This window comes from Gallinula chloropus (assembly GCF_964237585.1).
Source record: "Gallinula chloropus genome assembly, chromosome: 35".
Taxonomy (NCBI): Eukaryota; Metazoa; Chordata; class Aves; order Gruiformes; family Rallidae; genus Gallinula; species Gallinula chloropus.
In genome coordinates, this window is record NC_140120.1 from 107,048 (window position 1) to 177,775 (window position 70,728).

The window sequence follows — 70,728 nt, forward strand, 5'->3', positions numbered from 1 at the left end:
TGGAATTGGGGAAAGAGGAATCCCAGCTCCGGTGGCTTTGAGACAATCACAGTCAACAGCTGTGTCTCTTATCAGCCCCAGGGCTGCAAAGAAAGGATGAGGTGCCTGGAGGGTGCAGCCATACTCCTTAACCTCCACAAGGGAAAACAGTCCCCTCGCTGTCCCTGCCTGGGGCTCCTGTCTCATGGGGAGACAAGGAAAGGTGATTCTCCTGCCCAGCTCTGGTTGGATCAGGAGAAAGGACTCTGCTGGACTGGAGGATTTATCACCAGAAGAGGGTGGGACCATCAGTGAGGACTTCAGTGTCTTTCAAAGTAGGTTCCCTGGAGCTCTAGGGAGGAGCCCAGAAAGGATGGAGGGCATGATGTCTTCAACTCTTCTTCTGCTGTGAGCTGGGCTGGGCTCCTGGGATGGACAGTGGGAGCTCAGAAATATTGCAGCGCTGCAGAGAGACAGCTCTGGCCAGGAGCAGCTCCTCTGCCAAGCACACAGGGCTGGGGACACTGCCTGTAGGCACCGAGGGGAGACCTGTGAGGCTGAGAGAGCTGATGGATGCTGAGAGCTCACTGGAGCTGAAATCTCCACAGCACTCTGCCTGGTATGTCTGTGGGTGCAGGGCAATGCAGGTTCTGTTCCTGGAGGGATCTCCTCAAGCTGGGACATGGGGCAGTGTGTGGGCTCTGTCAGGAGGACAGGTTCTCTATAGGACCAGGAAGTGCTGCCTGGAAGGGATGCCCTTCTGCCCCATCAGAGGGACAGGGCAGGACAGCTGTCTTCTCCTGGGCATGGTTGCAGAGGTGTGAAGCAGCGTGTGCACCCAGGGGTGCCCAGGGCTTTCCCTGTGAGCAGGGTCCCTTTGCCTGCCGGGACTGTGTGCTGGGGCAGGGACTCTGTTGCTGCCAGGGTCAGCACTCAGCCTGGCTCATGGGCTTTCCACAGGGATAGAGAAGGACCTGTGGGTTGGAGTGTGATCCATCAAAGGACAGTATAGGCTCCTTCTGCTGTTAGTGTGATGTGTAGGACAGGTTTGCTCCCAGCTCCAGAGGATCCCTGGCGACTTCCCTGGGTATGTTCAAGAACACCAAGGATGCATTTTCCACTCAGGTGAAGAGACTTTGCTTTGAATTTTCTGCTCCTGTGTACTGGTTGGGAACTGGGAGCTGAGCTTTTCTCAATCACTTTGCAGAAGGCAGTCCAAACTCACTTGTCATTAGGACTTGTCAGAGCTTCTCCTGAGCCCTGCACACACAGAGGATCCCCGGGGCAGTGCCCTGATGCCAGGAGGGCTCTGCAGAGCAGAGCTCAGTACAGGGCAGGTTGGATGATGTCTGTGAGCACAGAGAAGGAGGTGACATGGGCAAAGAGAAGCAGCTCAGGCAGCAGAAACAGAGGGAGCTGCTCCCAGAAATGCCCTGGCAGTGGGGATTTGGTAACTCCCTGACACCCCCACAGTGCTCACACTTTCCTACTGCAACTCTCTGGTTTCATCCACCCAGCACAGACTCTGCATGCAGAGTTCCAGGGTTTCTGACTGAGTCTTGTCCTTGATAGCAAACACAAAGTAAGAGGAAACTCCTGAGTGCCTGTCTGTCTGTTTCTGTCCTTCCAGCCTTGGCTGCAGCATTTCTTGCTGTTTCCCCTCCTGTCCTTGCTGTCTTTGTCCCACAGTTACCAAAGCTTCAAAGCTCTGCCCTGCCACCAGGTGAAACTGGAGTGACAGTGCTGAAAAGCTCATTCCTATCCACAGGGGATTAGGCTGAGATCTCACCATCCTTCTATTTACTGACTGCTGTCAGGGAGGACTGAGTTCTCGAAAGCCCACGGCTGACCCTGCTCCCAGCAGTGGCACGCTCAAGCCAGCACAAAACAGACCTCCCTCTGTATTCAGGAGGACCAGTCAATCTGAGTGTAATCCCTAAGAGTTGCAAGAAGATTTCCTCAAAGAAGAGTTCCCTAACTTCTTTCCCCAACTGCCTTTTCCTTGAACAGGTCTCCATGCCCACAGAAAGGAAATGTCCAACAGCAGCTCCATCAGCCAGTTCCTCCTCCTGCCCTTTGCAGACACAAGGGAGCTGCAGATCCTGCACTTCTGCCTCTTCCTGGGCATCTACCTGGCTGCTCTTCTGGGCAATGGCCTCATCATCATCACCATAGCCCGTGACCACCACCTCCACACACCCATGTACTTCTTCCTCCTCAACCTCTCTGTTGCTGACATTGGCTACATCTCCACCACTGTTCCCAAATCCATGGCCAATTCCTTGTGGAACACCAGGGCCATTTCCTACACAGGATGTGTGGCTCAAATCTTTTTCTTCGTATTTTTAATTGCAACAGAGTACTATCTCCTCACTGTCATGGCCTATGACCGCTACGTTGCCATCTGCCACCCCCTGCACTACGGGACCCTCCTGGGCAGCAGAGCTTGTGTCCACATGGCAGCAGCTGCCTGGGGCGGTGGGTTTCTCAATGCTGTGCTGCACACAGTCAATACATTTTCACTGCCCCTCTGTAAGGGCAATGCTGTTGACCAGTTCTTCTGTGAAATCCCCCAGATCCTCAAGCTCTGCTGCTCAGATGCCTACCTCAGGGAGATTGCAGTCATTGTGGTCAGTGCCTGCTTAGTTTCTGGTGTTTTTGTGTTCATTGTGGTATCCTATGTGCAGATCTTCAGGGCTGTGCTGAGGATCCCCTCAGAGCAGGGACGGCACAAAGCCTTTTCCACCTGCCTCCCTCATCTGACTGTCGTCTCCCTGTTTGTCAGCACTGCATTGTTTTCCTACCTGAAGCCCCCCTCCATCTCCTCCCTATTTCTGGACCTGGTACTGTCATTCCTTTACTCAGTGCTTCCACCAGCAGTGAACCCCCTCATCTACAGCATGAGGAACCAGGAGCTCAAGGATGCCATGTGGAAACTGATGGCTGGTAGTATCTAAGCAGCAATAAACTGCTCATGTTTTTCTGCACATAGCTGTCCATGTAACTCACGTTAGGACCAGTCTGTATTTAGTAGGGTTTTCAATTGCCATTTTTCCTTCTACTTTGTCTAAACTATAACATGGTTCATGTTCAACCCATTTCTGATGCAGTATCTCCAGGTCTTGGTTAAGCCATTCACGTCAGCATAAGAAATGCTCACCTTGCCCTGTACCGGCACTACTGCTACTCAATCTCTTTCATTTCCATTATCATTCAGGTGTTTTCATTTCTCCTGATGATACAACTACGACTAAGGACACCTTTCAGCAGACTGGCTGGATGTATGAACTTCAGTTCCGCACAGGTTTCCACCTCTGCTTGCTTTTTGGTCATTCAGATGCCACTCATCTCTCTGGTTTCTCTTTTGAGCTTCAGAGTGCTAGAAAACATCCCATCTTTCAGAAGTCTAATGAAGTGCTCCGTAATGTCCAGAATAGAGTTAATTTTCCTTCTAGCTGCCAGAGGAATGCAAAGTATGGGAGCTGGGATGAGAACAGTGCTGATAGAACGTGGATGTTTCTAGTTGTTACCAGGCAATAAAGGACTTTTCAGTTGTTCATATTTCCTTGCTAAGGAGAAGGGAATGGACACAGCCAGGACAGGTGATCTGAACTGGCTGAAGAGGAGATTCCATTCCAATTACTAGATGCTCAGCATAAAGGGTTGATTGGTGGGGAAAGGAGGAGGCAGCTCCAGGATGCACAGATTTGGGAACGGTCCATTTTTGGGATGGCTCTGACCTGTATGTTCTGAGCTTTCCAGTTGGGTGAGAAACCACACTGTGTATCACCAGATATGTATATTTTATTACAAAGACTTACTGTTGTTTCTCCCTCTCTGCTGTCCCAGTAAGCTGTCCTTTTCCCTGTCCTCGAGGTTATGGATTCATTGGTTTTCCTTCTCCCTCCCTTTCCCCCTCTCTCAATTCCTCCCTCCCCACACCCTCTTAAAGAACAAGCAGCTGCTTGGTGCCCGGCTCTCAGCTGGGGCAAAACCACGACATGTCAGAAGTTCAGTCTGTCGATAGCTGAGGTTATGGGGCTGCTGGTGTGTTACCTGCAGAGGTTTCATGCCAGGAACACCTTTTCTTCAGGAGCTATTACACTACGTGTTATAAGTTGGAAGGTGGATCCTGGTAGAGCCGGAAAATTATGTCAAGGAATATTAGGGTCGTGTCCATTGTAGGAATCTGCAGCTTCCTGTCAGCTCCCTGGGAAGGCTTCAGGCCAGGAACATCCTTCATCCCTCACACCTTTTGCTTGGGACGTACTGCTGGATGTTTAACAGGTTGAAAGTTGGGTGTTGGTATAGCCGGAAAGTGCAGCACCGTATTACTGGCCTAAACCTCCCCTTTCCCTCCTCAAATGCCCACATATCCAGTCCCAGTACCCACTAAAACATCCCCACGCCCCCTCCCAGCACCCATGAGTTCCCCTGCCACCCCTTAAATGCAACCCCAGCTCCCTCAGCACCCCCCTAGAACTCCTGATAGCCCCCCAGCATGCCATTGTCACCCAACCCTCCCTTTTTCACTCCCAAAAGTCCCCAAATGACCCCAGAGCCCGCCAACGACCCCAAATTCCATCTCAGCACCAACTGGTTCCTCTCATCCTCATCCCCACGTTAACTCACCTAGCCCATCTTTTATACCTCCCAGCATCATATTACCCCCCCCAAAATAACCTCCCTTTTTTATTTCCACATCCCTGCATATCTCACGCAAGTGCTCCCATACACTCCCCTCCTTCATCAATCACGGGTACCCCTCCACGCCTTGACCCCCTCTCAGCCTACACTTAACCACACCCAGAACCCTTGGTGGCCTCCCACCTCCCTGTATGCTTTTCAAACCCCTCTTCCCCTAAGAAATCTCACCATACCCCCCCAGCACATCCTACGCCACCTCCATGCCATTGCAGCGCATATGCTGGAATGCTCTGTGCAATGCTGGAGGTGCCACCCCTCCCTCTCTAGCCCTCCTTTATGCACCCCAGCACTCCTTGGTGGCCCCCCAACACCCTCAAACACACCACAACCTACTCTTTCCCCCTTGATTTCCTTGATATCTCTCCCCATCATTCCCATATGCCCCATGCCCCCCACAACCTCCTAAGACCCCCCACCCCAACTTTAACTCCCCAGCACCATCTATACCCCATATTACTCCCCCAAACTCCCTCTTTTTACCCCCCTACATGCCCCCCAGAAAAAGAAGTGATCCCACTCTGTCCCCAGCAACTTCTTAACTCCCCCCAAAATCTTCTATACCCCTAAATACCATATTATCCTGCCCCAAATCCCACTGTAGTGAGGGAGATAATATGGTGCTCAGGGGATGTGCAAGTAAATGGGAGAGAAGGGTCTCTTTTATGCCAGTGCTGAGATCAGCCATGTTCAGTCTAGTACTGGCCATCTTGCTTTGCCTCATCCTTCTTGCACTGACTTGTTTTGCTCCTCGGAATGAGCTTTTGCTCCTGAGCCTGGTTATCTGCAGACAGGGAAGGGACTGGCATGGATAGACAGAAAGCAGGTGTGTTTGAAGAGCAGCCACACAGAGGAAAATGGATGAGGAGAAAATGCTTTTGTCCTATACTGTAAAAAGCCCAACACCAGCCCCACCCCCCGATAAAGCAAGGAAATGGGAATAGCACTTCTGAAGTTAATGGAGACTTTGCAACAGGTGAAGGAAGTACTGTCACAGAATCACAGAATGACAGAACATCCAGAGTTGCAAGGGACCCCGAAAAGATTGTCTAGTCCAACCCCCTGCCACAGCAGGATCACCCAGACTAAATCACACAGGAAAGTATCCAGACAGGTGTGAATGTCTCCCGAGGAGGAGACTCCACAACTTCTCTGGGCAGCCTGTCCCAGGGCTCTGTCACCCTCACAGTGAAATAGTTTCTCCTTACATTCACATGCAACTTCCTCTGCTCCAGCTTGCACCTGTTGTCTTGTCCTCTCTCTTGCAATTGCTGAGAAGAGCCTGGATTCCTCCTACTGACACTCACCCTTTATATGTTGATAAACCTGAATAAGGTCAGCCCTCAGTCTCCACTTCTCCAAGCTCAAGAGGCCCAGCTCCCTCAGCCTGTCCTCATAAGGAAGGTTTTCTACTTTTGGGGGCCCTGAGCTGGGCTCTTTCAAGGAGTTCTTCTTCAACTGAGGGGCCCAGAACAGGACACAACAATGCAGGTTCAGTCTCACAAGGGCAGAGGAGAGCAGGAGAAGGACATCTCTTGTCCCACTAAGCACAGCTGTTCTGATACACCCCAGGATGCGACTGGCCTTCTTAGCCAGGAGAGCACATTGCTGGCTCATGGTCATCCTGCTGTCCACCAGCACCCCAGGTCACTCTCACCTACGCTGCTCTCCACAGGCCACTCCCCCTCCTATACTGGTATCTGAGGTTGTTCTTCCCCAGATGCCAAACCCTACACTTGCCCTTGTTCAATCTCATTAAACTTCTCCCCACAAGTAGTAGTGTCAAGAACAACTCCAAATACACAAAAGAGTCACGAGGCAATCACAGTCCTGCCCTGCTGTCGTGCACTGGGGAGCTGGAAGAAGATTCATGAACTTAGACCAAAAGTTAACCCCGATGACGTCTGTGGGTTATACTAAACTCAGCAGGGAAAGTAGACACTTGGGAAGGGATTGCCACCCAAAAGGAACACATGGACAGGCTGGAAGAGTGGGCAAGGTCAAGTGTAGGGTCTAGGAGGTGAGAAAGCATAATCCAGGAGTGCAGCACCGACTGGGATCCACCTTGCTGGAGAAGAGCTCTGTGGAAAAGGACCTGGGGGTTCCTTTGAACAAGAAGCTCTCTAGGACTAAACAGAGTGCTGCTGCAGCAAACAGCTCTGAGGTGCCTCAGCATGGGGATCACCAGCAGACATAAAGAAATCACTGTCCCACTCTACTCAGCAATTGTCAGCCCACACCTAGAATTCTGGGTGCAGTTTTGGTCGCTGCTCTAAAAAAAAGTTCTATCCAGTCTGGAGAAGGTCCAGAGAAGGGCCACAAAGATGACCCAAGGCCTGGGAAGCTTAAGGAAAGGCTGAGGGAGCTGGTTTTTTTTTCAGCCTTCAGAAAAAAAGGCTTAGGGGAGACCTCACAACCAGGTGCCAGTACTGAAAGGCTGTCTACAAAGAAGGGAGAGACTCCTGTTTTTAGAAGGAATCACATGGAATAGCTGAGGAATAATGGGTGCAAGTTCCTGCTGAACAGATTCCCAGAGGACATAGGAAGAAACCTTTACCCTGAGAACCAGGGTTTTGCACCATGTTCCATGGGAAGTGATGGATTCCGCAACATCAGACATTTGTAAGAGTCAGTGGGATGGGGGGTGGGGCCAGTTGGTCTGTGTGGTGCTTTTCTTGAGACTGAGCCCTTGCTGAACATGGTTGGACCAAATAGTCCCTGAGTTCCCTTTCAGCCGGGTACTCTGTGGTTGTCCGAGTCTAGTAACATCATCACTGTCCTTCCAAAGCATTCTCATGAGTTGAGCCCTCCTGTTTTGATCCTCTGGAAGTACAACTGTGGTTCTGTTCTATGACGAGGGGGAGCAGGCTGTGAGGACATGAGGCTTCTTCCAGGGGTCCACTCCAATGTCATTTAGAAAGGATCTCTTGGTTTTATTTCTTATTTCTCACCTTCTTTAACACCTGTTGCTGTCACTTTGTTAGTGGCACCACAAGTTGGAGAGCCATCTGCAAGCAGACAGGAAGCATTAACACAATGGAGTGTCACTTCAAACCAACCTTGAGAAACTCTAGAGTTAGATTTGAATAAAAATATCAAGAAGATTCCCATCCAGAAGAGATCTTCTTATTCTGATCTTAATTATCTGGCGTGGAATTAATTTCCATGTGGTCACCCCCATGAGGTGAAACCATGAGAAAAGGTTCCAGCACAACACCCCCACATCAAGGCAGCTCAGACATGATGGGTGGAGAACTGGCTGCAAGGAGAAGAATTTGGTCATTCCAGGGGAAGCCATAGCAGTCAGAGGTGCTGAACAGGAATCTGGCCATGAGCACATTGGGCTGCACTGTCAGGAGTGTGGCCATGCAGACAAGTGCTGTTCTGGTCCATCTGGACTCAGCACCAGTGAGGCCAAGTCTGGAGCAGTCAGTCCTAGTGTGGGGCTCCCCAGTCTGGAGAAATGGGGAGGAACACTCGTGTGGGCAGTAAAAGTCTGCCAAGTTACAATTAGGGGTCTTGTGTGGAGAGGTTGAGTGACCATTGCTTCTATAGGTCGGGGAAGGGGAGGCTAAGGGAAGCCCTGTCTGTGGTATGTGGAAAGCACATAGGGTATCAAATCCACTGAAACTGCAGCTTTGAAGGTAAGAGTGGACGTGAGGATAAAGAAATGTCACTCTGAGGGCAGTGCTGTGGTGTAAAATGTCACTTTGAGGAAGTGTGGATGAGCTGGTGGCTTTGTGTCTGTGGGAGCAGCTGGTGGGGATGGAGAGACAGCAGTACAGGCAGGGACATCATGGGGTGAGATCAAGGTTGGGAAGGGTGCTGGGTGCTTGCAGCCTATAGGGAAACAGGCACAGGTGTGGGGCAGTGTGGGATGGGCTGTGGTGCAGATGGCCAAGGGTGCCAGCCAGGATGAAAGGGCCTGATAGTAATGAGGTTTTTGCCCCCTTAGCTGTGGCTGATGTCCCTGCCACAGAGGCTTCAGAGGAGACACATTGTCCTCATGGCCACAGAGCATTGTTTTACCCTTGCACCCACCCCAGGGTAGGCCTCCATGTGTCACATCCCTGTCCTTCCCTTGGTGTCACACTCCCCACATCCCAAGGAAGAGCCCTGAGACACAGGTGAGGGTCAGGATCTCCCTGCCCAGGGGCAGGGGGTCAGCACTTGGCATTTCTGCTTCATCAGACCAAGCCAGGGTGTCCTCAGCATCAGAGCTGCCTCTGCTTTGCCTGGGTTTGTCCTCATGGCCTCCAGTTGTCTGCTCTAAGGAGCCCATGGGGAGGCTTTGTCAGGAATGGCTGTCGATGGGGCCTGTTAATGCTTCAAGGTACTTTGGGCATTACTCCTGACTTAACCTCTTCAGCGGTTTCATCACGCTCCGCTTAGTATGTGAGGTCTGTAGACACAGAAGAAAAGATATCATTAAAATAGAGAAAAGCCTTACAAGCATGTCTCTTCAAGTCGTTCTCATTAAAGAAGTCAAGACTTCTACAACTATTTGGATTTTAGTTACCTTACAAAAACTAGAAGGGAAAAAAAACCCCAAAAATATTACCTAAAAGCCCTACTAAAGAGTCATGAAATGAGTTACAGTGTTGGTGATATGAGCAGTTTATTGTTGCTTAAAACATCCAGTCATCAGTTTCCACATGGCATCCTTGAGCTCCTGGTTCCTCATGCTGTAGATGAGGGGGTTCACTGCTGGTGGAAACACCGAGTAAAGAAATGACACTGCCAGGTCCATAGACATGGAAGAAATGGAGGGGGGATTCAGGTTTGCAAACATGCCAGTGCTGACAAGCAGGGAGACCACGGCCAGGTGAGGGAGGCAGGTGGAAAAGGCTTTGTGGCGTCCCTGCTGCGAGGGGATCCTCAGCACAGCCCTGAAGATCTGCACATAGGACACCACGATGAACACAAAACAACCAAAAGCTAAACAAATGCTGACCACAATGGCTCCAGTTTCCCTGAGGTAGGCATCTGAGCAGGAGAGCTTGAGGATCTGGGGGATTTCACAGAAGAACTGGTCAACTGCATTGCCCTTACACAGGGGCAGTGAAAATGTACTGGCTGTGTGCAGCACAGCATTGAGAAACCCACTGGCCCAGGCAGCTGCTGCCATGTGGACACAAGCTCTGCTGCCCAGGAGGGTCCCGTAGTGCAGGGGGTGGCAGATGGCAACGTAGCGGTCATAGGCCATGACAGTGAGGAGATAGTACTCTGTTGCAATTAAAAATACGAAGAAAAAGAGTTGAGCCACACATCCTGTGTAGGAAATGGCCCTGGTGTCCCACAAGGAATTGGCCATGGATTTGGGAATAGTGGTGGAGATGCAGCCAAGGTCAAGAACAGAGAGGTTGAGGAGGAAGAAGTACATGGGGGTGTGGAGGTGGTGGTCACAGGCTATGGTGATGATGATGAGGCCATTGCCCAGGAGAGCAGCCAGGTAGATGCCCAGGAAGAGCCAGAAGTGCAGGAGCTGCAGCTCCCGTGTGTCTGCAAAGGGCAGGAGGAGGAACTGGCTGATGGAGCTGCTGCTGTTGGACATCTGCTGCTGTCAGGTGTGGAGACCTGTGAAAGGAGGAAAAGGAAGCAAGAAGTTAGGGAGCTCCTCTGACAAAAACCTCTAGCAAGTCTTAGGAAACACCCTCAGATTAACTCTGTATTCAGGAAGATTTTTGTCAGGTCCCTTTTGGGAGCTCTGCTTTGTGCTGGCTTGAGTGTGCCACTGGTGGGAGGAGGGTTGGCTGTGGGCTCTGGAGAACTCAGTCCTGCCTGGCAGCAGTCAGTGAATAGTTTCAGTCCTACAGATGGGTGTCCCGAAGTGAGGGTCAGCTCAGTGCCAGCCCCACCAAAGGACATGCCCAGAGCCCCAGGTAAGGGTGGGACAGAGACAGCAACTACAGGACAGGAAACAGTGAAAAATGCTCCAGCCAAAACTGGAAGGACAGGGACAGACAGACAGACAGGCACTCATGGGTTTCTACTCACTAGGGAGTTGGGTTGCCAACAACAAGACTCAGCCTGAAACCCTGGAACTCTGGGTGCAGAGTCTGTGCTGGGTGGCAGAAACCAGGGTGTTTCTGTGGGAAAATATCAGCACGGTGGGGGATGACAGGGAGGTACCAAATCCCCACTGCCAGGGCATTGCTGGGAGCAGCTCCTTCTCCCTCCCTGACAACGTCTCTGCTGCCTGGAGCTGTCGCTGCAGACGCTTCTCTTTGCCCATGTCACCTCCCGCTCTGTGCTCACAGACCTCATCCAACCTGCCCTGTGCTCAGCTCTGCTCTGCAGACCCCTCCTGGCATCAGGGCTCTGCCCTGGGAACCTCTGTGTGTGCAGGGCTCAGGCAAAGCTCCAAAGTCTTAATAAGATTTGAGTTTTCATTGCATATTCTTTGGGGAGAAATAAGTTCTCATCTCCCACAGCACAGCCCACAGGAGAGGAACAGTCAAAGCAGACACTGCCTTGCAGGAAAATGCTTCCTTGATTTTTTTTTTACAAGTCCCTTTGGAATGTGTCAAGAATCAGCTGGAAATGGAAGTAAAGCTGACCCAGGCAGCATTTTCTTACAGAAGAGGGAACCTGTGCTGCCCTTCCCTGGGTCACTCCTTCAACCCACAGCTGCTGTCTCTATTGCTGTGGAAAGCCCAGCAGGCAGGCTGAGTCCTGACCCCTGGCAGCAGAAGAGTCCCTGCCCCAGCACACAGACCCCAGGTTGCAGGGACCCTGCTCACAAGGACAGCCCTGGGCACCTCTCAACCATGCCCAGGAGAAGACAGCTGTCCTGCCCTGTCCCTCTGATGGGGCAGAAGGGCAGCCCTTCCATGCAGCACCTTCTGGTCCTGTAGAGAACCTGTCCTCCTGACAGAGCCCACAAACTGCCCCGTGTCCCAGCTTTAGGAGATCCCTCCAGGAACAGAACCTGCATTGCCCTGCACCCACAGACATACCAGGCAGAGGCTGTGGAGATTTCTCCTCCAGTGAGCTCTCAGCATCCATCAGCTCTCTCAGCCTCACAGGTCTCCCCTCGGTGCCTCCAGGCAGTGTCCCCAGCCCTGTGTGCTTGGCAGAGGAGCTGCTCCTGGCCAGAGCTGTCTCTCTGCAGTGCTGCAATATTTCTGAGCTCCTTCTGTCCATCCCAGGAGCCCAGCCCAGCTCACAGCAGAGGAGCAGGTGAAGACATCATACTTTCCATCCCCTCTGGACTCCTCCCTGGAGCTCCAGGGGACCTACTTGGAAAGAAACTGAAGTTCTCACTGACTTTCCCTCCCTTGGCTGGGGAGAAATCCTTGTGTCCAGCAGAGTCCTTTCTCCTGATCCAACCAGAGCTGGGCAGGACAATCAACTTTCCTTGTCTCTGCATGAGACAGGACCCCCAGGCAAGGACAGGCAGGGGTCTCTGACCCTCTGCAAAGGTCAAGGAGCATGGCTGCCTGGGACCTGCTGGTCCCAGTGCCCAAGGGAATTACTGAGGGTGGAGGCCAGGAGAGAGTTGCTCAGACACCAACCCCTGTTGTCACCCGAAGGGCCAGAGGTGGTCCAAGAGACATGAGTGGGTTCAAGGTCCAATAGAGCAATGCTGCCTGGGATAAGGAGCATTTTTGAGCCTGGTGGGGAATTCCTTTAGCCAAATGAAAAGACACCAGATGGTCACAGTTAGGACCATCCATACCCAAAGGCACCACATGTCCAACAGCAGCTCCATCAGCCAGTTCCTCCTCCTGGCCTTTGCAGAACCCATGGGAGCTGCAGCTCCTGCCGTTCTGGCTCTTCCTGGGCATCTTCCTGGCTGCTCCTCTGGGCAACAGTTTAATGATCACTGTTACAGTCTCTCCAACATTACCCCCTCCCTCAGCAGCCAGTCCCTGGCTGGCAGAGTTTGTGGAAGGATTTGGCCAGGTCATAGGGCAGTTATCACCTCCTACAGCCTGTGACTTCACAGCTGCACAGGCAAACAACCCTGGCAAACTGACACGCCACCTGATCTATGGGTGCCCTGACTACATCATCCCCATCCCATCCCCATCCCAATCCAACCCCCATCCCAATCCCATCCCATCTGTCCTGGATCTTGCCAGGGAAGAGTTAACCTCCCCAGGCAGGCAGCACAGGTGAGCTGAGTTAGCCCAGGCTGTTTTCCACACCACTTGACATCACTCCCCAAGAAAAGGGGCTTTTTGGGGAGGGGCACTCCTGGTGCCTCCAGGGCAGTCAAAGTGCAGCCAAGTAATCGGATTGGTCATCATGTTGTGCAGTTACTGGGTCATAACTGGGTATAAGTGAAATTCACTGTGGGCTATTTGCCTTTCATCGTGATTTGGTCAGTAAACTGTCCTTAGGCCAGCCCACGGAGGCTCTGTCTGTTTCTCCTCTGGGAGTGAGTGAGTGGCTTGTGCTGCTCAGCCACTGGTTGGAGCAGAACCACCACAGCCCTTTTTGGAGCCCAAGGTGGGGCCTGAAGAGTGCCAAGTGCTACACTACAAGTGACATTGCAAATGTGGTTTTCTCGACTCCTTTGGCAGCAGAATACAGGCCACAGTTTGCTTTCAGTTGGAAGAGAATCCAGTACACCTGGGATCGACTGCCCTAGGGCTGGAAACACAGCCCCAGCATCTGCCATGGACTGATCCAGTCTGCATTAGAGCAGGGTGAAGCCCCAGAGCACCTATAGTATACTGATGATGTCATGGCATGGGACAGCACAGCAGAGGAATTCTTTGAGAAAGAAAATACCTGAATTCTGCTAAAGCTGGTTTTGCCATCAGACAAAGTAAGGGCAAGGGACCTGCTTAAGGAATCCACTTTTTAGGAATAAAATAGCAGGATGGGTGTCATCAGGTCCCAGTGGACGTTATCAATACAACAGCAGCTATGTCTCCATCAACCAACACAAAGGAGACCCAAGCTTTCCTAGGCACTGTGGGGTTCTGGAGAATGCATATCCCAAACCACAGTCTCATTGTCAGCCCTCTCTGCCGTGTAACCTGGTAAGAGAATGATTTCCAATGAGCAGTGAGAAGCCTTTGAAGAGATCAAACAGGAGACAGTCCATGCAGTAGCACTTGGGCCCGTCCAGACTGGGCCAGATGTAAACAATGTGTTCTAGAGGTCAGCCTGGGAGAATGGCCCTACCTGGAGACTCTGGCAGAAAGCACCAGGGGAGGCTCAAGGTCAGTCTCTGGGGTTTTGGAGTCGGGGTTACAGAGGATCCAGACACTCTAACAGAAAAGGAAATACTGGCAGCACAGGTAGGGGTTTGAGGATTGAGACTGAAGCCCAGCTCCTCCTGGCACCCTAATTGCCAGTGCTGGGCTGGATGTTCAACGGGAAGGCCCCTTCTACACACCATGTCACTCATGCTACGTGGAGCAAGTGGGTCACACTTATCACACAGTGGGCTGGAATAGGAAACCCCAATCACCCAGGAACCCTGGGAGTGATCACAGACTGGCCTGAAGGCAAAGATTGTGGAATATCACCAGAGGAACAGGTGCCACGTGCTGAAGAGGCCTCGCTGTACAGTGAACTGCCAGAAAATGAGAGAAAATATGTCCTGTTCACTGATGGGTCCTGTGGCATTGCTGGTAAACATCAGAGGTGGAAGGCTGCTGTGTGGAGTCCTACACGACTAGTTGAGGAAGCTGCCTATGGAGAAGGCAAATCCAGCCAGTTTGCAGAGGTGAAAGCCACCCAGCTGGCTTTAGACATTGCCTAAGGAAAAAAGTGGCCACATATGTAGCTGTATACTGATGCCTGGATGGTGGTCCATGGCAAATGGTTTAAATAAAACTTGATGTTATGAACCTCCCAAATACTCTGAAAATGTAAGATCTTGGCCTGGTTTTGAAACAGGGTTGGATAATTTCCTGGTACTGGACAGGCCATAGTTCACCTCCCCAAGCAGGCTGCAAAGGTGACCAGAGTTTGTCTGGGCTGTTTTTCCACCTGACATCACTTCCCCATCCAAGGGGCTGGTTGGGGAGGGGCGGTCATGGCATGGTGCAGCACTCTGCTATTGTTGAGTTTGTAAGGTACTCTCTGTGCTGTCACTGGGTGTGAGTGCAATTGGGGCCAATATTGTTCCCCTTTTATGGTGCTTTTGTCAGCAAACTGTCCTTATCCCAACCCACAGAAGCTCTGTCTGTTTCTCCTCCGGGAGTGAGCGAGCAGCATGTGGTGCTCAGCCATTGTTTGGGGCTGAACCACTATAGTTTACAAGACACAAGCAGTGAGCTTCTCTAAGAGAAAGTTCTTGAAAACTGTTTCCAAGGCCTTGCTAAAGTCAAGGCAGACAACATCCAGAGCCCTTCCCTTCTCCAAGAAGCAGGTCACCCTGTCATAGAGGGAGATCCAGTGGGTCAAACAGGACCTGCCCTTATGAACCCAAGCTGACTGGGCCTGATCACCTGGGGGTTCTTCATGAGCTGGATAATGCTGCTCAGGATGATCTGCTCCACCAGCTTCTCTGGGACTGAAGTCAAACTATCAGGCCTGTAATTTCCCTGATCATCCTTCTGTCCCTTCTTATACAGGGGGTTACATTGACTGATCCAGTCAGCCAGGACTGATGGAAAGTGGCTTGGTGAACCCCCCTTGCCAGCTCTTTCAGCACCCTTGGCTGCATCCCATTCAGCCCCACAGATCTCTGCACATCTCTGTGGGGCAGCAGGACCATCTCCTCCTGGATTGAGGTGGGGTCATTCTGCTCCCTGTCCCTGTCTCCCAGCTCAGGGAATTGGATTCTCTCTGTACAACTGCTCCTGTTACTAAAGACAGTGGCAAAGATTTCATTAAGCACCTCAGCCTTGGCCTCATCTTTCCACAATGTTTCCTCCTGAATCTGATAGGGGATGGAGGGTCTCCCTGCTCTTTCTTTTATTTAAATGGAGGACAGATGAATTTCTAGCTGGGCTTTGGACCAACAATGAGGAGAAACTCTCATCCTGTTGTTCCTCCCTCAGCATTACATACCCCACGATGCCCCAGGAAGAGCCTGAGCAATGACTGAGGGGCAGGACATGTCTTCCCTGGGGCTGGGGGTCAGGGCTTGGCCTTTCTGCTTCATCCAACCAACCCAGGGCTTTCTCAGCATCTCAGCTGCTTGTACATTGCCTTTGCCTACCAGCCAACATGGCCTCCAATTACCTGTGCTAACGAGTCCCTGGGGAGGCTCAGCCAGCAATGGCTCTCAGTGGGACTCATTAATACTTCAGGTACTTTGGCTTCTGCTTTTGACATGGAGTTTTTTGTGTAATCTCCTCTCAGTACCTGAGCTTCAAGGACTCAGCACCAAATGCACCCCAGGGCTCATTAAACATAAAAATCAAGCCCTAACGAGCTATGTCTCTTCATGTCATTATCTTCAAGTCTTCAAGAGATGTACAGATCATTGAAGCTGTTTCAAAGGGAGCTCAGAGTAAAATTGATTTCTTTTTAAGGGTGTAGGTTATTATTTTCACTGTAGAGGAGAGGTGACAACCTCTGACTGAGATTGATCCAGGGTGCCTCCTAAGGAGGTCTGGACTGCTCTGAAAAAGTGTCCCTTGAGACAGTGGGGACAACCTTGCTGCACATCTCCACAAGCCCACCATGACTCTCACCAGCCAACTGGGACTTGCCTCCCTTGTCCTTACATCAGGTGTCTCTCTGCACTCCACAGTGGGGCATTACAGCCCCTCTGTACCAGCTCCCCTGCTTTCCTTAGAGAACTGGCTGCACACAGGCACCACACAGGGAGTTATTTTCCCAACAACACAAGAAACCTGACAAGATTCACCATTAAATTCAACACTCCTCACTCTGTGCCAAGTGCAATCTGCCACCAGTGAGGTTCACCTGCCACAAAGCTTAACCCTGTGAGAGATGTTCCAGTGAGGAAGGAGACTGTGAAATCACCACAACTCAAGATCTGGCTAAAGACAGAATGAGTCAGACAACTGCCAGAAAGGCAAGGGTTTAACTCCCTGGAACTCAGAGCAGCAGCTGGATGGTTGGGAGGTGTCTGAATGGTCCAAGGGGAAGGGAAATCTGGAGAGCAACCAGAAGCACTGGTGTGCAGATCCACTGCCAAGTGGTGATTTCAGTCATGGTCATAGAATCATAGAATCTCCTGAGTTTGAAGGGACCCATAAGCATCATCCAGTCCCACCCCTGGCTCCACACAGGGCCAGCCAGGTCAGAGCAGGGGACTGAGCGCATCATCCAGATGCTTCTTGAACTTGGTCAAGCTCAGGGCTGTGACCCCTTCCCTGGGCAGCCTGTTCCAGGGCCTGACCACCCTCTCAGTAAAGAACCTCTTACTAACATGTAGCTTAAACCTTTCATCACAGCTTCATGCTGTTCCCTCAGGTTCTATCACTGGCCACCAAAGAGAGATCAGCACCTGTCCCTTTGTTCCCCCTCCTCAGGATGCCACAGACTGCAATGAGACCCTCAGTCTCCTTTTCTTCAGGCTGAACAAACCAAGGGACTTCAGCCTCTCCCCATGAGACTTCCCCTCCAGACTCTTCACCATCCTCATTGTCCTCCTCTGGACACTTCCCAATATTTTAATGTCCCACTTGTACTGTGGAGCCCAAAACTGCACCCAGCACTTGAGGTGAGGCTGCACCAGCACAGTGTAGAGTGGGACAATCCCCTCCCTGGACCGGCTGGTAATGCCATGCTTGATGCACCCCAGGATACGCTTGGCCCTCCTGGCTGCCTGGGCACACTGCTGGCTCGTGTTTAACTTGCTGTCGACCAAGACCCTCAGATCCCTCCAGTGTCTGACCCCCCAGTCCGTATGTGCAGCCAGGGCTGCCCCTTCCCAGGTGCAGGATCTGGTGCTTCCCCTTGTTAAACTCCATGGTGTTGGTGACTGCCCAGCTCTCTGACCTGTCCAGGTCTCTGCAAGGCTTCTCCACCCTCATCAGAGTCAACAGCTCCTCCCAATTTGGTGTCATATGCAAATTTACTTAAGACACCCTCTAGTCCACTTGTCTGGTCATTTATGGAAACATTAAAAAGAATCAGAGAATCACAAGGTTGGAAAAGACCTTTAAGATCATCAAGTCCAACTGTTCCCATCCTAAGCTAAACCATATCACTAAGTACCTCATCGACCTGTTTTTTTAAACACATCCATGGAAGGTGACTCAACCCCCTTCCTAGGCGGCCTGTTCCAGGCCCTGACAACTCTTTCAGTAAAAAATTCTTCCTAACATCTGATCTGACCCTGCCCTTGTGCAGCTTGGTGTCATTTACCCTTGTCCCATATCCTACCCCCTGGCTGAAGAGACCATCGCCCACCTCTCTGCACCCGCCTGTAAGGTCAGTGTAGGTGGTGAGAAGGTCTCCCCTCAGCCTCCTCTTCTCCAGGCTGAACACCCCCAGCTCCCTCAGCCGCTCCTCACAGGATTTGCCCTCCAGCCCCTTCCCCAGCCTCATTACCCTTCTCTGGACTCACTCCAGGACCTCAGTGTCCTTCTTATGGTGAGGAGCCCAGAACTGGACTCAGCACTCAAGGTGCAGTCTCACCAATGCCCAGCACAGGGGCACAATCCCCTCACCAGACCTCCTGGCCACACTGTTTTTGATACAAGCCAAGATGCCATTGTCCTTCCTGGCCTCCTGGGTGTGTCAGAATGGCTTGAGAAGCCAGGCCATGAGCCTGTGGAGCAGCTGTCCAAGCAGTCGCCTGTGTAGCTCAGTCAGACCAGGCCCCACGCCGTGTTGGTGAGCACAGAAGGGTCAACAATCGGTCAGGGTGTTCTTGTGTCTCGTGCAGCAAGGCCACAAGATGTGGGAGCAGGAGGTGTGATAAGGATTCAGTGCTCCTGGGACTGAGAAAGAGACATGATTCCCAGGCTGCCAGATGGGTGGGGTATGTAAATGTCACCTTTAGCTAAGAGCCAATTAGAATACGACAAGTACAACACGTGGTAGGAACAGTATCAAAGGAAGGGTGTGCTTGCCATGAAGGAGAAGTTGCTTTATCAGTCACACTGATTGGCAGCCTCTTCCCTCTCGTCGTGGCACCCATCCTTGGTAACAGTCTGGTAATAGTCTCTTCCCTTGAGGGAATTTTGGGGAAAATGTGAGAATTAGGGAATTTGGGAGGGAAATAGAGGATTTTGGGGGAAACGTGAGGATTTTGGGGGAGATATGAGGATTAGGGGGAATTCCTGGCTCCTTGAGCATGGAGAACATCCTGCAGTGACCAGAGGTGAAGCTGGATGAGTCCTGGCTGGGATTCCGGGAAGAATTAGGGTGAAATTCCAATGGTTTGGGGGTTTGTGCTTGAACGAGACCTGGATCTTTGTGCCAGGATGCCAGGGAGATGCCAGGAGGTGGGGACATGGCAGTGGGGTGGTGACCACCATCAGCACCACCACCACCATCTCTGGCACAGTAGTCGGTGGCCGTGTCATCGTCATTGACTGATGATGCATATTGGGCGTCCCAACCATCTCCAGCCCCTTCCCAGAAAACCCATCCCAGGGTCTTTGATGGTTGGATCAAGAGTTGACCCAGTTGACCCAACCCTTGGCCATTGGCCTCCGGCTTTCACCGTTTCCCTCCAACATCAACCCCTTTCACCCCAACCCTCAACTGGTCACCCCAAAACTCAACTGGTCAGCCCAACCCTTTACTCCCTCAGTGTCAGGGCATTCTCTGTGTCCCTCCCCCTCCAGAGAGTCATTTGGGTTTCTCAACAGTGTCAGAGATGTTACTCTGTGTGGGACTCCACATCAGTGCCTTTGGCAGCAGAGAGGCAGCAGGAGCCCCATTGAGAAGGGAAATTGGGTTCCCCATTCTGGTTCCCCCATGTCCAGGCAGCCCTGCAGCAGCCCTACTGCTGCCATCAGCTGAGCACATCAGCAGAGGGGGTGCTGCTCTGTGAGGGTGGCTTTAGAAAGGGCACAAATGCCAGACTGGGACAGGGGTAAGGGAGGAGGGGGGGAACATGAGGAAAGAGCCCAGATACACCAGGGTCAGTGAGGAAGGAGGGGGAGGAGGAGTTCCCTCCTACAGAGTTGAGAAGGAGAAAAATACCCCTTCCTACCCCAAAGGCTTTAATAGGAACAAGTGGGGAGGCACAGAGTGACCACAGGAGAATAAACAGAGGGCAAACCCCAGGCTGTTTCTGCTGCCCCTGGGAGAAGGGAGATGGGTCCCTGGTGCTCAGGGCTCTGCCAGCTGCACAGACCTCTCCTCCCTCCTGGCTGCACCCAGCTGCATGGCCGGGCTGGGCTGTGCTGGCCCAGGGCTCAGGGGCTGCTGTGCACTGAGCTCTGGTGTCACAGCCTTGGTGTCCTCAGGGGGATGTGCCAGAGACACCTCTTCAGCATCGTCATAGCCTGTGCTGTCCTGGGGAGGGGACCAGGCATCTCCCTCAGCTCCAGGGGCCTCAGCACTTCTCTGGGGGAGCAGGTGTGTCCCTGCAAGCAGCAAGGCAGCCCACTGAGTGATCGTCCCACGAGGTGCCCGTCCTGACCTGTACATCACCTTCCTCCCTTCTCCTCACCAGTGGAGAAATATTTACCTCCCTCTTCCACCAAGGGTCCCCCCCAAGGAAAACACCCAGGGCAGGTTGGTCTATTGCCAGACTGTGGGCTCTCAATATGGCAGCAATTCATCTGGCACCCCAGGAACCCACAGCACTGTCTGTCCCTCTCACCTCCAGGTGCATCCCTGGGACCAGCTCCATCCTCTGGTGCCCTGGGCATTTCCCAGTCTCCTTGCCCAGACACAGGATCCTCCCCAGGCTCAGAAACCTCCCTGGCATCGTCATAGCCATCTGCTGGGTCATCTCTGGGCATGACAGGCATGTCTGAAAGGGGAGGGGAGATGCTGACAGTGAAAGAAAAGTCCTGCAGAGCAGAGGAAGGGAGGATGGGCAGGGACATGGGCCTCAGACACTGGATTTGGCAGCACCAGAGGATTCCCCTGCCCATTTCCTCCCCTGCTGCTCACGGTGACATTGGTGTCCATCACCAGTGTGCAGAGAGGAGAGATCCACCCCTTCCTGTCCCCCATTACCTGGTGCTGATCCTGGACCATCCTCCTCCTCAATGTCCTCATAGTGGGTCTGCATCTTGTTCAGGGACCCCTCTGAGTAGGAGCCTGGAGAGAGTGATGGAAGCTTTATGGGGTGAGTTCTGCTGACCCAGCTTGTGCTCAGTGCTGCTGGGGACAGGGGACCCACCGAGCCAGGGCTGCATTGGATGAGGGGTCAGGAGTTTCCTTGCTCTCCTGGGAAAATGCCCAACTGACAGGGGCTCCCAGAGCTGCCCCGGGACAGCCCCTTCCCTCACCCCTCAGCTGACAATGGGATGTAGGGACATGCAGTGAGGGGCTGTCCACTGGCTGGGACAGGACGAGCTGGTGAGGATGAAGCTCTTCTCCAACTCCAAGACCTGGCTGCTCTCCCCACAGAACCCACAGCCCCAGTGATGCAGGGACCTTGGGCCAGGGGGCTGCAGGGGGTCAGTCTTAGGTGGAGGCCAGGGGAAAGAGCCTTAGAGATACAGTCCCCATGAGGGACCCACACCCACCTGACATGCTGAACCTTGCCTGCTTCTCCAATGCTGGGCTGTACCCGATCTCCTCGTACAGGGCCTCAGGGAAGGGCTCCCAGGCTCGCTCAGAGGCTGCAGACAGAGGCAGGGCTGGCTCAGGGATGTGGCTCAGGGATGGGCAGAGAAGGGATGGATCCTGATCTGCTCCCCCTGCCCTGTTCCCCTGGCTCAGCCCAGGGCTGTCCCCACAGCACAGCCCCACTGTGCTGTTCAGTCACTGCTGCCACTTCCTCAGGAAGGGCAATGTCCCCTTGGAGATGGTCAGGGGCAGCAACACCCTCGCACTGTCCCTCAGAGACAGCCCTTGTGCCCCTCTGGACCCTGGATCCTGTTCCTGCTGCTGAGCTTGGAGCAGCTCCTGCCTTTCCTCTCCCCTGGAGCTGTCCATTCTCTGCCCAGTGGATCCATTACACAGCCCCTGCCCTGCTGGGGGGAGGTAAGGGTTGGGTGGAGGAGCAGCCAGGGGTCCTGATGCTGAAAGGATGGGAGGTGCTGCCCAATGATTCTCCCAGCATCTCGCACCCCCAGAGCCCCCTCCCCATCTCCCCAGAGCACTCCCAGTGTCACATCCTCATCTATCCCTCTTTATCCCATCTCCCCAGCCCAGAGCCCCCTCCCCATCTCCCCAGAGCACTCCCATTGGCACATCCTCATCTATCCCCCTTTTATCCCATCTCCCCAGCCCAGCTGTGCCATTTCTCTCCTGTCTCCATCCCTGACTCCCCCCATGTCTGGACTCTCTCTCCCCCTTCCTGCTGGTTGCCCGTGGTCAGGCAGTCAATGGGGTGACACATGGGACTGTGGGCAGCACACACTCCTGTCCCCCCAGCTCTGCCTGTACCACTCACTGACACCCCACAGCACCCCTGGCCTTGCCAACACACATCTTCACCTGGGACCATGGGGAACAAACCCACCTCTGTGCCCAGCCCTGGCACTCCACGCTTGCCCAGCCAGGAGGGCCAGGAGCAAGCAGAGAAGGGCTCCCAGGATGATGCAGATGGTGACAAGCAAGGACTCTCTCCTGCTGCTGGTCAGACGGTCCCGGGTGGCATCTGCACAGGCAGGAAGCCAGAAATAGCAGCCCCAGGACTGGGAGAGGTGGGGGGCTGTGACACCACAGTCCTGACCCCGTGACACCGGGGTAAGGGACCCCAGGGGGGAGTGATGGGGAAGGTCCCACCCTTCTGGGGACTGACATCCCACCTCGGTAAGTCCTTCCCTGGCAAGGAGCCCCTTCCCCCTGGCTGTGGGTCACAGCCTGGCCCTGGGAAGAGCCGGCGCTGACACACAGGGCAGGTTACCTGCTCGGGGGGTTGGTGCTTCGGTCCTGGGTGCAGCTGCAGAGGAGGAGAAGGAGAGCTGTGGGTTAACTGGGATACTGTGGGTAATGGGAATACTGAGGGGCAGGTTACTGGGGACACTGGTGGGGTGGTTACTGGCAATACTGGTGGGGCTGCCATGGGGCTGCCATGGGGCTCTCCCAACCAGTATGCACCCACCCCCAAACCAGTACGAACCCCCCAAAAACCATTATATACCCCCTGAAACTAGTATGAACCCTCCAAACCAGTACAGAACTACCCAAACCCCGTATAGATGCCCTAAAACCAGTAAAAAACCCAAAACATGTATGAAACCCCAGAAACAAGTATAGAACTCCCAAGACCGGTATAAAACCTCACAAACCAGTATGAATTCCCCTAAAAGACTATGGACCACCAAAACCAGTATAGAGTATCCCAAACCAGTATAGAACCCCAAACCAGTACAGAACCTCCTCAAACCAGTATAGACCCCCCTGAAAACCAGAATGTAACACTGAGACCACTGTGAACACCCCAAAACCAGTATAGCACCCCTCAAACCAGTATAGAACCCTGAAAAACAGCTGCAGAGGAGGAGGAGGAGACATGCTGAGAGGCTGGGTGTGCAGGTCCTGGGGAGCCTCCTCTCAGACACCCCGAGGGTGTGTGCCTCCCCCAGGCTCTGCTGGCAGCCTGGCTGCCCAGTGCTGCTGAATGTGTGGGGTCTGAGAGCTGAAGGCTCCTTTGTGCCACCACCAGCAGCAGAAGGGTCTGGCATGGAAAAGCCCCTGTGGGCTCTGTCTGTGCCTGACAGTGCCCAGAAGGGAGCAGAATCTGGGGATGCTGGTGCCCGGGTGGCTCAGAGTTACCCTTGCAGGTGATGTGGGTCTCATCGCGCAGGTCAGTGCAGGACTGTGGGTGCCAGGGAGCGGAGGGACACTGCCAGAAGGAGGTGTCACTCCTCCCACACTCCACACGATCCACCCAGGCACGGCCAGGCAGCGTTCCATAAGTCAGGAATGGGTCCAAGGATAATGCCTCCCCACAGCCCAGCTCCTTGCACGCCAGAGACACCGTTTGGAGAGTCATTGAGTTGGAGCAAATGCTGCCCCAGGTCCCGTTATAGAAAACCTGCAGGCGCCCGGAGCAGCTGCCGTTCTTCTCCAGCCTCAGGGCCACAAACTCTGTGAGGAGAGACACCAAAGGGAAGAGGATGGTGCAGGGATGTAGGATCAGGGGTGCCCCTGACGCCCCCAGACAAGGAAAATGCATGGCCAGACAGTCACCCTGGCAGCCCCTGACAGACAGACAACCCTCTCCTCCCCGCTAACCCTTGGGGAAAACTCCCCAGAGACGCCATGTGGGACAGAGAGGACCTGTGCGTGGGTGTCCCCAGCATGGGCTTGGGCTCAGCAGCAGCCAGGGACAGCCTCGGCCATTGCCGGCTGTCCCCTTGTCCCCACCTCCCCTGTCCCTGGGCTCCCAGCACAGCTCCCAGCACAGACCTGAGCAGACGACTCCGGCGTCCTCTTTGTGCCCGCAGTCGGGCTGCCCCCAGGGCCGTGCCGGGCAGTCCCAGAGAGCAGCTTCGGCCCCCGAGCAGCTCACGCTGCCCAGCCAGACCTGCCCGGCGCCTTCCCCGAAGGCAGCAGAGCCAACGGCCTCCACTGCCCCTCCGCAACCCAGCTGCTGGCAGACGACGGCGGCGTCGGGCAGGTCCCAGCCGTCATCGCAGACGCTCCCCCAGCTGCCCCGGTAGTAGATCTCCACTCTGCCTGCACAGCGCCCGGGCCCGTTCACCAGCCGCACCCGACGGCTCCCTGCAGCAGGAAGAAGCCCGGCTGCTGTCAGGGGATGGTGCCCACCCAGCCCAGAGCCCGGGGGTCCCTGCAGTGCCACTCACCCCGGCAAACGACCCCCACGTCCTCGGCAATCCCAGCTGCCAGCGCGCTCTCGGGCAGGGAGGTGTTGCAGAGGGTCAGGTGGGGCTCATGCCCTGCGCACCGCACCCCTCGCAGCCCCACAGGACCCGTCCCTCTCTCAGGCTTTGGGGGGTTGTAGGCTCTCTCTGCCTCCCCACACCGCAGCTGCCGGCACACCACGCTGGCCTCCTGCACGTCCCACTGGTCATCCAGGACTCGGCCCCAGGTCCCGCGCTGGAAGATCTCCACTCGCCCGTCACACCGGCTGCCTCCACCCACCAGCCGCAGGGCCCCGGAGCTGTCTGAGCCTGGGGAGAGCAGCCATGGCCCAGCCTCTGCAGCACCAGAGAGCCCAGAGACCTGCAGTGCCTCTCCAGGCTCTGGAAGCCTGACGGAGCCCTTGAGACCTATTGCCTGCCCAAGCACTCTGCATTGAGCTTTGGGGGCAGCTTTTCTCATGGTTGGTTTCCCAGGGACTGAGCCCTGCTGGGCAAGAGACTCTCTTTGCTCTTGGTGGGGCACAGACACCCAACATGTCCCTGCTGAGGCAGATGGGGCAGCTCCTGCAGGAGGGAGCAGCAGATGGTGGGATGGCCTGGGGATGGACAGCACCAGGAGAAGCCTTGCTCATCCTCTGCCCTGGCATTGCTGGTACATGGGACACCCCACACATCTCTGCCCCTCTGCACCCCTGGGGATCAGGGACTGGGAGCTGGTTTGACCCCAAGGCTGCTGGTGGCTCAAGGTGCCCCAGGAGGGCAGAGATGTCTGACCCTGTTCAGTGTCAGCTCTCCCACCTCGGAGCGTTCAGTGGGAGCAGATCAAGCTCTCCAGATCACTCCAGGTGAAGGGAGGGTTTCTCCAGGGAGAAGCTCACCCTGCACCCACCATGGGGTCCCTTGCTTTGGGTGGCCATGTCACACCCCAGGGGACAATGGGGGTAAGACGCTGTTTTCCCAGCACTCACCTGAGCAAATGACAGCAGCGTCCCTGTCGTGGGAGCATGGGGAGGCTCCCAGGGCAGTCACTGGGCAGTGTCCCATCTGGGCTTCAGTCCCATCACAGTGGAATGACTCTCTCCAGGTGGGGCCGGTGCCTCTCCCAAAACGCCCTCCTCCAGGAAGGGCCTCAGCAAACCCGCAGCCGAGGTGGCGACAGAGAACGTGGGCGTCCAAGAGGTCCCAGTGGGAGTCACAGAGGGTGCCCCAGGTCCCCAGCACCTGGACCTCCACCCGCCCATCACAAGCCGTGCTGCCATTCACCAGCCTGAACCCTGTGTACTCTGGGGACAGAGGAAGAGGGGAAAAGGGGCATTGGTGCTCTTCACCTATGGCAGCTGTAGGACTGTCCAGATGGACAGCCTTCCTTCCTCCTCCTTCTGCAATCTCTTAGGGCTGCAGAAAACCACATCACCCCTCCTGCCTTCAAACCCAGTTGTGTGTCCTGTCCCCATCCTGCTCCCTTCCACCAGCTCATCCACAGCACTCAGCACCCCACCCTGAGTCCTTACTTGTGCAGATGACACTGGCATCGTTGGCGTGGGTGCAGGGTGGGTCCCTGGGGGACCCTGTGGGGCAGAAGGCCAGAAAGGATTCATTCCCCAAACACTGCAGCTCTCTGTCCCAGATGGAACCAACACCTTCTCCAAAGGGAGCTGCCCCAGGGATGGACAGGGCTACCCCACACTGCAGCTCTTCACAGACCACGTCAGCGGCTTTGGGACCAAAGTCTGAGTCACAGACAGTTTTCCACTGGTTCTCATCACGGATCTCCACTCGTCCTGAGCAGGGGCTGCCCCCTCCAACCAGCCGCACAAACCCTGGAGCAAACAAAGACCCCTGTGAGTCCCCAGAGCCCTCTGGCAACGTCCTGAGCATGTCTCACCCCATCTCTCACCTGGCTACAGGCCAAGAGCCTCACAACCATCCCAGCAGCTCCCAGTGGGTGCTGATGGCACAAAAACACCAGAGCCCCTCCCTGCTCTCCAGAAATCAGCACAGCACTGGGGGCTGGCTGTTCTCCCACAGCCACAGCCACAGGCACCACTCAGATAAACTGCTGCTCTTCTGGAGACCCTGGGGTGCTCGGCACCAGCCCCAGGCCCTGAAGCACCCAGAGCTCTCTGGCCCGAGGTGATGGGCCCAGGTGCTATTGGATGCTGCAGCCTTCTCTGCCTACCTCTCATGGAGTGACCCTGTAAGAGACAGGAGGTAGCCAAGGGTCACCCTGCTCTTCATCCTAATCCCTTTGATCCTCCCCTCTGAGTAGCTCCTCTGCTTTGGGGCACTCCTATTTGCCAGGGAACAAAACTCAAAAGGCCCTGGCCACCTTTGTTCCTTCCCTGGAGCTGTGCGTGTCATCTGAGCTGCGACAAGGTCCTCATGGCTTCCAGACAGGTTTTCCTGAACACATCTATCTCCCTACACCAGGCAGCCATGGAGCATGGGCTGAGCCACATCAGGGGTCAGGCAATGGCAGGTTGCCACTGGGCTTTCCTCAGAGACCAGGGAAACCATCAATGACAGTCTCAACTCATCAGTGACCAGCCACACCAGGCCCTTTTCCCGTACCCCCTTGCTGCCCTGAGGGTACACTCAGTTCCCTTCCCCATCGTGGCAACAAAGGTGGTGACCAGCTGGCCCCTTACCTGAACATGTCACTCCAGCATCCCAGTTGTGATCACAGAACCCTTCCCCTGAGCCATAGTTTGTGCAGTCAGACAGGGCAGACTCGGTGCCATCACACCCAACACCAGACATCCAAATGGGGCCAGATCCTGGCCCAAAGTGTGCAAAGTCATGAGCTGCAACAGCATCCCCACAGCGCAGCTGCTTGCAAACCACTGCAGCATCAGTCTTGTCCCATAAAAGACCACACACAGTCCCCCACTGTCCCTGTTGTTTCACCTCCACTCTTCCAGCACAGCGTCCACCACCATTTTCCAGCCTCACCTCTGCAGCCCCTGCAAGCACAAACATGGGAACCTTCAGGAGAGCACTGAACACTAGACCACAGGTCTGGAGGTTCCTCCTTCCCAGGAACCAGTGTGCATGGTGTACCCTTCCATGCTGTCCTCAGGGCAGTGTCAGGCTCACATTTGTCCCCAAGGCCTTCCCCATGCTGGAGGTGCTCAGCTCTAACCCCACTGGGTTATTCACCACCCCACAGCCAGCAGCACCTCTTCCAAACTCAACCACCACCTTCCCCTTCCCACCCATATACTGTGCCTGGATCTTCCCAGGGCACAATCTCCCCACAAGCCCAGATCCCCCCTGCAACAGCCCTGTGCCCCCAGATCCACAAGGAAAGGCTCAAGTTCAGTTGACTTGAACACTGTCTGCCCCTCATCTCAGTGGCACCTCCAAAGACACCCCATTCTCAGAGATACCTCCATGTTCCCACTAGAGCCAGCTGACGCTCTCTGTGGGACAAAGATGCTGCACTTACCCCTGCACAGATGAACCCAGAGCAGCAGCCACAGCACCCGAAGGGACAGGAGACCCTCCATCCCCAGCCTCAGCCTTCTGTCCTGCTGGAACAGCCCTGCAGCACCACACTCCCTGTCACAGCTCCTGGGGACCCACAGAGATGACAGTGATGAAAGGGTAATATATCTCTTAGATGCAGACCCAGCTGCATGAGGAGCCAATCAAAGCAGCAGCCCCTTTTTAGTCGTTATCGGGAGGTATCTCCCCTCTGACACAGCCCAGCCCTCCAATGAACTCTTCCAGCTCCATTCATGACCATATATGAGGGACACAGAGGTCCCGCTGCGCATGTCACGGTCACTGGGGCAGGGGATGGTCATGGGACAAGCTGGGTGTGGAGGAGAAATGGGTCTGTCCCCGCTCGGTCCCTGCTGGGGGCACTGGGAGCAACGAGCATCTCCTCTGCTGGGCTCATCCAAGAACCCAAGGCCAAGAACGTCCAGGCACCGCCAAGCCGTGGGAGCCACGGAGCTGGGACTGCTGCGGGTCTGTGTCAGGCTGGAAGAGAAACAGCCCCTGCTCCTGCTCCAGCCCCGCTGTGCTGGGAGCAGCAGCTGGGACAAGCCCTTGGCCAGGGGCAGAGCTCCAGCCCAGGAGTGCTGGCTGGCCCCTTCCTCCCCGCAGAGCCCCACGGCGGGTCCCTCGCAGGAGGAGCCCGGGCTGGGCCGTGTCCCTGCCCTGGCAGCAGACACGCAGCCCAGGGGCTCAGCCGTGTCCCTGGCTCTCAGCGTGTCACCCAGGGGCCGTTATTCCCCCCGGGCAGAGCGGGAGCTGGAGCCTGCAGGTGCACAAACCACAGCCCACGTGACCTCGCAGCGCTCGCCCTGCTCCCCCCGGGCAGCAGCCTGTGGTTTCCTGCTGGCACCGTGCCCAGGCACATCCCTGCAGTGCCCTGAGACATTTTAAAATATTATAATAAAATTATTAAATCATTAATGAAAAGGAGAATCTTCCACCTTTATTGGTTGGGGGGGATCCATTGTGACTGGGGATGTAGAAAGGTCTGAGGTACTTGATGCCTTTCTTGCCTGTCTTTAGTAATCAGAGCAGTTTCTCTCCTGATACCCAGACCCCTGAGTGGAAAGATGGGGACGGGAAGTGGATGAAAGTCCCAAACATCCTTGGAGATCCTCCTCACTTGCTTTTCAAAGCCTGTCTGGTTTCAAACACGGTCTGTTGGTACTTTGATGGACAGAACTTAAGTGGGAGGGGCTTCCCTGGGGGGAGCTGCGGTGGGCGGGGCTTCACACCAGACATCACTGCCACCTCACAGTGCTGTCACCATGTCCCCAGGCAGCATGAAAGGCAGCACCCTGCCCTGTCCCACAGACAGAGCTGTCACAGGGACAGCTAGAAGACCTCCTAAGAGGGAGCCCTTCAGGAGCAGCTGGAATTCCCTGGCACAGCTTGAGGAAGGCAGAACAAAAGCAGGAAGAGTCTAATGGATCTACTTTGCTGCTGGCAAAGCCACCTTTAGAGCCCATCTGCTGGATGGAAAACCTGCTCCAGGAGATTACAGCCACCACCCATCCCTGCAGGTGCCAGAGGCGCTCAGGCCTTTTCCTCTGGAGAGCCATGGCCAAGGCAAGGGAATGCCTCTGGAGAAGCCCTGCAGAGCTCAGCATCCTCCCCTGCCATGGAGCCAGGGGCAGCAGTGCAGCTGTAAGCAATGGGATGGAGAGAAGTGGACAGGGTCCCACTGCTCTGCAGCACCCGCTGGTATCCCCAGCAGGCACAAGGGAAGGACACTGGCCCCCAGGGTCCATCAGGCGGGGGGGGCACCTGGACCCTCGGATGCTCAGAGGGCTGGAGCAGCTCCCCTACAAAGAGAGGCTGAGGGAGATGGGCTGGTTCAGCCTGGAGAAGAGAAGGCTGTGGGGGGACCTCATTGCAGCCTCCCAGTCCCTGAAGGGAGCAGAGGAACAGGAGGGGAAGCAGCTTGTTAAAGGGGTAGATAATGGCAGGACAAGGGGGATGGGTTAAAACTAAAGGAGGGAAGGTTTAGATTGGATATTAGGGGGGAGATTTTTACAGAGAGAGTGGCGAGGGGCTGGAACAGGCTGCCCAGAGAGGGGGTGGAGAAGCATCTTTGGCCTGGCTGAGGCTGGCACGCAGTTGGTTTTCCTCCCAGCAGTCTGCACAGTGCTGTGCTTTAGATCTGCGACCCAAACAGTGCTGAGATCACACAGATGCTTTAGCTATTGCTGAGCAGGGCTTGCACAGCATCAAGGCCTTCTCTGTTCTCACTCTGCCCATCCCAGGGAGGTGGCTGGGGCTTGGCAAGGGTGTGGGAGGGGACAAAGCTGACCAAAGGGGTTATTCCATCAACGGGACATCCCGCTTGGAGATAAAACTGGGCAGGGCTTTCTTTCCAAGGGGAGCCTGGTTGGGCATCAGTCAGTGGGAGGTGAGAGTTGGTCAGTGACTGCCTTTACACCACTTCTGTTGGGGGTGGGGCTCTGAGGCCCTGGGTTTCCCTTCACGTTTGATGCTCTTTGTATCTTGAGCCCAAAGGTTTCATTACATTCACTCTTCTGTTTCTCTCTCCCAGCCCACTGTGGGGGCAATGATTGAATGTCTGGTGGGTGTTTAGAAACAATCTGGGCTCAATCCATCACAGGTGGGTTTGGAAATATGTGTGAACAAGACAGAATTACTTTGTGATTAGTGTTTACACGGTGATGTGTCTCTGGGAAGGTCTTAGTGGTGGTCGGTTGTGTGTGGTTATTTGGTCACCAGGCGAGAAGCTGCCCTGTGTGTCACCCATTGTGCATATTTCAACCTAAGTGCTGTTGTTACTTCCCCCTCCGCTGTCTGTCCCAGTACACTCTTCTGAAGTGAACCCATAACGTTTACCTTTTGTCTTCCCATTCTTCTCCCCATCCCTGTGTACCGTGGATGTCACAGCGGACAGCCTGCCTCTGTACCAGGGGTGTCATAACAGACAGCCTGTCTCTGTACAGGGTGTGTCTAGCCCTGTTTGTCTCTGTACTGGGGTGCTGTATCGGGGGTTTCTTGTATCCCATGTGTCTGCACAGGCTGTGTGGTAATGGACAGCCTGCCCATGTAACAGGGGTGTTGTAATGGAAAGCTTGTCTCTGTACCGGGTGTGCCTGGCACCCCGTTCCTCTGCACCCAGTGTGTCTGGCACCTCATGCCTCTGTACCGTGGTGCATTAAAGGACAGCCTGCCCTTATAACCAGGGGTATCTTGCACCTGTGACCTCTCCGGTGAACCATCACCAAGACCTGGCTCGACTACAAACTGCCATCGACGAAGATCTGCAAAGACTCGAGCAATCTATGACCCATCTAGAACAATCTGTCTCTTCACTCTCAGAGGTTGTCTTGCAGAACAGACGAGGATTAGACCTCCTGTTCATGCAACAAGGAGGCCTTTGTGCCGCCTTGAAAGAGGAATGCTGCTTTTATGCTGACCACACTGGATTAGTCAGGGATTCGATGGCTCAACTGAGAGAAAGGTTAGCTCAGAGGAAAAAGGAAAGAGAGGCCCAATAAGGATGGTTGGGATCATGGTTTAGTTACTCGCCATGGCTAACCACCTTAATATCTACCTTGTTGGGACCAGTTGTAATGATCATAATAGCACTGATTTTCGGACCCTGCGTACTGAACAAGCTCACAGCATTCGTCAAGAGTCGTCTAGAGAGGGTTAACATTCTCTTTGTAGAAAACAGACAGATGCTTTAAGAAAGTAACCACTGAGCACTACCTCTGTGGTTGTCCCTAGTATACCCTACTGTCTAAGCTACCTCTGACTTATCAGTCACTCAATGTGCCTTATGCTATCACTATTATAAGCTATCAATATTATAAGCTATCAACATTATAACTTATCACTATTATATATTATCACTAACATATTATCACCATTATTATCACTATTATGTATTATCACTATTATATATTGTCACTACTGTAGTCCAACACTGTTATAAGCTGTCACCTTTTTATATATCAGTATTGTGTGTCACTGTTGCACTTTGAACTGTGAGTAGTTTTAGTGAGCACAGGGAGGGGGGAAATGTCGGTAGATGGGGCCTGGCGGTCAGAAGATTTCGGGCTGAACGGAAAGGTAGGACCCCCCCCCTCTCCTTAGGTAACCAATAGTAGGTAGCTGGTGAGGTAAGCGGACGGAAGTGACATCAGACCCCTGGGGTATAAAGCCCCGCGCCCCTCTCTAATAAACGCCATTTGCCGCCCACCACATTGGTGTCTCTGAGCTGATGGACCGAGCAGCCAGAGTGTGGCGCCGGTGCCGTTCCTGAACCAGGTCACCATGCCGTTCATGGCGATAGTTTTGGGTACGAGCAAATGTGGGTGACACTCACTTTCCATCTGATGAGGCTCACTCTCATGGAGAAGAGTGAATTACAACTTGCCTCCATTCCTAAGGGAGCTGTGACCAGCAGCTCCCATACAGAAGGTGCCTATTTGTGCCACCAGAACTGGGGCAAGAGGAATGGAAACTCCAATGGGTTTGTGGCAGCCATAGGTCAGAGCAGCAAGTCCTTCCAGCCCCAGGGCTGCAAAGCAAGGATGAAGGGTCTGGAATTACTCGACTGACTCCCTTCCATTCACAGGGGGAAAGAGACCCTTCCTTGTCCCTTCCTGTGGGTCGTGTCTCATAGGGAGACAAGGCAAGGTGATTCTCCTGCCCAACTCTAGTTTGGTCAGGAGAAAGGACTCTGATGGACAGAAGGATTGCTCCCCAGACAAGGGAGGGAACATTACAAAGGACTTCAGTATCTTTCCAAGTTAGTTCCTTTGAGCTCCAGAGACACCACGAAGGAGTCCAGAGGGGATAGAGTACGTGACAGCTTCACCTGCTCCTCTGCTGGGAGCTGGGCTGGGCTCCTGGGATGGAGGGAGCTCATGGCAACCCAGCAGCTCCTGAAAAGAGACAGCTCTGGCCAGGAGCAGCTCCTCTGCCAAGCACACAGGGCTGGGGACACTGCCTGGAGGCACCGAGGGGAGACCTGTGAGGCTGAGAGAGCTGATGGATGCTGAGAGCTCACTGGAGGAGAAATCTCCACAGCACTCTGCCTGGTATGTCTGTGGGTGCAGGGCAATGCAGGTTCTGTTCCTGGAGGGATCTCGTAAAGCTGGGACATGGGGCAGTGTGTGGGGTCTGTCAGGAGGACAGGTTCTCTCTAGGACCAGAAAGTGCTGCCTGGAAGGGATGCCCTTCTGCCCCATCAGAGGGACAGGGCAGGACAGCTGTCTTCTCCTGGGCATGGTTGATGGGTGCCCAGGGCTGTCCTTGCGAGCAGGGTCCTTGTGACCCGGGGTCTGTGTGCTGGGGCAGAGACTGTTGCTGCCAGGGTCAGCACTCAGCCAGCCTTGTTGGCTTTCCACACTGATAGAGAAGGACCTGTGCATTGAAGGAGTGACCAAGGGAAGAGCAGTGTGAGGTCATTCTGCAGTAAGACAGTGCTGCCTGGGTCAGGTTTGTTCCCAGCTCCAGCTGATCCTTGAGAAATTTCAAAGGGAATTTGAAGAACAACATCAAGGAAGCATTTTCCTGCCAGGCAGAGTCTTTGCTTTGACTTTTCCTCTCCTGTGGGCTGTGCTGACTGTGGTATATCAGAACTAATTTCTCCCCTCAAGAATGTCCACATCAGAGCATCTCCTGAGCCCTGCACACACAGGTTCCCAGGGCAGTGCCCTGATTGCAGGAGGGGTCTGCAGAGCAGAGCTGAGCACAGGACAGGTGGGATGAGGTCTGTGAGCACAGAGCAGGAGGTGACATGGGCAAAGAGAAGCAGCTGCAGGGACAGCTCCAGGTATCAGAGACATTTTCAGGGAAGGAGAAAGAAGGAACTGCTTCCAGAAATGCCCTGGCAAGGGAGGATTTGGGAACTCCCTCATATCGCCTGCAGCGCAGACACTGATATTCTACAGAACTCAGGCAGGAATGAGTTCTAGAGAGGCCAGAGCTGACCCTCATCCCAGCAGTGGCACGTTCAAGGCAGCACAAAGCAGACCTCCCAAAAGGGACCTGACAAAACGCTTCCTGAATACAGAGAGTCAATGTGAATTGGAGGAGGTTGTCCTCATAGAAGTGTTCCCTAACGTTTCATTGCATTTTCCAACTCTCACAGCTCTCCCCACTTGATGGCAGCAGATGTCCAACAGCAGCAGCTCCATCAGCCAGTTCCTCCTCCTGCCCTTTGCAGACACATGGGAGCTGCAGCTCCTGCACTTCTGCCTCTTCCTGGGCATCTACCTGGCTGCTCTCCTGGGCAATGGCCTCATCATCATCACCATAGCCTGTGACCACCACCTCCACACCCCCATGTACTTCTTCCTCCTCAACCTCTCTGTCCTGGACTTTGGCTGCATCTCCACCACTGTTCCCAAAGCCATGGCCAATTCTCTGTGGGACACCAGGGCCATTTCCTACACAGGATGTGTGGCTCAACTCTTTTTCTTTGTATTTTTGATCTCAACAGAGTACTTTCTTCTGACTGTCATGGCCTATGACCGCTACGTTGCCATCTGCCACCCCCTGCACTACGGGACCCTCCTGGGCAGCAGAGCTTGTGTCCACATGGCAGCAGCTGCCTGGGCCAGTGGGTTTCTCAATGCTGTGTTGCACACAATCAATACATTTTCCCTGCCCCTCTGCCATGGCAATGCTGTTGACCAGTTCTTCTGTGAAATCCCCCAGTTCCTCAAGCTCTCCTGCTCAGATGCCTACCTCAGGGAAACTGCACTCGTTGTGGTCAGTGTCTGCTTATTTTTTGGCTGTTTTGTGTTCATTGTGGTGTCCTATGTGCAGATCTTCAGGGCTGTGCTGAGGATCCCCTCGCAGCAGGGACAGCACAAAGCCTTTTCCACCTGCCTCCCTCACCTGGCTGTGATCTCCCTGTTTCTAAGCACTGGTGTGTTTGCCAACCTGAAGCCTTCCTTCCTCTTCTCCTTCTATCTTGACCTGGTATTGTCATTTCTTTACTCAGTTTTTCCACCAGCAGTGAACCCCCTCATCTACAGCATGAGGAACCAGGAGCTGAAGGATGCCTTGTGTAAACTGATGACTGGATGTTCTAAACAGCAATGAACTGCTCATTTCAACACTAGTTTGTCTCTTTCACCTCCCACACCATGCAGGTGTTTCCACCTCTCCTGATGATGTGGCCATGCCTAAGGACAGCTTTTCAGCAGACTAGAGGGATATATCCTCACTGAATTCCACCTCAGATTGCTCTTTGGTCATTCAGATGCTGCTCAGTCTCCAGTTACTTCTTTGAGACTCTGAGATGTCCCATCTTTCAGAAGTCTAATGAACTGCTCTGTCAGCAAGTCAGTGTGTTGATAAGTGACCTTTCTGTGTATCTGATTGAAACTGTTCTGGGAGAGAATCTCCTCTGAAAGCTGACCCCCTGCACACGCTGCTTGGCCGTAGCAGCAGCTGAGGAGAGAGATTTCATGGGTATTAAACTGTGTCATGTTGAACTGCTGTTTGTTGTCAGAGAAATCTGTCTGTGCCTGTGAGCACAGATGATGCCAGGAAGAGTTTTGGGAGTCCTAGGAGGGCAGTGAGGGAACTGCTGGGCTTGGGGAAGAGCAAGGTTCTCCATGCAGTGTTGGATCTCAAGAGACTGCTTTTCCTGCCTGTCCAGATCTCCTTAGGAGACTGACACCCATTGCATAATGTGGCTGTCACTGCTTCTATCAACTGAGCCATGACAGGAAATAGTCGTGAAGGGAAAATATCCTCCATTGTAATATTCCTTTGAACTGTTCATCATTAAATACCTAACTGAAATCCAATTATTTGTAGAAGTCTGGATTCTTTTAATGAAAAAGACTTGAAGAGATATGCTTTTTAAGGCTTTCTGTACTTCCATGAGCCCCTATTGTATATTTGCTTCTGAGTCCACAGACCTCAGATACTAAGAGGACACTGAAGAAACCTCTCAAAATGCCAGTCAGACTCAATGCCCAAAGAACCCTGAAGCGTTCATGGGCCCGACAGTGAGGTATTACTGACAAAACCTCCCCATGAACGTCTTACACCTCACAAGTGGAGGCCATGAGGACAAACCCAGGCAAAGCGCAGGCAGCTCTGATGCTGAGGACACCCTGGCTTGGTCTGATGAAGCAGAAATGCCAAGTGCTGAGCCCCAGCCCCTGGGCAGGGAGATCCTGACCCTCACCTGTGTCTCAGGGCTCTTCCATGGGATGTGGGGAGTGTGATGCCAAGGGTAGGACAGGGGTATGACACATGGATGCCTCCCTAGGTTGAGTTCAAGGAGGCAATTATGTTCCATGGCCATGAGGACAATGTGTCTCCTCTGAGGCCTCTGCAGGGACATCAGCCACAGCCAAGGGGGCAAAGATCTCATTTCTATCAGGTGCTTTCAGCCTGGCCAACACCCCTGACCTTCTGCACCACAGCCCATGTGACACTGCCCCACACCTGTGCCGGTTTCTCTGCAGGTTCCCAACCCTTTTCCCCACCTTGTTCTCACCTCACCATGTCCCTGCCTGTACTGCTGTCTCCCCCTCCTCACCAGCTGATCCCAGATAAACCAAGCAACCAGCTCATCCACACTTCCTCCAAGTAACTCCAAACACCACAGCACTACCCTCAGAATGGCATTTCTCCATGCTCATAACCCATCTGCACCTCTAGTTTTAATTGCCATTCATTTGAAAAGGAAATTTCAATCTCTCTGGAGCTACCCCTATACTCTCCTCAGACTCCCCTTCCCCAGGCTAAAGAAGCCCAGATCTCTCAGCCTCTCCACACAAGACCTGTAACCCTATCTTAGCAGAATTTCTCTCAACCTTGTGGCAGTTCCTCCACATTTGTCTCACACCCCCCCCCCCCCGCCCCCAACACACACACACACACACACTCTCCTGGACTATCTGCTGGTGTCCACACCAGTGCTGAGTCAAACTGACAGTGAGTGCCTTTGCCTGGGTGGCCGTACTGCTCCCAGTGCTGCCCAACGTGCTCATGGCCAGGTTCCTGTGTAGCAGCCCTGGCTGCTGTGGCATCCCTCAGAACGCCCAAAGCCTCCTCCTTGACACTGCTGCTCCACCAGTCATGTCTGAATTCCCTTGGTGTGTGGGTGTTGAGGTTTAACCCTGCTCACTGATGATGTCATCATGCATGGGAGATTCTTTTGGGCAGTTGGCATCAGCTGTCCTGGCAGTCCTCCCTCACAACAACCAGTGCTCCCTGAGCTTACTTTCTAGTGCAGCAGCATGTGAATCAGGAAGGGCCTTGATGCTGTGCAAGCACTGGGCACCAATGAATAAATTATCATGTGTCACCAGTGCTGGATTGGTCACACAACAGGACGATGTGTTGGTTCTACCCCTGTTGTGGTTATTCCCTGATGCAGAACATCACAAGATGAGAAGGGGCAGATCAGCTCTGGTTGGAAAAGTTCTTGAGGTGTCTCTTTGTAAAACCACGGAGGGTTTTGCCAGGATCTGCTGGAAGTGAAGCTCCGATGTGTCAGTGGTTAATGTGTGAGTGTAGAAGCCTCAGCTGACTTGTGGTGCCTCAGCAAGAGGCATTAAAGGACAAGATAGAAAATCAATAAAAAGAGGAGAGAGTGCTGTAAATGCTTGTGGTGGTTCAGCCCCAAACAGTGTCTCAGCACCACACACCACTGGCTCACTCCCAGAGGAGAAAGAGACAGAGCCTCTGTCGGTTGGGATAAGGAGAGTTCACAGAAAAAAGCACCATGAAACTAGAACAATAAACTGCCCATGACACTCATACCCAGTGAGAACACAGAGTACCTTACCCACCTGAGGATTACAGAGTGCTGCAGGACAGGAGGACCAACCCAACACCCCAGCTGCACTCAGACTGCCCTGGAGGCACCCAGGAGTGGTGCCCAAACCAGCTCCTTTATGGAGAAGTGCTGTCAGGTGGTGTGGAAAACAGCCAGGGCTAACTCAACCTCCCCAAGCAGGCAGCACAGGTGAGATAACTGTGGCCTGACCAGAACCAGGACATTATCCACCCCTTTTTGCACACCATCTACATCATGCCCAGATGGGTTTGCCTCTGCACTCCCAGTTGCTTTGTTTCCATTGCTGCAACCACCCCCACAGGGCACCCCCACAGGAGTTGGCCACACACCTCAGCCACTGTTGGTGCTTCTTCCTTTCCCCAATCTATTACTGCCAGTCAGTTGGCATATGATGCTGGTGCACTCCACACAGACTTACACCACATGGGTGAGCAACATTGGACTTCATCAGGATTGGTGGGTAGCTGCAGATCATCAGGATCACAGTAATTCATCTCTCACATGGCTGATCCCCTCAAACACTGCACACTCTGCTCTGTGGTCATGCACTTGCCTGGCCAACACATGACATCTTCACTGAACGGGTACCTTTCCCCCACACTGGACAGAAGTGGCCTCCAGAGGCTGAGGGCTTGAGACTTCTTTCCAATCACCTTGTCAATGGCTCCTTCTCTGGACAGGGATCCCAGATGCTTGGCCTCCCTGGCTTCTAATTCCAGGCTGTGTGCCCCATTGTCCCAGCTTCGCAGTAGCCAGGGGATGATGTGCTCCCCTGGAAGGCAGCTGAAATCTTTTCTCATTTCTCCCAGCTCACCCATGTACAAGGATCAGGTTATAATGCTCACTCCCGGAGGAGAAACAGACAGACCCTCTTTGGGTTTGGAGGAAGACAATTTACTGACAAAATCACTGTGAAAAAATGATAACAGCACATCACAAACTACAATGACATCCAGTGATAACAGAGAGTACTTTACTGACCAAAGGATCACAAGGTGCTGCACAATGCAAGGACAAACCAAACACCCCAGCCACACTCAGACTAACCTTAAGGAAACCATGAGTGTCCCTCCCCAGCCAGCCCCTTTTATGGGGGAGAGATGTCAGGTGGTGTGGAAAACAGCCTGGACACACTCAGCTCAGCTGTGCTAACTCAGGTCACCTCTGCTAACTTAGCTCACATCTACTGGCTGCTTGGGGAGGTGAACTCTTGCCTGGCCAGAAACAGGACAGCTGTGCATTTAATCTCCCCTGTCTGTCACATATTTCTACCTGTCCAAAGTCAATTCACAGTGTCTGAAATCATTGTTCCCACAGTGGATCTGCACACCAGTGCTTCTGGTTGCTCTCTAGATTTCCCTTCCCATTCCCCTTGGACCATTCAGACACCTCCCAACCATCCAGCTGCTGCTCTGAGTTTCAGGGAGTTAAACCCTTGCCTTTCTGGCAGTTGTCTGACTCAGTCTGTCTTTAGCCAGCTCTTGAGTTGTGCTGATTTCACAGTCTCCTTCCTCACTAGAACATCTCTCACAGGGTTAAGCTTTGTGGCAGGTGAACCTCACTGGTGGCAGATTGCACTTGGCACAGAGTGAGGAGTGTTTGATTTAATGGTGAATCTTGTCAGGTTTCTTGTGTTGGTGGGAAAATAACTCCCTGTGTGCTGCCTGTGTGCAGCCAGTTCTCTAAGGAAAGCAGGGGAGCTGGTACAGAGGGGCTGTAATGCCCCACTGTGGAGTGCAGAGAGAGACCTGATGTAAGGACAAGGGATGCAAGTCCCAGTTGGCTGGTGAGAGTCATGGTGGGCTTGTGGAGATGTGCAGCAAGGTTGTCCCCACTGCCTCAAGGGACCCTTTTTCAGACCAGTCCAGACCTCCTTAGGAGGCACCCTGGATCAGTCTCAGTCAGAGGTTGTCACCTCTCCTCTACAGTGAAAATAATAACCTACACCCTTATAAAGAAATCAATTTTACTCTGAGCTCCCTTTGAAACAGCTTCAATGATCTGTACATCTCTTGAAGACTTGAAGATAATTACATGAAGAGACATAGCTCGTTAGGGCTTGCTTGTTAGTTTAATGAGCCCTGGGGTGCATTTGGTGCTGAGTCCTTGAAGCTCAGGTACTGAGAGGAAATTACACAAAAAACTCCATGTCAAAAGCAGAAGCCAAAGTACCTGAAGTATTAATGAGTCCCTCTGAGAGCCATTGCTGGCTGAGCCTCCCCAGGGACTCGTTAGCACAGGTAATTGGAGGCCATGTTGGCTGGTAGGCAAAGGCAATGTACAAGCAGCTGAGATGCTGAAGAAACCCCTGGGTTGGTTGGATGAAGCAGAAAGGCCAAGCCCTGACTCCCAGCCCCAGGAAAGACAGGTCCTGTCCCTCAGGCATTGCTCAGGCTCTTCCTGGGGCATCGTGGGGTGTGTAATGCTGAGGGAAGAACATCAGGATGAGAGTTTCTCCTCGTTGTTTGTCCAAAGCCCAGCTAGAAATTCATCTGTCCTCCATTTAAATAAAAGAAAGAGCAGGGAGACCCTCCATCCCCTATCAGATTCAGGAGGAAACATTGTTGAGAGATGAGGCCAAGGCTGAGGTGCTTAATGAAATCTTTGCCAATGTCTTTAGGAATAGGAGCAGTTGTACAGAGAGAATCCAGTTCCCTGAGCTGGGAGACAGGGACAGGGAGCAGAATGAGCCCACCTCAATCCAGGAGGAGATGGTCCTGCTGCAGATGTGCAGAGATCTGTGGGGCTGAATGGGATGCAGCCAAGGGTGCTGAAAGAGCTGGCAAGGGGGGTTCACCAAGCCACTTTCCATCAGTCCTGGCTGACTGGATCAGTCAGTGTAACCCCCTGTATAAGAAGGGACAGAAGGATGATCAGGGAAATTACAGGCCTGATAGTTTGACTTCAGTCCCAGAGAAGCTGATGCAGCAGATCATCCTGAGCAGCATTATCCAGTTCATGAAGAACCCCCAGGTGATCAGGCCCAGTCAGCTTGGGTTCATAAGGGCAGGTCCTGTTTGAGCAACCAGATCTCCCTCTATGAGAGGGTGACCTGCTTCTTGGACAAGGGAAGGGCTCTGGATGTTGTCTACCTTGACTTCAGCAAGGCCTTGGACACAGTTTTCCAGAACTTTCTCCTGGAGAATCTCACTGCTTGTGGCTTGGAATCTGTGGTGGTTCAGCCCCAAACAATGGCTGAGCACCACATGCTGCTCGCTCACTCCCGGAGGAGAAACAGACAGAGCCTCTGTGGGCTTGGATAAGGAGAGTTTACTGACAAAAGCACCATAAAAGGGGAACAATAACCGCCCCAATTGCACTCACACCCAGTGACAGCACAGAGAGTACCTTACAAACCCAACAATAACAGAGTGCTGCACCATGCCATGACCACCCCTCCCCAGCCAGCCCCTTTGACAGGGAAATTATGTCAGTGTCCTAGTTACATCTGGTAAGGAGTGAATTTCTTTTCTAAAAGCAGATTGAATGCTGTGTTTGGGAGTTTAGATGAGAGCAGTGCTGATAACACCCTGATGTTTCTGGTTGTTGCCAAGCAGTCAAGGACTTTTCAGTTGTTCCTATTTCCCTACTAAGGAGAAGGAAGGGGACACAGCCAGGACAGGTGTCCCAGACTGGCCAAAGGGGCTATTCCATGCCAATTTCATCATGCTCATTTTAAAAGGGGGGCTGGTGCAAGGAGGAGTAGGCAGCTTCAGGACTTGCAGTTTTCGGGACAGCTCTGGGCTGCACATCCTGAGCTGTGTGGTTCAGTGAGAAACTCCATTGTGTATCACCAGTTTCATATATTTTGCTACAAAGTCCTTTTATCATTGTTGTATCTCTCTTTCTGCTATTCTAGTAAACTATCTTTACACAACCTGCAGGGGTTTGTTTCCTTGGATTTGGGTTTTTTTCCCTTTCCCTTCTCTCTCCCTCCTCCCTCTTAACTTCCCCCCTCACTCCCTTTTAAAGAACAAGCCACTGTGTGGTGCTCGGCTCTCAGCTGGGGCAAAACCACATCTACTAAAATCCAAAACAAATCTATTCTTAAGAACATGAAAATTCTTATATTAAAGTTATATTAATTGTCTCTTAAGCGACATCTCCATCAATCTATTCAGCATGATTACATTTCATTGAATTGACAGGGCCAGCAATACAACAAAGAAAATGATGAGTTGGTTGCTGCTTAGAAACATCCAGTCATCAGTTTCCACAAGGCATCCTTGAACTCCTGGTTCCTCATGCTGTAGGTGAGGGGGTTCACTGACGGTGGAACCACCACGTAAAGAAATACCTCTACCAGGTTAAGTGGTCTCTGGAGACTGGACAGGGGCCAACGGCTCCAAGTTGGAACAAAGGAAAGGTGACAGAGGCCTGGGATAGTCTGCTGAGTGGGTAGTAGAGTCTCCTTCTCTGGAGATATTCAAGACCCACCTGGATGCCATCCTGTCCGACCCGTCCGAGGACTCTGCTTTTGAAGGGGGGGCTTGGACTGGATGATCTCTGGAGGTCCCTTCCAACTCCAATTCTGTGATTCTGTTAATCTGTAAATAGGGAGGAGATTTAGAGGGGCTCTTCAGGTAGGCAAACATGTCAGTGCTGACAAAGGAGGAGTCCACTCCCATGTAAGGAAGGCATGTGGAAAAGGCTTTGTGCCATTCCTGCTCGGCGTGGATCCTCAGCACAGCCCTGAAGATCTGCACATAGGACACCACAATGAACACAAAACACCCAAAAGCCAAACAAGCTCTGGCCACAATTTCCCTGAGCGAGGTCAGTGAGCAGGAGAGCTTGAGGATCTGGGGGATTTCACAGAAGAACTGGTCAGCAGCATTGCCATGGCAGAGGGGGAGTGAAAATGTATTTGCTGCAACAATATATTTAATAAGAAATTAAAAATTATCTGTTGCTTTTTGCTGTCAGAGAAAGGAGAGAGAAAGTGTAAGGAACTTTGCAGACAACAAGGTCGGTGAAGTAGGGGGAGAAGGTCCTCCCAGCCTCATTGCAGAGATTCCCTTGCAGCCCATGCAGAAGCCCATGGTGAATGAGGCTGTTCCCCCTCAGCCCATGCTGGGTGATGTGGAACAGTGATTCTACATGCAGCCTGTAGACATCACAGTGCTCAGGCAGGTGCAGACACCTGAAGGAGGCTGTGACCTCCTAGGAAGCCTGTGCTGGAGCAGGTTTGCTGGCAGGGCTGTGGAGGACCCAGGCTGGGGCAGTCTGTTGCTGAAGGAGGGCTCCCCATTAAAGTGACCCACCCTGGAGCAGTTGGTGATGATCTGAAGCCATGTGGGAAGGACTCACATTGGAGGGGTTCATGCAGGACTGTCTCCTGTGGGTGGAACCCAAAGCTGGAGCAAGGGGAGACTGTGAGGAGTCCTCCCATGAGGGGGAAGGAGCGGCCGAGACAATGTGTGATGAACTGACCCCAATGCCCATTCCCCATCCTCCTGTGCTGCTCAGTTAGAGGAAGGAGAGAATTAGAGAGTGAAGGGGACCCTGGGAAAAACAGGGAGGGATGGTTGTGGGTATCTTATTTATTTTTTCTTTTTCCTTCCTCTGCTCTCTTTGATTGGGTAATGAATTAGGTGGGTTTATTAAGAGTAACTCAGGAGAGTGACCACTGCATGATCTCTCCCTGTCCTTATCTTGACCTTTTGTTACATCTTCTTTCCCTTATGCAGCAGAGGAAGGGGAGTGATAGAGCAGCTTTGGTGAGCACCTGCGTCAACTCCCTTCTACAAGAGGTTGAAAGGAAGAAGTACATGAGCATGTGGAGTCAATGGTCGTAGGCTACAGTAATGATCATTAAATTCTTGCCCAGGAGAGCAGCCAGGTTGATGCCCAGGAAGAGCCAGAAGTGCAGGAGCTGCAGCTCCCGTGTGTGTGCAAAGGGCAGGAGGAGGAACTGGCTGATGGAGCTGCTGTTGGACATCTGCTGCCTCTGGGTATGGAAAAGTGTTTTCCGAAGTAAAAGACAGGAGTGAGGAGAGATTTATAACAAGGAAAACTACAATCTTGATTTGTCTCTCAAACTCCCAGGTGTGCATGAGGAGCAGAAGCCTCTGGCATGGGCTCACAAAGACTCAATCCTGGTCTTCAGTTTTGGGTACAGGCGAATGAGGGTGACACACAGTTTCCATCAGATCAAGTCCACTCTCATGGAGAAGGGGATCTTGGAAACTTACCTCTGCCCCAAGTAATTCCCATGGGAGCTGGGAAGAGCAGCTCCATGGCAGAATGTTTTGATTTTTGTGGCACAGAAACTGGGGCAAGAGGAATCTCAGCGGCAATGGATTTTTGGCAGTCATAGGTCAGAGCTGCGTCCCCTTCCAGCCGCAGGGCTGCAAAGCAAGGCTGAGGGGTCTGGAGTGACTCTCACAGGGGGACAAAGTCACTTCCCTGTCCCTGGCCAGTGGTTCCTGTCTCATGGGAAGAAAAGGAAAGGTGATTCTTGTGCCCAGCTCTGGTTTGATCAGGAGAAAGGTCTCTGCTGGACACAAGGATTTCTCCCCAGACAAGGAAAGGAAAGGCAGTAAAGACTTAGTGTCTTTCCAAGGTAGTTACTTGGAGCTCCAGGGACACCTCACTGGACTCTCTGGGGAATGGAGTATGTGACGTATTGGCCTGCTCCTCTGCTGTGAGCTGGGCTGGGCTCCTGGGATGGAGGCAGCTCACTGCAAACCAGCAGCTCTGACAAGAGACAGCTCTGGCCAGGAGCAGCTCCTCTGCCAAGCACACAGGGCTGGGGACACTGCCTGGAGGCACCGAGGGGAGACCTGTGAGGCTGAGAGAGCTGATGGATGCTGAGAGCTCACTGGAGGAGAAATCTCCACAGCCTCTCCCTGGTATGTCTGTGGGTGCAGGGCAATGCAGGTTCTGTTCCTGGAGGGATCTCCTAAAGCTGGGACATGGGGCAGTGTGTGGGGTCTGTCAGGAGGACAGGTTCTCTCTAGGAGCAAAATGTGCTGCCTGGAAGGGATGCCCTTCTGCCCCATCAGAGGGACATGTCAGGACAGCTGTCTTCTCCTGGGCATGGCTGCAGAGGTGTGAAGCAGCGTGTGCACCCAGGGGTGCCCAGGGCTTTCCCTGTGACACCAGGGCTATGTGATGGCGTAGGGACTCTGATCATACCAGGGTGAGCACTCAGCCTGCCTAGTGGGCTTCCATCTGCTTTGGTGCACAAAGAAGCTTTGGGTGGAAAGTGTGACCCATGGAAGGACAGTGTAGGGTCCTTCTGTTGTCAAAGTGTGCTGTGCAGGACAGGTTTGGTCCCAGCTCCAGCGGATCCCTGGCAACTTCCCAGACACTTTTCAAGAACACCAAGGATGCATTTTCCACTCCAGGTAAAGAGACTTTGATTTGAATTTTCTGCTCCTGTGCACTGGGTGGGAATTGGGAGATGAAATTTTCTTGATAACTTTGCAGAAGGAAGTGCAAACTCATTGGTCATTAGGACTTATCAGAGCATCTCCTGAGCCCTGCACACTGCTCTGCCCTCGGTAGTAACTATGTGAATTGGAAGAGGTTTCCCCAACAGAAGAGTTCCCTAACTTGTCATTTCCTTTTCCTCCTTGGACAGGTCTCTACAGTTGACAGCAGGAGATGTCCAACAGCAGCTCCATCAGCCAGTTCCTCCTCCTGCCCTTTGCAGACACACGGGAGCTGCAGCTCCTGCACTTCTGCCTCTTCCTGGGCATCTACCTGGCTGCTCTCCTGGGCAATGGCCTCATCATCCTCACCATAGCCTGTGACCACCACCTCCACACACCCATGTACTTCTTCCTCCTCAACCTCTCTGTTACTGACCTTGGCTGCATCTCCACCACAATCCCCAAATCCCTGGCCAATTCCTTGTGGGACACCAGGGCCATTTCCTACACAGGATGTGTGGCTCAACTCTTTTTCTTTTTATTTTTGATTGTCACAGAGTTGTCTCTTCTGACTGTCATGGCCTATGACCGCTACGTTGCCATCTGCCACCCCCTGCACTACGGGACCCTCCTGGGCAGCAGAGCTTGTGTCCACATGGCAGCAGCTGCCTGGGCCAGTGGGTTTCTCTGTTCTGTGCTGCACACAGCCAATACATTTTCCCTGCCCCTCTGCCATGGCAATGCTGTTGACCAGTTCTTCTGTGAAATCCCCCAGATCCTCAAGCTCTCCTGCTCAGATGCCTACCTCAGGGAAACTGGAGTCGTTGTGGTTAGTCTCTCTTTGGATATTGGGTGTTTTGTGTTCATCGTGGTGTCCTATGTGCAGATCTTCAGGGCTGTGCTGAGGATCCCCTCTCAGCAGGGACGACACAAAGCCTTTTCCACCTGCCTCCCTCACCTGGCCGTGGTCTCCCTTTTTATCATCACTGGTGTGTTTGCCTACCTGAAGCCCCCCTCCATCTCCTCCCTAGTTCTGGACCTGGTAGTGTCGTTTCTTTACTCAGTGGTTCCACCAGCAGTGAACCCCCTCATCTACAGCATGAGGAACCAGGAGCTCAAGGATGCCATGTGGAAACTGAGGACAGCATATATCTAAGCTCAAACAAACTGCTCATCTTCTTCTACATCCCGGTGGCAATGGAACTCACGTTATGACCAGTCTATGTTTAGTAGTGTTTTCATTTTAGGCCTTTTTTCTTGTAGCTGTAGTAACATTGTCCCTGTTCAGATCATTCCTGATACTGTATTCTCTTGTCTTCTGTGACCCAGACACAGCATCATGATGAGCTGTGCTCTCTTTGCACCATGACTGCCTGCAAATGGCATCAAATTTTCATTCTTTCCTTTTGTTATTTTCTTACATCTACAAAAATAAATTACAAATCATCTGCTGAATCACTGAACTACTTGTCTGGAATGGCAATGCTTTCCCACCGTGACAGAATGGGAATTTCTAGGATTCATACCCATGGAAGCAGAAGAAATACTCACCTTTCCCTGTACCGGCATTACCACCAGCCTGACTCTTTCATCTCCATCATCTTTCAGGTATTTCCTCATGTGGCCATGCCTAAGACCATCTTTTCAGGAGAACGGATGGATGTATCCTCACTGGATTCCATCTCTGCTTGCTCTTTGGTCATTCAGATGCCACTCACCTCTCTAACTTCTTCTTTCAGCTTCAGAGAGCTGGAAACTGTCCCATCTTTCAGATGTCTAATCAACTGCTCTGTCAGATAATCAGTGTGTTGCTAAGTGACCTTTCTATGTACCTGACTAAATCTGTTCTGGGAGAGAATCTCCTCTGAAAGCTGACCCCCTTCACACGCTGCTTGGCCGTAGCAGCAATCTAGGAGAGAGATTTCATGGTTATTAAACTGCGTCATGTTGAACTGCTGTTTGTTGTCAGAGAAATCTGTCTGTGCCTGTGAGCACAGATGATGTGAGGAAAGGTGTTGCAAAATGCAGGAGGCCAGCGAGGGAACTCCCTTAATCCATTGGTGCTGGGTGTGTGCAGGAGGCACTCAGGCTGTATAGGAGGGGGATTTTAGATGGAAGGTGGGTTTGAAGGGGATCTGGTGAGGGGCTGGGGCACCACCAGGGCTGGCTAGGGCTATTAGGGGGACTGTGGAAGGCGAGCACCCATGGGTGCTGGCAGGGACCATGGAAGGGGTGTAGGGTGTTTCTGGGGTATTTGGGGACATTTGGAGGTGAAAAAGGGAAGTTGGGGGCAATGAGGGGCCACCAAGTGTTCTAGGAAGGTTATGCGTGGTCTGGGGTAGGGCTTAAGGGGTGGAGGAGCATTCGTAGGTGCTTGGAGGGCACGTGGGGATATTTTAGGGGCATGCTGGGGGTGAATATCATCAAATTCCAGAGTTTGTCAAGGTCTGTTTGAAGGGCAGCTCCATCTTTTTAATGGTCCATTTGTGCTTGGAGATGGCTCTCCAACTCGTGGTGCCTCCAACAAAATGACAGTAATAGGTGCTAAAGAACCTGGCACTCTAGACTGGACATTCAGCATGTTTGAAGGTGGATGAAGTTAGAGGCTGAAAATGACATCAGGCACTGTTAGGAGGATTTTTATGGCTAGGAAAGCCTTGAGCTCCAAGCTTACTGGTGCTCCTAGTGAAGTACCTGGGGCGGCTTCAGGCCAGGAGTGTCTTTTATCCCTCAAAGCTTTTGTTAAGGATCTATTGCTGTTCATTTAGCAGTATGAAAGTGTATGCTGGTAGAGCCCAGAAGTGACATCAGGCAATGTTAGGATCATTCCATAACTAAGGAAAGCCTTGAGCCCCAAGATTACTGGAGCTGCTAGTGGGATACCTGGGCAGGTTTCAGAACATTAAAATCTTTCACTTCTCAGACCTTTTGTCTGGGAGCTATAGCTGGATGTTCAGCACTTTTGAAGGTGGATGCTGGCAAAGCCAGAAAAAGATGTCAGGTAATTTTTGGACCATTCCATTGTCTATGAAAGCCCTGAGCCCAAAAGTTACTGGGGCTTCTAGTGGGCTACCTGGGGAGTTTTCAGGCAAAGAAGGTCATTAGGCACTTGCACATTATATTGGGGGCTACTGCTGTACATTTATCATGTTCGAATGTGGACGCTGGTAGAGCCACAAAATAATGTCAGGCAATGTTAGGACCATTCCCTTTGTTGGGAAAGGCCTGATCCCAAGGTTACTGAGGCTGCTTTCAGTATTCCTGGGGAGGCTTCAGGCCAGGAATGTCTTGTCACACCGCTTGCTTGGCTTTTCGTTGGGAGCCATTGCTGGAGGATTATCAGGTTTGAAGATTGAGGCTGATAGAGCCCAAAAATGCTGTCAGGCACTGCTTGGACCATTCCTTTAACTAGGAAAGCCCTGAGACCCAAGGTTGCTGGGGCTGCTTGAAAGCTGCCTGGGGAGTTTTCATGCCAGGAAACATTTTCAGCTCTTGCTCCTTCTGTTTGGGAGCTATTGCTGGATGTTTAGCATTTTCAAAGATGGACAGTGGTAGACCCCAAAAATGATGTCAGGCACTATTAGCACCGTTGCCTTGGCAAGGAACTCCCTGATCTCAAAATTACTGGTGCTGCTAGTGCATCACCTGGGGAGTTTACAGACCAGGAACATCTTTCCACCCTCCCTCTTTTTGCTTGGGATCTGTTACTGGACTTTTAGCAGTTTTGAAGTTGGAAGCTGGTAGAGCCGGAAACTGTTTTCAGGCAGTTAGGACATTTGCCTTTGCATTGAAAGCCCTGATCCACAAGGCTACTGCGGCTGCCAGTGGGCTACCTCAGCAGGTTTCAGACCTGGAAGATGTTTCAGCCCTTCAAAGTTTTTTGAGGATCTATGGCTGGACATTTAGCATTTTGCAAGGTGAATGCTGGTAGCCGGAAAATGACGTCATGCAATGTAAGGACCATTCCTGTGCCTAGGAAATGCCCTGAGCTTCAAGGTGGTTATTTGGCTACCAAGGGAGATTTCAGGCCAGGAACTTCTTTCTGTCCTCACACCTTTTGTTTGGGAGTTACTACTGTGCCTTTAGCAACTTCACAGGTGGATGCTGGTAGAGCCTGAAAATGACATCAGGAACTGTTAGGATCATTTTCTAGCTAGGAAAGCTCAGACCCCAAAGGTTACTGAGGCTGCTGGTAATCTATGTAGGAAGGTTTAAAAACAGTATCGTCTTTCCTCTCTTGCACCTTTTTTTGGGGAGCTATTGATGGGTGTTTTTGCTGTTTCAAAGGTGGATGCTGGTGGAGCCGCAAAATGACATCAGGCAATTTTAGGACAGTTACCTTGGGTTTGAAAGCCTTGAACCCCAAGCTTACTGGGGCTTCTAAGGGGCTGCCTCTGGATTTTTCAGTCAAGGAACATCTTGTAATCCTCACATCTCCCATTTGGGAGCTATTGCTGGAGGTTTAGCAGTTTGACACTGGTAGAGCTGGAAAATGACATCAGGTGATGTTACACCCATTCCCTATGCCAGGCATGCCCTAAGCCTCACAGTTACTGAGGCTGCTAGTTGGCTGCCTGGGGAGGTTTCAGGCCAGGAACACGACTCCACCCTCGTACCCTTTGTTTGGGAGCTAATGATGGATGGTTAGCATTTTTGAAGGTGGACGCTGGTAGAACCACAAAATGATGTCAGGCACTGATAGGACTGTTCTCTTGGCTACGAAAACCCTGAGCTTCAACGTTACTGGCTTGGCTAGTGGCCTTCCATGGAAGGTTGCAGGCAAGGAACCTTATTCAGCCCTCTTAACTTTTGTTTGCAACCTACAGTAAAGGTGGGTGATTCTCCCTGTCCTTTGGTACCAGTTTTATAAATATGTTAGTGACAAAAGGAGAACCAGGGAGGATCTCCCACCTTTACTTTTGAAGGTGGATGCCGGTAAAGCCGGAAAAAGATGTCAGGCAATTTTTGGACCATTCCATTGTCCAGGAAAGCCCAGTGACCCAAAGCTGATGAACTTAACACTGATTTTTGCCTCAGTCTTTAGTAGTGACAACAGTTGACTCCTAACAACCAGACCCCTGAGTGGAAAGGTGGGGACAGGAAGCAGAAAGAAGCCCCCATAATCCCAGGGGAATTGGTAAGTGACCTGCTCAGCTGCTTTGATCTGATTCTGAGGGTACTGAGGGAGATAGTGGAAGTTCTTGACAAGCCACTTTCCCTTGGCTGACAGGGGTGATTCCACCTGGCTGGAAGTTGCCACATGTGACACCCATCTAGAAGAAGTGCCAGGAGGAGGACCTAGGGAACTACAGGCCTGTCAGCCTGACCTCAGTGCTGGGGAAGGTGATGGAACAAATCATCTTCAGACACATAATGCAACACATGCAGTGCACTGGTGTGATCAGGCACAGTCAGCATGGGTTTAGGAAAGGCAGAGCATGCTTGATCAACCTGATCCCCTTCTATGACAAGGTAACCTGCTCAGTGGATGAGGGGAAGGCTGTGGATGTGGTGTACCTGGACTTCAGTGAGCCCAGCCCAGCTCATAGCAGATGAGCAGGCAAATACGTCACATACTCCATCCCCCATAGTCTCCTGTGAGGTGTCCCTGGAGCTTCAAGGAAACTACTTGGAAAGACATTAAGTCTTTACTGCCTTTCCCTCCCTTGGCTGAGGAGAAATCCTTCAATCCAGCAGACTCATTTCTCCTGATCAAACCAGAGCTGGGCAGGAGAATCAACTTTCCTTGTCTCCCCATGAGAGAGGACCCCCATGTAGTGACAGGAGGGGGACTCTTTCTCCCTCTGAGAGTCACTCCAGACCCCTTATCTTTGCATCCCTGGGGCTGGAAAGAGAAGCAGCTGTGACCTATGGCTGCCACAAACCCATAGGAGCTGGGATTCCTCTTGCCTCAGTTCTGGTGGCACAAATAGCCACCTTCTGCCTGGGAGCTGCTGATCCCACATGAGTCCTTCCCACATGGCTTCAGATCATCACCAACTGCTCCAGGGTGGGTCACTTTAATGGGGTGCCATCCTTCAGCAACAGACTGCTCCAGCCTGGGTCCTCCACAGTCCTGCCAGCAAACCTGCCCCAGCACAGGCTTCCTATGAGGTCACAGCCTCCTTCAGGAGTCAGCACTTACCCGAGCATGGTGACATCTACAGGCTGCTTATAGAATCGCTGTTCCACATCGTCCAGCATGGGCTGAGGGGGAACAGCCTCATTCACCATGGTCTTTTGCATGGCCTGCAAGGGAATCTCTGCTGTGGGGCTGGGAGGACCTTCTCCCCCTCCATCAGTGATCCTATTGTCTGCAAAGTTCCTTATAGATTCTCACTTCTTTCTCTGACAGCCAAAAGCAATAGATAATTTTTAATTTCTTATTAAATATAGTGTCACAGCAAAAATATTTCACTCCCCCTCTGCCAGGGCAATGCTGCTGACCAGTTCTGTGAAATCCCCCAGATCCTCAAGCTCTATTGCTGATGGGCCACGCTCAGGGAAATTGTGGCCAGAGCTTGTTTGGCTTTTGGGTGTTTTGTGTTCATTGTGGTGTCCTATGTGCAGATCTTCAGGGCTGTGCTGAGGATCCCCTTGGAGTAGGGATGGCACAAAGCCTTTTCCACCTGCCTTCCTTACATGTGAGTAGACTCATTTGTCAGCACTGACATGTTTGCCTACCTGAAGCCCTTCTCAATCTCCTCCCTATTTACAGATTCACAGATTCACAAAATTCTTGGAGTTGGAAGGAACATCCAGAGATCATCAAGTCCAAGCTCCCCTTCAAAAGCAGGGTCCTTGGACTGGTCGGACAGGTCGGCATCCAGGTGGGTCTTGAATAACCCCAGAGAATGAGAATCTACAACCCTCTCTGACTGTCCCAAGGTTCTGTCACTTTTACTTTGCAAATTTCTTCTGCATTTTGGTGTGGAACATCCTTTGCTCCAACTTGGAGCCGTTGGCCCCACTCCAGTCTCCACAGACCTCTTAACCTGGTAGAGGTATTTCTTTACATGGTGGTTCCACCAGCTGTGAACCCGCTCATCTACAGCATGAGGAACCAGGAGCTCAAGGATGCCATGTGGAAACTAATAACTGTGAAATCACTGCAACTCAAGAGCTGCCTAAAGACAGAATGAGTCAGATAGCTGCCAGAAAGGCAAGGGTTTAACTCCCTGAAACTCAGCAGCTGGATGGTTGGGAGGTGTCTGAATGGTCCAAGGGGAAGGGAAATCTAGAGAACAATCACAAGTGCTGGTGTGCAGATCCACTGCTAAGTGGTGATTTTCAGCCATGGTCATAGAATGTGTTCCGGTTGCCTGGAGTTGACATCCAGAACTAGCTGTTTCATCACCTTTCCAGGGACAGAGATGAGGCTGACCGGCCTGTACTTACTTGGATCCTCTTTCTTGCCCTCCTTGAAGACCAAACTGACATTGGCTATCCTCCAGTCTTCAGGTGTCTCTCCTGTTCTCCAAGACCTGTCAAAGATGATAGAGAGCAGCTCAGCAATCACCTCAAGTTCTACAGACTCCAGGAGTCTCCTGGGTCTCTTGCAGCTCGCTGTGTGGTATTCCCAGCAGATATTCGGATGGTTCAAGTCCCCCATCAGGATGAGTGCCTGCGACCGCGATGCCTCCTGCAGCTGAAGGAGGAAAGCCTCATCAGTAGTCTCTCTTTGATCAGCTGGCCTGTAATAGACCCCTATCACCAGCTGTTCTTTAATAGTCCTATTCCTAATTCTGACCCACAGACTCTCAACATGTTCCCGACCACTTCTCAGAGGGAGCTCCTCACAGTCTATCCACTTTGTAACATAGAGGGAAACTCCCCCACTCTTCCTGCCTAGCCTATCATAGAATTGTAGGGGTTGGAAGGGACCATGAGAGATCGTCTGGTCCAACCCCCCTGCCAAGGCAGCTCCCCAGCTCATATTGCAAAGGTCAGCATCCAGACAGGTCTGGAATATCTCCAGAGAAGGAGACTCCACACCCCGCCAGGGCAGCCTGTCCCAGGGCTCTGTCGCCCTCGCCAGGAAGAAGTTCTTCCACATGTTGGTGCGGAACTCCCTGAGCTCCAACTTGCAGCCATTGCCCCATTCACAGACACTGAAAAGGGGCTGGCCATTTCCCCCTGCATCCCATACTTAAGATATCTCTAAACATTAATAAGATCCCCCCTTAGTCTTCTTTTGTCCAGGCTGAACAGCCCCAGCTCACCCAGCCTTTCCTCATAGGGGAGATGCTCCAGGCCCTTACTCATCTTTGTAGCCTCCTCCGGACTCTCTCCAGGACATCCCTGTCTTTTTTATCCCAGGGAGCCCAGAACTGGACACAATACTCCAAGTGGGGCCTGACCAGGGCAGAGTAGGGGGGGAGGATCCCCTCCTTTGAACTGCTGGCCACGTTCCTCCTGATGCACCTGGAGGTAGTTAAGGCCTGGTGGTCAGAAGATGTTGGGCTGTATGGAAAAGTAGGACCTCCTCCTCAGGTAACCAATAGTAGTTATCTGATGATGCAAGCAGACAGAAGCGACATCGTAAATCTAGGCTTTATAACGCTGTGCCACTCACTAATAAACGCCATTTGCCGTCCACCACATTGGTGTCTGTGTGCTGATGGCCCAAGCGGCCTGGGGGTGGTTGCCGTGCCGTTCCTGAACCAGGTCGTCACACCTTGAAAGGCAAAAATTGGTGCCGAAACCCAGGAGACTCGCCTGCATTCAGGGAACGGTGGCTGGAGAGGCAGGACCAGCCTGGTGGGGAGGACGCTCCTGGACCAACAAGGAGCATGGAAGCCCTTGTGAAGGTCATATTACAATTACATAAGCAATGGGGTATTGGTTGTAAGCCTAAAGATTTTACTCTCACAGTTGTGAGGCTTTTACATATTGGGGTTACTGAGCAGCCGGTGGATATTCTCCACCCTGCAGTGTGGGATAAGTGCACTAAAGCTCTGGCCGAGGAGATGTTGTCTTCAGGTACAGGGAAAAACCTTAAGTCGTGGGGAAAATTTTTACGGGCTTTGCAAAAGGCCTTTCAAGAGCAAGAAACCTGGACAGCAGCAAGGGAATGTATTCATTTGATGGTACCAATTTATGATGCATTCTTAACTTTTGCTTCATATGTTCTTGTGATCCTCACAAATATTCATCTTGTAAATGTTCATGTAAAGTATCATTGTTTTGTTTTCCTCCAGCCCCTGAACTACAAGGGACAGTAATATGATGTGATTTGGATTTTTGCAATTGGACAAATTCAAATTGTTAATTAATGTCTATCTAATGTTAACAGTTCTTACTGACTATTGCAAATGCAATTTGAAAATTGTTAATTGTTTGAATGTTTTGCTTGTAGCTCTTGAGCTATTGTGCACACACTTTTCCTTCCTCCTTACTTTATCTCTATCCTCTATCTATCACGGAGTACCATCTCTAAGATGGCAATGTTGAGCCACGGGCTGGTGTGACATACCGTGTCCCTCCACGAATGCCTGTACCAGTGGACTTATGTCTCAACATTGCTGAAATATTGCATTAAGATGCTTGTAAAGGGTTAAGGAAGACTTGCTAACAGGATAGCTTGAAGTGCCCTAGCTGTGACCTCCCATAAACAATGCCTTGCTTGAAGGCCTCTGCCTCACTGATAAAGAAGAAACATCAAAAGGGACGTAAGTTTGAGTCTAACAGCATATTTTAAGTAAGTTACACACTCAAGCACTATGTGCTCTGTGGAAATAAAATGACTTCTTTGATGAGTTCCAGTACCCCCCTCCTCCTTATCTGTTCATGAATTCCTTGCTTGTCTCTAACTGGCCACAAATGCAGGCAAAGCATTTCACTTTAACTAGTTCAAGCTCCCCTTCATCCTTGAAGGTATACAAAACCTGCTAAATCCAAACTTGTAGTTTGGATCAGAGTCAAGGGGTAACTGAGTCTGCGCAAGACAGAAGGTTACTTGCGGTGATGAAGAGGAGTCATCCGACTTCATCCCCATGACCCTCAATGACCACCACCAAACAGCAGTAGCAGGCGCAATGGGGAGGAGTTGCTGGAAATCACTTCTTGGGGCACATTTTAATATGAAGCGGGACAAGTTAGGAATATGAACAGGGGTATGAGGTAACCTAATGAATAAGTATCATTGTTAGTGTGTGTGTGTTGCAGGCAAAATAAAGTAACTTAAACCTTGACTCAGTTTTGAGTCTTAATTCTGTTCCCGAGAATTGTGAAGACCTCCTCATGATAAAGCACCTAATTGGACATCACTCAGGGGTTAAGCCCAGCCACCCCCAGCCACCCAGAGCAATCTGAGGTTGGTTGGAACGCAAGGGGGCTTAACCTCTGCCAAAGCCGTTTATGTGGGTGTGGATCGTGACATTTTAATAGTGTAGTCGGCAGGATTCTCGGAGAACAGAAAGGTGTGAGGTCCTGAGAGTGACTAGGGGAAATCTGATGCTTAAGTCGGACCCTCTCAGGATGTATTGCCCCTTTGAGTTGTACAGAATGGCTGCCCCTATGGCAGTCGGTAGAAGTAAACAAACAGTTGCAGCTAAGCGAGAGAACTCCTGCCTGTCACACAGGAGACCCGGGTTCCATTCCCCAACAGGGAATCCTTTTCTGGTGACATTGATTTATCGGTATTGACTTCAGATATTGCTAAAAGGAACTGAGTTTTGAAAATTGATTTAAATTTGACAAACTATTTGTGTGAGTGAAATGAGTTAACTCTGGTGTGAGTGGTGAGTGACTGAGCTGCAGTGTATCTGCGAGAGAGAGAAAAACCTTTTCGTAACCATTGTTATGCTTTGCATATGCAAGAAATCCTTGTACCTGGTACCGTGTGTTGTTTGAATGATTTAAGTGTTTGACTGAGATGCAGTCTGACTGTGAAGCGAGTGTGAGTTCTGATCCGTGGTTCTGTGTCTCTGCAAGGAGAGCAGCCGGAGACAGACAAAGCGAGTGGCAAATTTAAGCTGTTTGTGTGGACAGGAGTCAGACTATGTGTTGAGAGTGTCCCTGTCAGTAGGAGATGGAATTTTGTTATCAGGAAGAGAAGCAAAAGGGAAATAATTACGGAAGGTATAGAAAACAAATGTGGACCATGGGATGGCTAAAAGGCATTCCCTGAGAACTCATGAATGGGGTGCCGACAGATAAATTGGAAAAGTTAGTACTAAGACAACCCCAAAATCCACAAATCAAGGTCAAAAATCCTGTTCCTAGTGCTCTTTTATTGCATTTAACCACTGCCCCCAAGCTGCCGGGAGGCTAGCTCCTTCGTCCCCTTGTAAGTGAGTGGGGGGCGAAGGGTGTATATATATATCAGAAAACTCACTGGAAACCACTGAAGTGATTTACTGATTACTTGTTTTGTAGAACCTAAGTTAATACCTGTAACATTTTTGGTAGACACTACAGTTTATCTCCACACTTAGAACAGAAGATTCTATCTGCATAAGAAATTGCCTTGTTGCTGCCTTTAACATTAAGGACTCACTGTTCCCCACCCCTTTTCCCCACCTTGCTGTTTTTTCCTCTTCTCACCGAGAAGCGAATTTGTTTATTTTCTTTCCAGGGAGAAGAAAGAAGTCACAGTGAGGATGCCTGCCTTATCAGCTGTGTTTATCCCTGCCCTCATTTATGGGGGTAGAGGGAAGCCAATGGAATGTAGCAACTCGCATCTTGCAATGTCGCTTGTCTGATGGGTCGGTTTGCAGCGTTCACGAATTAGCTAACTGAGAGCAAGGCTGGTTACGTAGCAAAGAAAATGGAAAATAACAGGAATTGGTATTAGAGGAAATACAAGCCTCAACTCAGCAGCTGGAGTTACAAGGCAGTTGTAAAAGATTTGTCGAGATTGAAATAGGTGGAACACAAAATTAGGAGGAAAAATGAGTGGCCTCCCAAAAGAACAAAGCATTACAGGCTGGCCACGTGGAAGAAATCATTCTTAGGTGTGTTAGATGCTACTTTCCTATCACTGAATCGATCCAACCCCAATCTTACTAAGGCATGTTGGCTATGCTTATCCCCCTTACTATGAGGGTATTGCCCTCAACACTCCTTTTAGCTACTCATCGAAAGATAACCCGACTCAGTGCAAGTGGGATACACCACGGAGAGGAATCACTTTGGACCAGGTTAAAGGCCAAGGCATATGTTTTGGTAATGCCACCTTAGCGAGCTGGAACAGCGCGGTCTGTGCAAAAACGGTTGCGATCGATAGAACCCATAAATGGGCAGTTCCATCCGCATCAGGGATGTGGATCTGTCATCAGACAGGTCCAACCCCCTGTGTGTCCATTAAGCGTTTTAACTCATCAACTGACTTCTGTGTACAAGTTTTGATTATTCCCAGGGTCCTATATCATTCGGATGAAGAAATGAGCCATTACTGGGGAGATGCAGACAACAGGATCCAAAAGAGAGAAATACTGACAGCACTGACAATAGCAACAGTGCTCGGCCTGGGAGTAGCGGGTACAGCCACAGGAGCGACCGCTATGCTGAACCATCACCAAGACCTGGCTCGACTACAAACTGCCATCGACGAAGGTCTGCAAAGACTCGAGGAATCTATGACCCATCTAGAAAAATCTGTCTCTTCACTCTCAGAGGTTGTCTTGCAGAACAGACGAGGACTAGACCTCCTGTTCATGCAACAAGGAGGCCTTTGTGCCGCCTTGAAAGAGGAATGCTGCTTTTATGCTGACCACACAGGATTAGTCAGGGATTCGATGGCTCAACTGAGAGAAAGGTTAGCTCAGAGAAAAAAGGAAAGTGAGGCCCAACGAGGATGGTTGGGATCATGGTTTAGTTACTCGCCATGGCTAACCACCTTAATATCTACCTTGTTGGGACCAGCTGTAATGATCATAATAGCACTGATTTTCGGACCCTGCGTACTGAACAAGCTCACAGCATTCGTCAAGAGTCATCTAGAGAGGCTTAACGTTCTCTTTGTAGAAAACAGACAGATGCTTTAAGAAAGTAACCACTGAGTACTACCCCTACTGTTCTGTAGTTGTCCCTAGTATAACCTGCTGTCTAAGCTACTTCTGACTTATCATTCACTCAATGTGCCTTACGCTACTAACATTATAAGCTATCAATATTATAAGTTATCAATATTATAACTTATCACTATTATATATTATCACTATTATATATTATCACTATTATATATTATCACTACTGTAGTCCAACACTGTTATAAGCTATCACCTTTTTATATATCAGTATTGTGTGTCACTTTTGTACCTTGCGCTATAAGTAGTTTTAGTGAGCACAGGGAGGGGGGAAATGTCGGTAGATAGGGCCTGGCGGTCGGAAGATTTCGGGCTGTACGGAAAGGTAGGACCCCCCCCCTCTTTAGGTAACCAATAGTAGGTAGCCGGTGAGGTAAGCGGACGGAAGTGACATCCGATCCCTGGGGTATAAAGCCCCGCGCCCCTCTCTAATAAACGCCATTTGCCGTCCACCACATTGGTGTCTGTGAGCTGAATGGACCGTGCTGCCAGAGTGTGGCGCCGTTGCCGTTCCTGAACCAGGTCGCCATGCCTTACCAAAAGGCAACACATGACCCAGTCTGAAACCCTGGAACTCTGCATTTAGAGTCTGTGCTGAGTGACAGAAACCTGGGGATGACTGTAGGAAAGTGACTGCACTGTGGAGAACATCAGGGAGGTACCAAATCCCCACTGCCAAGACATTGCTGGGAGCAGCTCCTTCTCCCTCCCTGAAAACGTCTCTGCTGCCTGGAGCTGTCCCTGCGGGAGCTTCTCTTTGCCCATGTCACCTCCTGCTCTGTGCTCACAGAGCTCATCCAACCTGCCCTGTGCTCAGCTCTGCTCTGCAGACCCCTCCTGGCATCAGGGCACTGCCCTGGGAACCTCTGTGTGTGCAGGGCTCAGGAAAAGCCCAAACGTCTTAATGAGAATTGAGTTTTCATTGCATATTCTTTGGGGGGAAAGAATTTCTCATCTACCACAGCACAGCCCACAGGAGAGGAACAGTCAAAGCAGACACTGCCTTGCAGGAAAATGCTTCCTTGATTTATTTTTTTCAAAGTCCCTTTGGAATGTCTCAAGAATCAGCTGGAGCTGGAAGTAAAGCTGACCCTGGCAGCATTTTCTTACAGAAGACGGAACCTGTGCTGCCCTTCCCTGGGTCACTCCTTCAACCCACAGCTGCTGTCTCTATCCCTGTGGAAAGCCCACAAGCCAGGCTGAGTTCTGGCCCTGGCAGCAGCAGAGTCCCTGCCCCAGAACACAGACCCTGGGTCACAAGGACCCTGCTCACAAGGACAGCCCTGGGCACCCCTCAGCCATGCCCAGGAGAAGAGAGCTGTCCTGCCCTGTCCCTCTCATGGGGCAGAAGGGCATCCCTGACAGGCAGCACTTTCTGGTCCTAGAGAAAACCTGTCCTCCTGACAGACCCCACACACTGCCCCATGTCCCAGCTTTAGGAGATCCCTCCAGGAACAGAACCTGCATTGCCCTGCACCCACAGACATACCAGGCAGAGGCTGTGGATATTTCTCCTCCAGTGAGCTCTCAGCATCCATCAGCTCTCTCAACCTCACAGGTCTCCCCTCGGTGCCTCCAGGCAGTGTCCCCAGCCCTGTGTGCTTGGCAGAGGAGCTGCTCCTGGCCAGAGCTGTCTCTCTGCAGCACTGCAATATTTCTGAGCTCCTTCTCTCCATCCCAGGAGCCCAGCCCAGCTCCCAGCAGAGGAGCAGGTGAAGGCATCATACTTTCCATCCCCTCTGGGCTCCTCCCTGGAGCTCCAAGGAACTAACTTGGAAAGAAACTGAAGTCCTCTCTGACGTTCCCTCCCGTGGCTGGGGAGAAATCCTTGTGTCCAGCAGAGTCCTTTCTCCTGATCAAACCAGAGCTGGGCAGGACAATCACCTTTCCTTGTCTCTGCATGAGACAGGACCCCCAGGCAGGGACAGGCAGGGGTCTCTGTCCCCCTGCAGAGGTTAAGGAGCATGGCTGCCTGGGAGCTGCTGGTCCCAGTGCCCATGGGAATTACTGAGTATGAAGGCCAGGAGAGAGGTGCTCAGACACCAACCCCTGTTGTCACCTGAAGGGCCAGAGGTGGTCCAAGAGACATGAGTGGGTTCAAGGTCCAATAGAGCAATGCTGCCTGGGATGAGGAGCATTTTTGAGCCTGGTGGGGAATTCCTTTGGCCAAATGAAAAGACAACAGTTGGTCACAGTTAGGACCATCCATACCCAGAGGCACCACATGTCCAGCAGCAGCTCCATCAGCCAGTTCCTCCTCCTGGCCTTTTCAGAACCCATGGGAGCTGCAGCTCCTGCACTTCTGCCTCTTCCTGGGCATCTTCCTGGCTGCTCCTCTGGGCAACAGTTTAATGATCATTGTTATAGTCTCTCCAACATTTCCTCCTCCCTCAGCAGCCAGTCTCTGGCTGGCAGAGTTTGTGGAAGGATTTGAGCAGGTCATAGGGCAGTTATCACCTCCTACAGCCTGTGACTTTACAGCTGCACAGGCAAACAACCCTGGTACACTGACAATCCACCTGATCGATGGGTGCCTTGACTACATCATCCCAATCCCATCCCAATCCCATCCCATCTGTCCTGAATCTTGCCAGGGCAGAGTTAACCTCCCCAGGCAGGCAGCACATGTGAGCTGAGTTAGCCCAGGCTGTTTGCCACACCACTTGACATCACTCCCCCATAAAAGGCGCTTGTTGGGGAGGGGCACTCCTGGTGCCTCCAGGGAAGTGCTAGTGCAGCCAAGTCATTGGGTTGGTCATCATGTTGTGCAGGGACTGGGTCATAACTGGGTATAAGTGAAATTCACTGTGGACTGTCCTCCTTTCATGGTGATTTGGTCAGTAAACTGTCCTTAGGCCAGCCCACGGAGGTTCTGTCTGTTTCTCCTGTGGGAGTGAGTGAGCGGCATGTGCTGCTCAGCCACTGGTTGGAGCTGAACCACCACAGCCCTTTTTGGAGCCCAAGGTAGGTCCTGAAGGTTTGTGATAACGGTAGAGGATGAGGTGAGGGGTGCTTTCTCCTCCCCTTTTCCCTTTAGGCTTTTTACAGCATCTGTTGAGAATGTTGACTATCCCTGGGATGTTCAGACCAGCATATGTGTCTTGCTCTCTCTCCTGAATGTCTGTCTGGACCTCTGTGTTACCAACAACTGCTCCAAGAATATTGCCAAGAGGTCTTCCCTGGGCTGAAGGGTCAGGGGTGGCATGGGGTGTGGGAGGCCATGAAAAAATACCTAGACAAGAAAAACAGATCCAGAGGCACTGTGGCTGCCCAGGCCTGAGAAACCAACACCACAGCTGAGCCAGAAAGAACCCTTCCAACAGGCACTGGAGCTACCCGTGCCTCAGAGAGTGCAGCTCCTCCAGTCTCCCCAACAAGCACCATGGGTGCTCAAACCTCAGAGGCCAACCCCAGAGCTGATCCAGACAGCCACCCAGTACGCCTGTCAGTCACCTCTATCCAGAAGAAGAAATACATGGAGAAATCAGTCCTCATCGGGAGAGATGCTGATGAACTGGGACCATTGCAAGGCCCTGAAGAGGCAATACCAGAGGTTATAACCCGATCCTTGTCCTTGAGCTGAGAGACATGAGAAAAGACTTCAGCCGCCTTCCAGGGGAGCACATCATCACCTGGCTACTGCCATGCTGGGACAATGGGGCAGGCAGCAGGGAGAAGGCAGGGAGGCCAAGCAGCTGGGATCCCTGTCCAGAGAAGGAGGCAGTAACAAGGCAATTGGAAGGAAGGCTCAAGCCCTCAGCCTCTGGAGGTGACTTCTACCAAGTGTAAGGGCACGGTACCAGTTCATTGAAGATGTTGTGTATTGGCCAGACCAGTGGATGGCCATGGAGAGAGATATCCATTATCTGAGGGGATGAGCCATGTGAGAGATGATTTAGTGTGATCCTGATGATCTGCAGCTCTGTGCATACTGGGCATAGACGTCCTGCAGAGAGGGCACTTCAAAGACCCAAAAGGGTACCAGTGGGCTTTTGGAATAGCTGCCTCAGAGACAGAAGACATTGAACAAGTGTCTCTTCTGCCTGGGCTGTCAGAAGACCCTGCTGTTGTGGGGCTGCTAAAGGTTGAAGAACAGCGAGTACCAGTTGCTACCATGATGGTGCACAGGCAACAATACCACACCCAACAGAGACTCCCTGATTCCCATTCAGAAACTGATCATCAACTGGAGAGTCAGGGAGTGATTGGTAGAACCCGCTCACCCTTCAACAGTGCAATCTGGCCAGTGCAGAAGTCCAGTGGAGAGTGGAGGCTGAGGATGGATTATCGTGCCCTGAATGAGGTCACGCTGCCTCTGAGTGCTGCAGTGCCAGACCTGCTGGAACTCCAGTATGAACTGGAGTCAAAAGCAGCCAAGTGCTACACTACAATTGACATTGCAAATGTTGTTTTCTCAACCCTTTGGCAGCAGAATACAGGCCACAGTTTGCTTTCAGTTGGAAGAGAATCCAGGACACTTGAGATCGACTGCCCCAGGGCTGGAAACACAGCCCCACCATCTGCCATGGACTGATCCAGTCTGTGTTGAAGCAGGGTAAAGCCCCAGAGCACCTACAGTATATTGATGATGTCATGGCATGGGACAGCACAGCAGAGGAATTTTTTGAGAAAGGGAAGAATATGATCTGAATTCTGCTAAAGCTGGTTTTGCCATCAGACAAAGTAAGGGCAAGTGAAGTGCTTAAGGAATCCACATTTTAGGAATAAAATAGCAGGATGGGTGTCATCAGGTCCCAGTGAATGTTATCAATACAACAGCAGCTATGTCTCCATCAACCAACACAAAGGAGACACAAGCTTTCCTAGGCACTGTGGGGTTCTGGAGAATGCATATCCCAAACCACAGTCTCATTGTCAGCCCTCTCTACCATGTAACCTGGTAAGAGAATGATTTCCAATGGGTCCCTGAGCAGTGAGAAGCCTTTGAAGAGATCAAACATGAGACAGTCTGTGTAGTAGCCCTTGGGCCCTTCCAGACTGGTCCAGATGTAAAAAATGTGTGCTACAGGTCAGCCTGGGAGAATGGCCCTACCTGGAGACTCTGTCAGAAAGCACCAGGGGAGGCTCAAGGTCAGTCTCTGGGGTTTTGGAGTCGGGTTACAGAGGATCCAGACACTCTAACAGAAAAGGAAATACTGGCAGCACAGGAAGGGGTTTGAGCCACTTAAGAAGTGATTGGGACTGAAGCCCAGCTCCTCCTGGCACCCCGACTGCCCGTGCTGGGCTGGATGTTCAAAGGGAAGGCCCCTTCTACACACCATGCCACTCATGCTACGTGGAGCAAGTGAGTCACATTTACAACATGGTGGGCTGGAATAAGAAACCCCAATCACCCAGGAACCCTGGGAGTGATCACAGACTGGCCAGAAGGCAAAGATTTTGGAATATCAGCACAGTATGTGTCCTGTGGCATTGCTGGTAAACATCAGAGGTGGAAGGCTGCTGTGTGGAGTCCTACACAACTAGTTGCAGAAGCTGCCTATGGAGAAGGCAAATCCAGCCAGTTTGCAGAGGTGAAAGCCATCCAGCTGGCTTTAGACATTGCCAAAGGAGAAAAAAGGCCACATATTACATATTTCTCTATACTATTTCCTGGATGGTGGTCCATGGCAGATGGTCTAAATAATAAATGATGTTATGAACCTTCCCAGTACTCTGCAAAAGTAAGACCTGGGCATGATGTAGATGGTGTTGAAATAGGGGTCAATAATGTCCTGGTTCTATCTAGGCCAGAGCTCACCTCCCCAAGCAGCCAGCACAGCTGTGCTGAGTTCACCTGGGCTGTTTTCCACACCACCTGACATCACTTCCCCATCCAAGGGGCTGGTTGGGGAGGGGTGGTCATGGCATGGTGCAGCACTATGTTATTGTTGGGTTTGTAAGGTACTCTCTGTGCTATCACTGGGTGTGAGTGCAATTGGGGCTGTTAATGTTCCCCTTTTATGGTGCTTTTGTCAGTAAACTGTCCTTATCCCAACCCACAGAGGCTCTGTCTGTTTCTCCTCTGGGAGTGAGCGAGCAGCATGTGGTGCTCAGCCATTGTTTGGGGCTGAACCACCACAGTTTCCAAGCCACAAGCAGTGAGCTTCTCTAGGAGAAGGTGGTGGAAATCTGTGTCCAAGGCCTTGCTAAAGTCAAGGTAGACAACATGCAGAGCCCTTCCCTTGTCCAAGAAGCAGGTCACCCTGTCATAGAGGGAGATTCAGTGGGTCAAACAGGACCTGCCCTTATGAACCCAAGCTGACTGGGCCTGATCACTTGGGGGTTCTTCATGAACTGGATAATGCTGCTCAGGGTGATCTGCTCCATCAGCCTCTCTGAGACTGAAGTCAAACTATGAGGCCTGTAATTTCCCTGATCATCCTTCTGTCCCTTCTTATATAGGTGGTTACATCGACTGATCCAGTCAGCCAGGACTGATGGAAAGTGGCTTGGTGAACCCCCCTTGCCAGCTCTTTCAGCACCCTTGGCTGCATCCCATTCAGCCCCACAGATCTGTGCACATCTCTGTGGTGCAGCAGGACCATCTCCTCCTGGATTGAGGTGGGGTCATTCTGCTCCCTGTCCCTGTCTCCCAGCTCAGGGAATTGGATTCTCTCTGTACAACTGCTCCTATTACTAAAGACAGTGGCAAAGATTTCATTAAGCACCTCAGCCTTGGCCTCATCTCTCCACAATGTTTCCTCCTGAATCTGATAGGGGATGGAGGGTCTCCCTGCTCTTTCTTTTATTTAAATGGAGGCCAGATGAATTTCTAGCTGGGCTTTGGACCAACAACGAGGAGAAACTCTCATCCTGTTGTTCTTCCCTCAGCATTACACACCCCACACTGCCCCAGGAAGAGCCTGAGCAATGCCTGAGGGACAGGACCTGTCTTTCCTGGAGCTGGGGGTCAGGGCTTGGCCTTTCTGCTTCATCAAACCAACCCAGTGCTTGCTCAGCATCTCAGCTGCTTGTACATTGCCTTTGCCTACCAGCCAACATGGCCTCCAATTACCTGTTCTAACCAGTCCCTGGGGAGGCTCAGCCAGCAATGGCTCTCAGTGGGACTCATTAATACTTCAGGGGACTTTGGCTTCTGCTTTTCACATGGAGTTTTTTGTGTAATCTCCTCTCAGTACCTGAGCTTCAAGGACTCAGCACCAAATGCACCCCAGCGCTCATTAAACTAACAAGCAAGCCCTAACGAGCTTTGTCTGTTCATGTAATTATCTTCAAGTCTTCAAGAGATGTACAGATCATTGAAGCTGTTTCAAAGGGAGCTCAGAGTAAAATTGATTTCTTTTTAAGGGTGTAGGTTATTATTTTCACTGTAGAGCAGAGGTGACAACCTCTGACTGAGATTGATCCAGGGTGCCTCCTAAGGAGGTCTGGACTGCTCCGAAAAAGGGTCCCTTGAGGCAGTGGGGACACCCTTGCTGCACATCTCCACAAGCCCACCATGACTCTCACCAGCCAACTGGGACTTGCATCCCTTGTCCTTACATCAGGTCTCTCTCTGCACTCCACAGTGGGGCATTACAGCCCCTCTGTACCAGCTCCCCTGCTTTCCTTAGAGAACTGGCTGCACACAGGCAGCACACAGGGAGTTATTTTCCCAACAGCAGAAGAAACCTGACAAGATTCACCATTAAATCAAACACTCCTCACTCTGTGCCAAGTGCAATCTGCCACCAGTGAGGTTCACCTGCCACAAAGCTTAACCCTGTGAGAGATGTTCTAGTGAGGAAGGAGACTGTGAAATCACCACAACTCAACAGCTGGCTAAAGACAGAATGAGTCAGACAACTGCCAGAAAGGCAAGGGTTTAACTCCCTGAAACTCAGAGCAGCAGCTGGATGGTTGGGAGGTGTCTGAATGGTCCAAGAGGAAGGGAAGGGAAATCTAGAGAGCAACGAGAAGCACTGGTGTGCAGATCCACTGTTGGAACGATGATTTCAGACACTGTGAATTGACTTTGGACAGGTAGAAATAAGTGACAGACAGTGGAGATTAAATGCACAGCTGTCCTGTTTCTGGCCAAGCAGCCAGCAGAGGTGAGCTAAGTTAGCAGAGGTGACCTGAGTTAGCACAGCTGAGCTGAGTGTGTCCAGGCTGTTTTCCACACCACCTGACATCACTCCCCCATAAAAGGGGCTGGTTGGAGAGGGACACTCATGGTTTCCTTAAGGTTAGTCTGAGTGTTGCTGGGGTGTTTGGTTGGTCCTTGCATTGTGTAGCACCTTGTGATACTTTGGTCAGTAAAGTACTCTCTGTTATCACTGGATGTCAGTGTAGTTTGTGATGTGCTGTTATCATTTTTCACAGTGATTTTGTCAGTAAACTGTCCTCCTCTCAGCCCACAGATGGTCTGTCTGTTTCTCCTCCAGGAGTGAGCATTATAACCTGACCCCTGTACATGAGTGAGCTGGGAGAAATGGGCAAAGATTTCAGCTGCCTTCCAGGGGAGCACATCATCACCTGGCTACTCTGATGCTGGGACAATGAGGCACACAGCCTGGAATTAGAAGGCAGGGAGGCCAAGCATCTGGGATCCCTGTTCAGAAACGGAGTCATTGACAAGGTGATTGGAAAGAAGTCTCAAGCCCTCAGCCTCTGGAGGCCACTTCTGTCAAATGTGGGGGAAAGGTACCCGTTCAGTGAAGATGTCATGTGTTGGCCAGGCAAGTGCATGACCACAGAGCAGAGTGTGCCGTGTTTGAGGGGATCTGCCATGTGAGAGATGAATTACTATGATCCTGATGATCTGCAGCTACCCACCAATCCTGATGAAGTCCAATGTTCTTCACCCATGTGGTGTAAGTCTGTGTGGAGTGCACCAGCATCATATGCCAACTGCCTGGCAGTAATAGACTGGGGAAAGGAAGAAGCACCTACAGTGGCTGAGGTGTGTGGCCAACTCCTGTGGGGGTGCCCTGTGGGGGTGGTTGCAGCAATGGAAACAAAGCAACTGGGAGTGCAGAGGCAAACCCATCTGGCCATGATGTAGATAGTGGGCAAAAAGGGGTGGATACTGTCCTGGTTCGGGTCAGGCCACAGTTATCTCACCTGTGCTGGCTGCTTGGGGAGGTTGAGTTAGCCCTGGCTGTTTTCCACACCACCTGACAGCACTTCTCCATAAAGGAGCTGGTTTGGGCACCACTCCTGGGTGCCTCCAGGGCAGTCTGAGTGCAGCTGGGGTGTTGGGTTGGTCCTCCTGTCCTGCAGCACTCTGTAATCCTCAGGTGGGTAAGGTACTCTGTGTTCTCACTGGGTATGAGTGTCATGGGCAGTTTATTGTTCTAGTTTCATGGTGCTTTTTTCAGTGAACTCTCCTTATCCCAACCGACAGAGGCTCTGTCTCTTTCTCCTCTGGGAGTGAGCCTGTGGTGTGTGGTGCTGAGACACTGTTTGGGGCTGAACCACCACAAGCATTTACAGCACTCTCTCCTCTTTTTATTGTTTTTCTATCTTGTCCTTTAATGCCTCTTGCTGAGGCACCACAAGTCAGCTGAGGCTTCTACACTCACACATTAACCACTGACACATCGGAGCTTCACTTCCAGCAGATCCTGGCAAAACCCTCCGTAGTTTTACAAAGAGAAACCTCAAGAACTTTTCCAACCAGAGCTGATCTGCCCCTTCTGATCTTGTGATGTTCTGCATCAGGGGATAACCACAACAGGGGTAGAACCAACACATCGTCCTGTTGTGTGACCAATCCAGCACTGGTGACACATGATAATTTATTCATTGCTGCCCAGTGCTTGCACAGCATCAAGGCCCTTCCTGATTCACGTGCTGCTCCACTAGAAATTAAGCTCAGGGAGCACTGGATGTTGTGAGGGAGGACTGCCAGGGCAGCTGATGCCAACTGCCCAAAAGAATCTCCCATGCATGATGACATCATCAGTGAGGAGGGTTAAACCTCACCACCCGCACATCAAGGGAATTCAGACATGACTGGTGGAGCAGCAGTGTCAAGGAGGAGGCTTTGGGCGTTCTGAGGGAGGCCACAGCAGCCAGGGCTGCTACACAGGAACCTGGCCATGAGCACGTTGGGCAGCACTGGGAGCAGTACGGCCACCCAGGCAAAGGCACTCACTGTCAGTTTGACTCAGCACTGGTGTGGACACCAGCAGAGAGTCCAGCAGTGGGAGGTCCCCAGCTCAGGACGAGTGTGGAGGAACAGTCACAAGGTTGAAAGAAATTCTGCTAAGATAGGGTTAGGGGTCTTGTGTGGAGAGGCTGAGAGATCTGGGCTTCTTTAGCCTGGGGAAGGGGAGTCTGAGGAGAGTATAGGGGTAGCTCCAGAGAGATTGAAATTCCCTTTTCAAATGAATGGCAATTAAAACTAGAGGTGCAGATGGGTTATGAGCATGGAGAAATGCCATTCTGAGGGTAGTGCTGTGGTGCTTGGAGTTACTTGGTGGAAGTGTGGATGAGCTGGTGGCTTGGTTTATCTGGGAACAGCTGGCGAGGAGGGGGAGACAGCAGTACAGGCAGGGACATCCTGGGGTGAGAACAAGATAGGGAAAGGGGTTGGGTGCCTGCAGCCTGCAGAGAAACTGGCACAGGTGTCGGGCAGTGTGAGATGGGCTGTGGTGCAGATGGCCAAGAGTGCTGGCCAGGCTGAAAGGGCCTGATAGAAATGAGATCACAGCCCTTGGTGTGGCTGATGTCCCTGCAGAGGCCTCAGAGGAGACACATTGTCCTCGTGGCCATGGAACATCATTGCCTCCTTGAACTCAACCTAGGGAGGCATCCATGTGTCACACCCCTGTCCTACCCTTGGCATCACACTCCCCACATCCAATGTAAGAGTCTTGAGACACAGGTGAGGGTCAGGATCTTCCTGCTCAGGGGCTGGGGCTCAGCACTTGGCATTTCTGCTTCATCAGACCAAGCCAGGGTGTCCTCAGCATCAGAGCTGCCTGTGCTTTGCCTGGGTTTGTCCTCATGGCCTCCAGTTGTGAGGTGTTAGATGTTCATGGGGAGGTTTTGTCAGTAATGGCTCCCAGTAGGGCCCATGAACGCTTCAAGGTTCTTTGGGCATTAGGTCTGACTGACATTTTCAGAGGTTTCTTCACTCTCCTCTTAGTATCTGGGGTCTGTGGACTCAGAAGCAAATATACCATGGGGCTCATGGAAATACAGAAAGTCTTAAAAAGCATATCTGTTCAAGACCTTTTCATTAAAAAAATCCAGACTTCTACAAATAATTGGATTTCAGTTAGGTATTTAATGATGAACAGTTCAAAGGAATATTACAATGGAGGATATTTTTCCTTCACGGGTATTTCCTGTCATGGCTCAGTTGATAGAAGAAGTGACAGCAGCATTCTGGGATGGACATGGGTCTCCTAAGGAGATCTGGACAGGCAGGAAAAGCAGTCTATTGAGACCCAAACCTGTCTGGAGAACCTTGCTCTTCCAAAGCCCAGCAGTTCCCTCACTGGCCTCCTGGGACTCCCAGCACTTTTCCTCCCATCATCTGTGCTCACAGGCACAGACAGATTTCTCTGACAACAAACAGCAGTTCAACATGACACAGTTTAATACCCATGAAATCTCTCTCCTCAGCTGCTGCTACAGCCAAGCAGCGTGTGCAGGGGGTCAGCTCTCAGAGGAGATTCTCTCCCAGAACACTTTCAATCAGATCCATAGAAAGGTCACTTTTCAACACACTGAACTCCTGACAGATCAGTTCATTAGACTGCTGAGAGATGGGACGTTTCCAACTCTCTGAAACTCAAAGGAAGTACCAGAGAGCTGAGCAGCATCTGAATGTCCAAAAGCAAGCAGAGCTGGAATCCTGTGATCAAAGTGAAGTGCACACATTCAGCCAGTCTGCTGAAAAGTTGCCCCTAGGCATGGCTGTGTCATCAGGAGAGGTGGAAACACATGACTGACCAGGGAGATGAAAGAGGCAGACTGATGGTGAGGCAGGTACAGGGGAAGGGGAGTGTTTCTTCTGCTGCCATGTCTGAGTCAAACAAGACCAGAGACACTGCATGAGGAATGGGATGAAGGTGTTATTACATCAGAGACAAAACAGATGGAAAAAGCCCACAGAAACGAAAAGTCCCTACTAAATACAGACTGGTCCTAATGTGAGTTCCATGACCAGCGATATGCAGAAGAAGATGAGCAGTTTATTGCTGCTTAGAAACATCCAGTCATCATTTTCCACATGGCATCCTTGAGCTCCTGGTTCCTCATGCTGTAAGTGAGGGGTTGAGTGCTGCAGGAACCAATGAGGAAAGAAATGCCAACACCAGGTCCCAAAAATAGGGAGTAGATGGACGGAGGCATCAGGTAAGCAAACATGGCAGTGATGACCCCAACACCCATTCCTTGTCCCCTGTGTGACTCAGTCAGAGGAAGGAGAGAATTAGATGAGTTTTGTTGTTGTGTCGAGCCTGCTCTGCCCATGAGAGTGACCACTGCAGGATCTCTCCCTCTCCTTATCTTGAGCATTTGTTATATCTTCTCTTCACTATGCAGCTGAGGAGGAGGAATGGTTGAGCAGCTTTGGTGAA

The 70,728-nt window shown here is 51.9% G+C and overlaps 4 protein-coding genes across 4 annotated transcripts; 3 read left to right on the forward strand and 1 right to left on the reverse strand.

The window, feature by feature from the left end:
- Nucleotides 1-2,012: 2,012 nt before the first annotated feature.
- On the forward strand, nucleotides 2,013-2,936 carry LOC311203067 (olfactory receptor 14A16-like; the record flags this gene model as incomplete). Its single annotated transcript, XM_084277702.1, has 1 exon — nucleotides 2,013-2,936. One exon carries the CDS (start codon nucleotides 2,013-2,015, stop codon nucleotides 2,934-2,936), a length of 924 nt encoding a protein of 307 aa, XP_084133828.1.
- Nucleotides 2,937-9,301: 6,365 nt separating this feature from the next.
- On the reverse strand, nucleotides 9,302-10,237 carry LOC311203068 (olfactory receptor 14A16-like; the record flags this gene model as incomplete). Its single annotated transcript, XM_084277703.1, has 1 exon — nucleotides 9,302-10,237. The coding sequence occupies one exon, from the start codon at nucleotides 10,235-10,237 to the stop codon at nucleotides 9,302-9,304; it is 936 nt and encodes a 311-aa protein (XP_084133829.1).
- Nucleotides 10,238-32,015: 21,778 nt separating this feature from the next.
- On the forward strand, nucleotides 32,016-35,054 carry LOC311203069 (olfactory receptor 14A16-like; the record flags this gene model as incomplete). Its single annotated transcript, XM_084277704.1, has 2 exons — nucleotides 32,016-32,066; nucleotides 34,116-35,054. The coding sequence occupies 2 exons, from the start codon at nucleotides 32,016-32,018 to the stop codon at nucleotides 35,052-35,054; spliced, it is 990 nt and encodes a 329-aa protein (XP_084133830.1).
- Nucleotides 35,055-45,387: 10,333 nt separating this feature from the next.
- On the forward strand, nucleotides 45,388-46,311 carry LOC311203027 (olfactory receptor 14A16-like; the record flags this gene model as incomplete). Its single annotated transcript, XM_084277665.1, has 1 exon — nucleotides 45,388-46,311. One exon carries the CDS (start codon nucleotides 45,388-45,390, stop codon nucleotides 46,309-46,311), a length of 924 nt encoding a protein of 307 aa, XP_084133791.1.
- Nucleotides 46,312-70,728: the final 24,417 nt, after the last annotated feature.